The following is a 51,527-nucleotide window of genomic DNA, read 5'->3' as shown; positions in this document are numbered from 1 at the left end:
CATTAAACAGACTTCCACATGAGAAAGCAGCAAGGATGCAGTGGCGTTAATGTTTCCTGGTGTCAACTTGTATTATTTCAGTACACATTGAAATGAGGATGCATCTTGCTGCCTTTCCAATGAAGCAAGTTTAATTTAGTAATAGGTGAAAAACCATCCTTACAAAGGTGTTAATCAGAGACTTGGCTTTGTGGACACTTTTCAGAGAACAAATTTGTTAGCATAAAAATAAAGCCAGAAAATGAAGAGCTGTTTAATCACTCAATTGGATTTTTTTGCCAGCATATTTCTTTTTCTCTGCAACCCACTGCTAAATTGTGCTTCCTAGCTGTTTTTTATAAAATCACTGAATCAAATCTAACTCTGATTACATCAAAGAAGGCCATGTACCCTACACCATAAGAGGAGGTTTGAAATTTTGACTTGTCTACTTAAATATCACCAAAATCTGATCACAAGGTTAATTACGTCCCTGGGTGGGATTGAACCACCAACCTTTTGGTTAATAGCCAAACACACTAACCGATTGCGCCACAGAGACACTTTGCAAAAGTCCATACTGACAAAGGCTAATAAGCATTCATCTAAAACGTTTCCTAGAAAAACTTTAAAAAGTCAATAATCTGGAGAGTTTTTGTAAGATGTTTCTTCCATCAACCAACGAAGAAACACATTGGTACTTTCCCATGATGAGTGAGTGCTTCAGGATCTCTTGCACTTACATGTGCAGCAGAGTACTGCAATGGAAGCATGCTGGGCCCATAACCCAGAGGTAGGCAGATTGAAACTATCCTCTGCTATATGCATTTTTTTTGTTAATTAAAGTAATCCAAAACTGGGATTGATATTTTGTCTCTTTTATTTTTACTTAAAGTACAATAACTTTTACCATTTTAATTTGTTTTAATAGTATATTGACAGTATTGTTTTCTTTCAAAAATCCACTTCATTTTCTTTACCCTATTATTAAAATGGTAATTGACAAAAACAAACTACATTGTCACCAGAAGAGCAATACAAAATGTACAAGTGATATATTAAAATCATCTTTCCAGCTTGAATTTCAATGATGCATTGGGTCAACAATTTTGTGAGAAACATCTTCACCCTTAAATAAAGATTTTCTTAATTCCTTACCTGTGTGCTAATTAGATATCACCTTGTTTTCACATTAAACAGACTTCCACATGAGAAAGCAGCAAGGATGCAGTGGCGTTAATGTTTCCTGGTGTCAACCTGTATTATTTCAGTAGACATTGAAATGAGGATACATCTTGCTGCCTTTCCAATGAAGCAAGTTTAATTTAGTAATAGGTGAAAAACCATCCCTACAAAGGTGTTAATCAGAGACTTGGCTTTGTGGACACTTTTCAGAGAACAAATTTGTTAGCATAAAAATAAAGCCAGAAAATGAAGAGCTGTTTAATCACGCAATTTGATTTTTTTGCCAGCATATTTCTTTTTCTCTGCAACCCAATGCTAAATTGTGCTTCCTAGATGTTTTTATAAAATCACTGAATCAAATCTAACTCTGATTACATCAGAGAAGGCCAGGTACCCTACACCATAACAGGGGGTATGAAATTTGACTTGTCTACTTAAAGATCACCAAAATCTGATAACAAGGTCAATTAGGTCCCTGGGTGGGATTGAACCACCAACCTTTTGGTTAATAGCCGTACATACTAACTGATTGCACCACAGAGACACTTTGCGAAAGTCCATACTGACAAAGGCTAATAAGCATTCATCTAAAACGTTTCCTAGAAAAACTTTAAAAAGTCAATAATCTGGAGAGTTTTTGTAAGATGTTTCTTCCATCAACCAACGAAGAAACACATTGGTACTTTCCCATGATGAGTGAGTGCTTCAGGATCTCTTGAACTTACATGTGCAGCAGAGTACTGCAATGGAAGCATGCTTGGCTCATAACCGAGAGGTAGGCAGATTGAAACTATCCTCTGCTATATGCATTTTTTTTTTGTTAATTAAAGTAATCCAAAACTGGGATTGATATTTTGTCTCTTTTATTTTTACTTAAAGTACAATAACTTTTACCATTTTAATTTGTTTTAATAGTATATTGACAGTATTGTTTTCTTTCAAAAATCCACTTCATTTTCTTTACCCTATTATTAAAATGGTAATTGACAAAAACAAACTACATTGTCACCAGAAGAGCAATACAAAATGTACAAGTGATATATTAAAATCATCTTTCCAGCTTGAATTTCAATGTTGCATTGGGTCAACAATTTTGTGAGAAACATCTTCACCCTTAAATAAAGATTTTCTTAATTCCTTACCTGTGTGCTAATTAGATATCACCTTGTTTTCACATTAAACAGACTTCCACATGAGAAAGCAGCAAGGATGCAGTGGCGTTAATGTTTCCTGGTGTCAACCTGTATTATTTCAGTAGACATTGAAATGAGGATACATCTTGCTGCCTTTCCAATGAAGCAAGTTTAATTTAGTAATAGGTGAAAAACCATCCCTACAAAGGTGTTAATCAGAGACTTGGCTTTGTGGACACTTTTCAGAGAACAAATTTGTTAGCATAAAAATAAAGCCAGAAAATGAAGAGCTGTTTAATCACGCAATTTGATTTTTTTGCCAGCATATTTCTTTTTCTCTGCAACCCAATGCTAAATTGTGCTTCCTAGATGTTTTTATAAAATCACTGAATCAAATCTAACTCTGATTACATCAGAGAAGGCCAGGTACCCTACACCATAACAGGGGGTATGAAATTTGACTTGTCTACTTAAAGATCACCAAAATCTGATAACAAGGTCAATTACGTCCCTGGGTGGGATTGAACCACCAACCTTTTGGTTAATAGCCGTACACACTAACTGATTGCGCCACAGAGACACTTTGCAAAAGTACATACTGACAAATGCTAATAAGCATTCATCTAAAACGTTTCCTAGAAAAACTTAAAAAAGTCAATAATCTGGAGAGTTTTTGTAAGATGTTTCTTCTATCAACCAACGAAGAAACACATTGGTACTTTCCCATGATGAGTGAGTGCTTCAGGATCTCTTGCACTTACATGTGCAGCAGAGTACAGCAATGGAAGCATGCTGGGCCCATAACCCAGAGGTAGGCAGATTGAAACTATCCTCTGCTATATGCATTTTTTTGTTTGTTAATTAAAGTAATCCAAAACTGGGATTGATATTTTGGCTCTTTTATTTTTACTTAAAGTACAATAACTTTTACCATTTTAATTTGTTTTAATAGTATATTGACAGTATTGTTTTCTTTCAAAAATCCACTTCATTTTCTTTACCCTATTATTAAAATGGTAATTGACAAAAACAAACTACATTGTCACCAGAAGAGCAATACAAAATGTACAAGTGATATATTAAAATCATCTTTCCAGCTTGAATTTCAATGATGCATTGGGGCAACGATTTTGTGAGAAACATCTTCACCCTTAAATAAAGATTTTCTTAATTCCTTACCTGTGTGCTAATTAGATATCACCTTGTTTTCACATTAAACAGACTTCCACATGAGAAAGCAGCAAGGATGCAGTGGCGTTAATGTTTCCTGGTGTCAACCTGTATTATTTCAGTAGACATTGAAATGAGGATGCATCTTGCTGCCTTTCCAATGAAGCAAGTTTAATTTAGTAATAGGTGAAAAACCATCCTTACAAAGGTGTTAATCAGAGACTTGGCTTTGTGGACACTTTTCAGAGAACAAATTTGTTAGCATAAAAATAAAGCCAGAAAATAAAGAGCTGTTTAATCACTCAATTGGATTTTTCTGCCAGCATATTTTTTTTCTCTGCAACCCACTGCTAAATTGTGCTTCCTAGCTGTTTTTATAAAATCACTGAATCAAATCTAACTCTGATTACATCAGAGAAGGCCAGGTACCCTACACCATAACAGGGGGTTTGAAATTTTGACTTGTCTACTTAAAGATCACCAAAATCTGATAACAAGGTCAATTAGGTCCCTGGGTGCGATTGAACCACCAACCTTTTGGTTAATAGCCGTACATACTAACTGATTGCGCCACAGAGACATTTTGCAAAAGTCCATACTGACAAAGGCTAATAAGCATTCATCTAAAACGTTTCCTAGAAAAACTTTAAAAAGTCAATAATCTGGAGAGTTTTTGTAAGATGTTTCTTCCATTAACCAACGAAGAAACACATTGGTACTTTCCCATGATGAGTGAGTGCTTCAGGATCTCTTGAACTTACATGTGCAGCAGAGTACTGCAATGGAAGCATGCTGGGCCCATAACCCAGAGGTAGGCAGATTGAAACTATCCTCTGCTATATGCATTTTTTTTGTTAATTAAAGTAATCCAAAACTGGGATTGATATTTTGTCTCTTTTATTTTTACTTAAAGTACAATAACTTTTACCATTTTAATTTGTTTTAATAGTATATTGACAGTATTGTTTTCTTTCAAAAATCCACTTCATTTTCTTTACCCTATTATTAAAATGGTAATTGACAAAAACAAACTACATTGTCACCAGAAGAGCAATACAAAATGTACAAGTGATATATTAAAATCATCTTTCCAGCTTGAATTTCAATGATGCATTGGGTCAACAATTTTGTGAGAAACATCTTCTCCCTTAAATAAAGATTTTCTTAATTCCTTACCTGTGTGCTAATTAGATATCACCTTGTTTTCACATTAAACAGACTTCCACATGAGAAAGCAGCAAGGATGCAGTGGCGTTAATGTTTCCTGGTGTCAACTTGTATTATTTCAGTACACATTGAAATGAGGATGCATCTTGCTGCCTTTCCAATGAAGCAAGTTTAATTTAGTAATAGGTGAAAAACCATCCTTACAAAGGTGTTAATCAGAGACTTGGCTTTGTGGACACTTTTCAGAGAACAAATTTGTTAGCATAAAAATAAAGCCAGAAAATGAAGAGCTGTTTAATCACTCAATTGGATTTTTTTGCCAGCATATTTCTTTTTCTCTGCAACCCACTGCTAAATTGTGCTTCCTAGCTGTTTTTTATAAAATCACTGAATCAAATCTAACTCTGATTACATCAAAGAAGGCCATGTACCCTACACCATAAGAGGAGGTTTGAAATTTTGACTTGTCTACTTAAATATCACCAAAATCTGATCACAAGGTTAATTACGTCCCTGGGTGGGATTGAACCACCAACCTTTTGGTTAATAGCCAAACACACTAACCGATTGCGCCACAGAGACACTTTGCAAAAGTCCATACTGACAAAGGCTAATAAGCATTCATCTAAAACGTTTCCTAGAAAAACTTTAAAAAGTCAATAATCTGGAGAGTTTTTGTAAGATGTTTCTTCCATCAACCAACGAAGAAACACATTGGTACTTTCCCATGATGAGTGAGTGCTTCAGGATCTCTTGCACTTACATGTGCAGCAGAGTACTGCAATGGAAGCATGCTGGGCCCATAACCCAGAGGTAGGCAGATTGAAACTATCCTCTGCTATATGCATTTTTTTTGTTAATTAAAGTAATCCAAAACTGGGATTGATATTTTGTCTCTTTTATTTTTACTTAAAGTACAATAACTTTTACCATTTTAATTTGTTTTAATAGTATATTGACAGTATTGTTTTCTTTCAAAAATCCACTTCATTTTCTTTACCCTATTATTAAAATGGTAATTGACAAAAACAAACTACATTGTCACCAGAAGAGCAATACAAAATGTACAAGTGATATATTAAAATCATCTTTCCAGCTTGAATTTCAATGATGCATTGGGTCAACAATTTTGTGAGAAACATCTTCACCCTTAAATAAAGATTTTCTTAATTCCTTACCTGTGTGCTAATTAGATATCACCTTGTTTTCACATTAAACAGACTTCCACATGAGAAAGCAGCAAGGATGCAGTGGCGTTAATGTTTCCTGGTGTCAACCTGTATTATTTCAGTAGACATTGAAATGAGGATACATCTTGCTGCCTTTCCAATGAAGCAAGTTTAATTTAGTAATAGGTGAAAAACCATCCCTACAAAGGTGTTAATCAGAGACTTGGCTTTGTGGACACTTTTCAGAGAACAAATTTGTTAGCATAAAAATAAAGCCAGAAAATGAAGAGCTGTTTAATCACGCAATTTGATTTTTTTGCCAGCATATTTCTTTTTCTCTGCAACCCAATGCTAAATTGTGCTTCCTAGATGTTTTTATAAAATCACTGAATCAAATCTAACTCTGATTACATCAGAGAAGGCCAGGTACCCTACACCATAACAGGGGGTATGAAATTTGACTTGTCTACTTAAAGATCACCAAAATCTGATAACAAGGTCAATTACATCCCTGAGTGGGATTGAACCACCAACCTTTTGGTTAATAGCCGTACACACTAACTGATTGCGCCACAGAGACACTTTGCAAAAGTACATACTGACAAATGCTAATAAGCATTCATCTAAAACGTTTCCTAGAAAAACTTAAAAAAGTCAATAATCTGGAGAGTTTTTGTAAGATGTTTCTTCTATCAACCAACGAAGAAACACATTGGTACTTTCCCATGATGAGTGAGTGCTTCAGGATCTCTTGCACTTACATGTGCAGCAGAGTACAGCAATGGAAGCATGCTGGGCCCATAACCCAGAGGTAGGCAGATTGAAACTATCCTCTGCTATATGCATTTTTTTGTTTGTTAATTAAAGTAATCCAAAACTGGGATTGATATTTTGGCTCTTTTATTTTTACTTAAAGTACAATAACTTTTACCATTTTAATTTGTTTTAATAGTATATTGACAGTATTGTTTTCTTTCAAAAATCCACTTCATTTTCTTTACCCTATTATTAAAATGGTAATTGACAAAAACAAACTACATTGTCACCAGAAGAGCAATACAAAATGTACAAGTGATATATTAAAATCATCTTTCCAGCTTGAATTTCAATGATGCATTGGGGCAACGATTTTGTGAGAAACATCTTCACCCTTAAATAAAGATTTTCTTAATTCCTTACCTGTGTGCTAATTAGATATCACCTTGTTTTCACATTAAACAGACTTCCACATGAGAAAGCAGCAAGGATGCAGTGGCGTTAATGTTTCCTGGTGTCAACCTGTATTATTTCAGTAGACATTGAAATGAGGATGCATCTTGCTGCCTTTCCAATGAAGCAAGTTTAATTTAGTAATAGGTGAAAAACCATCCTTACAAAGGTGTTAATCAGAGACTTGGCTTTGTGGACACTTTTCAGAGAACAAATTTGTTAGCATAAAAATAAAGCCAGAAAATAAAGAGCTGTTTAATCACTCAATTGGATTTTTCTGCCAGCATATTTTTTTTCTCTGCAACCCACTGCTAAATAGTGCTTCCTAGCTGTTTTTATAAAATCACTGAATCAAATCTAACTCTGATTACATCAGAGAAGGCCAGGTACCCTACACCATAACAGGGGGTTTGAAATTTTGACTTGTCTACTTAAAGATCACCAAAATCTGATAACAAGGTCAATTAGGTCCCTGGGTGCGATTGAACCACCAACCTTTTGGTTAATAGCCGTACATACTAACTGATTGCGCCACAGAGACACTTTGCAAAAGTCCATACTGACAAAGGCTAATAAGCATTCATCTAAAACGTTTCCTAGAAAAACTTTAAAAAGTCAATAATCTGGAGAGTTTTTGTAAGATGTTTCTTCCATTAACCAACGAAGAAACACATTGGTACTTTCCCATGATGAGTGAGTGCTTCAGGATCTCTTGAACTTACATGTGCAGCAGAGTACTGCAATGGAAGCATGCTGGGCCCATAACCCAGAGGTAGGCAGATTGAAACTATCCTCTGCTATATGCATTTTTTTTGTTAATTAAAGTAATCCAAAACTGGGATTGATATTTTGTCTCTTTTATTTTTACTTAAAGTACAATAACTTTTACCATTTTAATTTGTTTTAATAGTATATTGACAGTATTGTTTTCTTTCAAAAATCCACTTCATTTTCTTTACCCTATTATTAAAATGGTAATTGACAAAAACAAACTACATTGTCACCAGAAGAGCAATACAAAATGTACAAGTGATATATTAAAATCATCTTTCCAGCTTGAATTTCAATGATGCATTGGGTCAACAATTTTGTGAGAAACATCTTCTCCCTTAAATAAAGATTTTCTTAATTCCTTACCTGTGTGCTAATTAGATATCACCTTGTTTTCACATTAAACAGACTTCCACATGAGAAAGCAGCAAGGATGCAGTGGCGTTAATGTTTCCTGGTGTCAACTTGTATTATTTCAGTACACATTGAAATGAGGATGCATCTTGCTGCCTTTCCAATGAAGCAAGTTTAATTTAGTAATAGGTGAAAAACCATCCTTACAAAGGTGTTAATCAGAGACTTGGCTTTGTGGACACTTTTCAGAGAACAAATTTGTTAGCATAAAAATAAAGCCAGAAAATGAAGAGCTGTTTAATCACTCAATTGGATTTTTTTGCCAGCATATTTCTTTTTCTCTGCAACCCACTGCTAAATTGTGCTTCCTAGCTGTTTTTTATAAAATCACTGAATCAAATCTAACTCTGATTACATCAAAGAAGGCCATGTACCCTACACCATAAGAGGAGGTTTGAAATTTTGACTTGTCTACTTAAATATCACCAAAATCTGATCACAAGGTTAATTACGTCCCTGGGTGGGATTGAACCACCAACCTTTTGGTTAATAGCCAAACACACTAACCGATTGCGCCACAGAGACACTTTGCAAAAGTCCATACTGACAAAGGCTAATAAGCATTCATCTAAAACGTTTCCTAGAAAAACTTTAAAAAGTCAATAATCTGGAGAGTTTTTGTAAGATGTTTCTTCCATCAACCAACGAAGAAACACATTGGTACTTTCCCATGATGAGTGAGTGCTTCAGGATCTCTTGCACTTACATGTGCAGCAGAGTACTGCAATGGAAGCATGCTGGGCCCATAACCCAGAGGTAGGCAGATTGAAACTATCCTCTGCTATATGCATTTTTTTTGTTAATTAAAGTAATCCAAAACTGGGATTGATATTTTGTCTCTTTTATTTTTACTTAAAGTACAATAACTTTTACCATTTTAATTTGTTTTAATAGTATATTGACAGTATTGTTTTCTTTCAAAAATCCACTTCATTTTCTTTACCCTATTATTAAAATGGTAATTGACAAAAACAAACTACATTGTCACCAGAAGAGCAATACAAAATGTACAAGTGATATATTAAAATCATCTTTCCAGCTTGAATTTCAATGATGCATTGGGTCAACAATTTTGTGAGAAACATCTTCACCCTTAAATAAAGATTTTCTTAATTCCTTACCTGTGTGCTAATTAGATATCACCTTGTTTTCACATTAAACAGACTTCCACATGAGAAAGCAGCAAGGATGCAGTGGCGTTAATGTTTCCTGGTGTCAACCTGTATTATTTCAGTAGACATTGAAATGAGGATACATCTTGCTGCCTTTCCAATGAAGCAAGTTTAATTTAGTAATAGGTGAAAAACCATCCCTACAAAGGTGTTAATCAGAGACTTGGCTTTGTGGACACTTTTCAGAGAACAAATTTGTTAGCATAAAAATAAAGCCAGAAAATGAAGAGCTGTTTAATCACGCAATTTGATTTTTTTGCCAGCATATTTCTTTTTCTCTGCAACCCAATGCTAAATTGTGCTTCCTAGATGTTTTTATAAAATCACTGAATCAAATCTAACTCTGATTACATCAGAGAAGGCCAGGTACCCTACACCATAACAGGGGGTATGAAATTTGACTTGTCTACTTAAAGATCACCAAAATCTGATAACAAGGTCAATTACATCCCTGAGTGGGATTGAACCACCAACCTTTTGGTTAATAGCCGTACACACTAACTGATTGCGCCACAGAGACACTTTGCAAAAGTACATACTGACAAATGCTAATAAGCATTCATCTAAAACGTTTCCTAGAAAAACTTAAAAAAGTCAATAATCTGGAGAGTTTTTGTAAGATGTTTCTTCTATCAACCAACGAAGAAACACATTGGTACTTTCCCATGATGAGTGAGTGCTTCAGGATCTCTTGCACTTACATGTGCAGCAGAGTACAGCAATGGAAGCATGCTGGGCCCATAACCCAGAGGTAGGCAGATTGAAACTATCCTCTGCTATATGCATTTTTTTGTTTGTTAATTAAAGTAATCCAAAACTGGGATTGATATTTTGGCTCTTTTATTTTTACTTAAAGTACAATAACTTTTACCATTTTAATTTGTTTTAATAGTATATTGACAGTATTGTTTTCTTTCAAAAATCCACTTCATTTTCTTTACCCTATTATTAAAATGGTAATTGACAAAAACAAACTACATTGTCACCAGAAGAGCAATACAAAATGTACAAGTGATATATTAAAATCATCTTTCCAGCTTGAATTTCAATGATGCATTGGGGCAACGATTTTGTGAGAAACATCTTCACCCTTAAATAAAGATTTTCTTAATTCCTTACCTGTGTGCTAATTAGATATCACCTTGTTTTCACATTAAACAGACTTCCACATGAGAAAGCAGCAAGGATGCAGTGGCGTTAATGTTTCCTGGTGTCAACCTGTATTATTTCAGTAGACATTGAAATGAGGATGCATCTTGCTGCCTTTCCAATGAAGCAAGTTTAATTTAGTAATAGGTGAAAAACCATCCTTACAAAGGTGTTAATCAGAGACTTGGCTTTGTGGACACTTTTCAGAGAACAAATTTGTTAGCATAAAAATAAAGCCAGAAAATAAAGAGCTGTTTAATCACTCAATTGGATTTTTCTGCCAGCATATTTTTTTTCTCTGCAACCCACTGCTAAATAGTGCTTCCTAGCTGTTTTTATAAAATCACTGAATCAAATCTAACTCTGATTACATCAGAGAAGGCCAGGTACCCTACACCATAACAGGGGGTTTGAAATTTTGACTTGTCTACTTAAAGATCACCAAAATCTGATAACAAGGTCAATTAGGTCCCTGGGTGCGATTGAACCACCAACCTTTTGGTTAATAGCCGTACATACTAACTGATTGCGCCACAGAGACACTTTGCAAAAGTCCATACTGACAAAGGCTAATAAGCATTCATCTAAAACGTTTCCTAGAAAAACTTTAAAAAGTCAATAATCTGGAGAGTTTTTGTAAGATGTTTCTTCCATTAACCAACGAAGAAACACATTGGTACTTTCCCATGATGAGTGAGTGCTTCAGGATCTCTTGAACTTACATGTGCAGCAGAGTACTGCAATGGAAGCATGCTGGGCCCATAACCCAGAGGTAGGCAGATTGAAACTATCCTCTGCTATATGCATTTTTTTTGTTAATTAAAGTAATCCAAAACTGGGATTGATATTTTGTCTCTTTTATTTTTACTTAAAGTACAATAACTTTTACCATTTTAATTTGTTTTAATAGTATATTGACAGTATTGTTTTCTTTCAAAAATCCACTTCATTTTCTTTACCCTATTATTAAAATGGTAATTGACAAAAACAAACTACATTGTCACCAGAAGAGCAATACAAAATGTACAAGTGATATATTAAAATCATCTTTCCAGCTTGAATTTCAATGATGCATTGGGTCAACAATTTTGTGAGAAACATCTTCTCCCTTAAATAAAGATTTTCTTAATTCCTTACCTGTGTGCTAATTAGATATCACCTTGTTTTCACATTAAACAGACTTCCACATGAGAAAGCAGCAAGGATGCAGTGGCGTTAATGTTTCCTGGTGTCAACTTGTATTATTTCAGTACACATTGAAATGAGGATGCATCTTGCTGCCTTTCCAATGAAGCAAGTTTAATTTAGTAATAGGTGAAAAACCATCCTTACAAAGGTGTTAATCAGAGACTTGGCTTTGTGGACACTTTTCAGAGAACAAATTTGTTAGCATAAAAATAAAGCCAGAAAATGAAGAGCTGTTTAATCACTCAATTGGATTTTTTTGCCAGCATATTTCTTTTTCTCTGCAACCCACTGCTAAATTGTGCTTCCTAGCTGTTTTTTATAAAATCACTGAATCAAATCTAACTCTGATTACATCAAAGAAGGCCATGTACCCTACACCATAAGAGGAGGTTTGAAATTTTGACTTGTCTACTTAAATATCACCAAAATCTGATCACAAGGTTAATTACGTCCCTGGGTGGGATTGAACCACCAACCTTTTGGTTAATAGCCAAACACACTAACCGATTGCGCCACAGAGACACTTTGCAAAAGTCCATACTGACAAAGGCTAATAAGCATTCATCTAAAACGTTTCCTAGAAAAACTTTAAAAAGTCAATAATCTGGAGAGTTTTTGTAAGATGTTTCTTCCATCAACCAACGAAGAAACACATTGGTACTTTCCCATGATGAGTGAGTGCTTCAGGATCTCTTGCACTTACATGTGCAGCAGAGTACTGCAATGGAAGCATGCTGGGCCCATAACCCAGAGGTAGGCAGATTGAAACTATCCTCTGCTATATGCATTTTTTTTGTTAATTAAAGTAATCCAAAACTGGGATTGATATTTTGTCTCTTTTATTTTTACTTAAAGTACAATAACTTTTACCATTTTAATTTGTTTTAATAGTATATTGACAGTATTGTTTTCTTTCAAAAATCCACTTCATTTTCTTTACCCTATTATTAAAATGGTAATTGACAAAAACAAACTACATTGTCACCAGAAGAGCAATACAAAATGTACAAGTGATATATTAAAATCATCTTTCCAGCTTGAATTTCAATGATGCATTGGGTCAACAATTTTGTGAGAAACATCTTCACCCTTAAATAAAGATTTTCTTAATTCCTTACCTGTGTGCTAATTAGATATCACCTTGTTTTCACATTAAACAGACTTCCACATGAGAAAGCAGCAAGGATGCAGTGGCGTTAATGTTTCCTGGTGTCAACCTGTATTATTTCAGTAGACATTGAAATGAGGATACATCTTGCTGCCTTTCCAATGAAGCAAGTTTAATTTAGTAATAGGTGAAAAACCATCCCTACAAAGGTGTTAATCAGAGACTTGGCTTTGTGGACACTTTTCAGAGAACAAATTTGTTAGCATAAAAATAAAGCCAGAAAATGAAGAGCTGTTTAATCACGCAATTTGATTTTTTTGCCAGCATATTTCTTTTTCTCTGCAACCCAATGCTAAATTGTGCTTCCTAGATGTTTTTATAAAATCACTGAATCAAATCTAACTCTGATTACATCAGAGAAGGCCAGGTACCCTACACCATAACAGGGGGTATGAAATTTGACTTGTCTACTTAAAGATCACCAAAATCTGATAACAAGGTCAATTACATCCCTGAGTGGGATTGAACCACCAACCTTTTGGTTAATAGCCGTACACACTAACTGATTGCGCCACAGAGACACTTTGCAAAAGTACATACTGACAAATGCTAATAAGCATTCATCTAAAACGTTTCCTAGAAAAACTTAAAAAAGTCAATAATCTGGAGAGTTTTTGTAAGATGTTTCTTCTATCAACCAACGAAGAAACACATTGGTACTTTCCCATGATGAGTGAGTGCTTCAGGATCTCTTGCACTTACATGTGCAGCAGAGTACAGCAATGGAAGCATGCTGGGCCCATAACCCAGAGGTAGGCAGATTGAAACTATCCTCTGCTATATGCATTTTTTTGTTTGTTAATTAAAGTAATCCAAAACTGGGATTGATATTTTGGCTCTTTTATTTTTACTTAAAGTACAATAACTTTTACCATTTTAATTTGTTTTAATAGTATATTGACAGTATTGTTTTCTTTCAAAAATCCACTTCATTTTCTTTACCCTATTATTAAAATGGTAATTGACAAAAACAAACTACATTGTCACCAGAAGAGCAATACAAAATGTACAAGTGATATATTAAAATCATCTTTCCAGCTTGAATTTCAATGATGCATTGGGGCAACGATTTTGTGAGAAACATCTTCACCCTTAAATAAAGATTTTCTTAATTCCTTACCTGTGTGCTAATTAGATATCACCTTGTTTTCACATTAAACAGACTTCCACATGAGAAAGCAGCAAGGATGCAGTGGCGTTAATGTTTCCTGGTGTCAACCTGTATTATTTCAGTAGACATTGAAATGAGGATGCATCTTGCTGCCTTTCCAATGAAGCAAGTTTAATTTAGTAATAGGTGAAAAACCATCCTTACAAAGGTGTTAATCAGAGACTTGGCTTTGTGGACACTTTTCAGAGAACAAATTTGTTAGCATAAAAATAAAGCCAGAAAATAAAGAGCTGTTTAATCACTCAATTGGATTTTTCTGCCAGCATATTTTTTTTCTCTGCAACCCACTGCTAAATAGTGCTTCCTAGCTGTTTTTATAAAATCACTGAATCAAATCTAACTCTGATTACATCAGAGAAGGCCAGGTACCCTACACCATAACAGGGGGTTTGAAATTTTGACTTGTCTACTTAAAGATCACCAAAATCTGATAACAAGGTCAATTAGGTCCCTGGGTGCGATTGAACCACCAACCTTTTGGTTAATAGCCGTACATACTAACTGATTGCGCCACAGAGACACTTTGCAAAAGTCCATACTGACAAAGGCTAATAAGCATTCATCTAAAACGTTTCCTAGAAAAACTTTAAAAAGTCAATAATCTGGAGAGTTTTTGTAAGATGTTTCTTCCATTAACCAACGAAGAAACACATTGGTACTTTCCCATGATGAGTGAGTGCTTCAGGATCTCTTGAACTTACATGTGCAGCAGAGTACTGCAATGGAAGCATGCTGGGCCCATAACCCAGAGGTAGGCAGATTGAAACTATCCTCTGCTATATGCATTTTTTTTGTTAATTAAAGTAATCCAAAACTGGGATTGATATTTTGTCTCTTTTATTTTTACTTAAAGTACAATAACTTTTACCATTTTAATTTGTTTTAATAGTATATTGACAGTATTGTTTTCTTTCAAAAATCCACTTCATTTTCTTTACCCTATTATTAAAATGGTAATTGACAAAAACAAACTACATTGTCACCAGAAGAGCAATACAAAATGTACAAGTGATATATTAAAATCATATTTCCAGCTTGAATTTCAATGATGCATTGGGGCAACGATTTTGTGAGAAACATCTTCACCCTTAAATAAAGATTTTCTTAATTCCTTACCTGTGTGCTAATTAGATATCACCTTGTTTTCATATTAAATAGACTTCCACATGAGAAAGCAGCAAGGATGCAGTGGCGTTAATGTTTCCTGGTGTCAACTTGTATTATTTTAGTAGACATTGAAATGAGGATGCATCTTGCTGCCTTTCCAATGAAGCAAGTTTAATTTAGTAATAGGTGAAAAACCATCCTTACAAAGGTGTTAATCAGAGACTTGGCTTTGTGGACACTTTTCAGAGAACAAATTTGTTAGCATAAAAATAAAGCCAGAAAATGAAGAGCTGTTTAATCACTCAATTGGATTTTTCTGCCAGCATATTTTTTTTTTCTGCAACCCACTTCTAAATTGTGCTTCCTAGCTGTTTTTATAAAATCACTGAATCAAATCTAACTCTGATTACATCAGAGAAGGCCAGGTACCCTACACCATAACAGGGGGTTTGAAATTTTGACTTGTCTACTTAAAGATCACCAAAATCTGATAACAAGGTCAATTAGGTCCCTGGGTGGGATTGAACCACCAACCTAATGGTTAATAGCCGTACATACTAACCGATTGCGCCACAGAGACACTTTGCAAAAGTCCATACTGACAAAGGCTAATAAGCATTCATCTAAAACGTTTCCTAGAAAAACTTTAACAAGTCAATAATCTGGAGAGTTTTTGTAAAATGTTTCTTCCATCAACCAACGAAGAAACACATTGGTACTTTCCCATGATGAGTGAGTGCTTCAGGATCTCTTGCACTTACATGTGCAGCAGAGTACTGCAATGGAAGCATGCTGGGCCCATAACCCAGAGGTAGGCAGATTGAAACTATCCTCTGCTATATGCATTTTTTTTTTGTTAATTAAAGTAATCCAAAACTGGGATTGATATTTTGTCTCTTTTATTTTTACTTAAAGTACAATAACTTTTACCATTTTAATTTGTTTTAATAGTATATTGACAGTATTGTTTTCTTTCAAAAATCCACTTCATTTTCTTTACCCTATTATTAAAATGGTAATTGACAAAAACAAACTACATTGTCACCAGAAGAGCAATACAAAATGTACAAGTGATATATTAAAATCATATTTCCAGCTTGAATTTCAATGATGCATTGGGGCAACGATTTTGTGAGAAACATCTTCACCCTTAAATAAAGATTTTCTTAATTCCTTACCTGTGTGCTAATTAGATATCACCTTGTTTTCACATTAAACAGACTTCCACATGAGAAAGCAGCAAGGATGCAGTGGCGTTAATGTTTCCTGGTGTCAACCTGTATTATTTCAGTAGACATTGAAATGAGGATGCATCTTGCTGCCTTTCCAATGAAGCAAGTTTAATTTAGTAATAGGTGAAAAACCATCCTTACAAAGGTGTTAATCAGAGATTTGGCTTTGTGGACACTTTTCAGAGAACAAATTTGTTAGCATAAAAAAAAAGCCAGAAAATAAAGAGCTGTTTAATCACTCAATTGGATTTTTCTGCCAGCATATTTTTTTTCTCTGCAACCCACTGCTAAATTGTGCTTCCTAGCTGTTTTTATAAAATCACTGAATCAAATCTAACTCTGATTACATCAGAGAAGGCCAGGTACCCTACACCATAACAGGGGGTTTGAAATTTTGACTTGTCTACTTAAAGATCACCAAAATCTGATAACAAGGTCAATTAGGTCCCTGGGTGGGATTGAACCACCAACCTTTTGGTTAATAGCCATACATACTAACTGATTGCGCCACAGAGACACTTTGCAAAAGTCCATACTGACAAAGGCTAATAAGCATTCATCTAAAACGTTTCCTAGAAAAACTTTAAAAAGTCAATAATCTGGAGAGTTTTTGTAAGATGTTTCTTCCATCAACCAACGAAGAAACACATTGGTACTTTCCCATGATGAGTGAGTGCTTCAGGATCTCTTGAACTTACATGTGCAGCAGAGTACTGAAATGGAAGCATGCTGGGCCCATAACCCAGAGGTAGGCAGATTGAAACTATCCTCTGCTATATGCATTTTTTTTTGTTAATTAAAGTAATCCAAAACTGGGATTGATATTTTGTCTCTTTTATTTTTACTTAAAGTACAATAACTTTTACCATTTTAATTTGTTTTAATAGTATATTGACAGTATTGTTTTCTTTCAAAAATCCACTTCATTTTCTTTACCCTATTATTAAAATGGTAATTGACAAAAACAAACTACATTGTCACCAGAAGAGCAATACAAAATGTACAAGTGATATATTAAAATCATCTTTCCAGCTTGAATTTCAATGATGCATTGGGTCAACGATTTTGTGAGAAACATCTTCACCCTTAAATAAAGATTTTCTTAATTCCTTACCTGTGTGCTAATTAGATATCACCTTGTTTTCACATTAAACAGACTTCCACATGAGAAAGCAGCAAGGATGCAGTGGCGTTAATGTTTCCTGGTGTCAACCTGTATTATTTCAGTAGACATTGAAATGAGGATGCATCTTGCTGCCTTTCCAATGAAGCAAGTTTAATTTAGTAATAGGTGAAAAACCATCCCTACAAAGGTGTTAATCAGAGACTTGGCTTTGTGGACACTTTTCAGAGATCAAATTTGTTAGCATAAAAATAAAGCCAGAAAATGAAGAGCTGTTTAATCACGCAATTTGATTTTTTTGCCAGCATATTTCTTTTTCTCTGCAACCCACTGCTAAATTGTGCTTCCTAGATGTTTTTATAAAATCACTGAATCAAATCTAACTCTGATTACATCAGAGAAGGCCAGGTACCCTACACCATAACAGGGGGTATGAAATTTGACTTGTCTACTTAAAGATCACCAAAATCTGATAACAAGGTCAATTAGGTCCCTGGGTGGGATTGAACCACCAACCTTTTGGTTAATAGCCGTACATACTAACTGATTGCACCACAGAGACACTTTGCAAAAGTTCATACTGACAAAGGCTAATAAGCGTTCATCTAAAACGTTTCCTAGAAAAACTTAAAAAAGTCAATAATCTGGAGAGTTTTTGTAAAATGTTTCTTCTATCAACCAACGAAGAAACACATTGGTACTTTCCCATGATGAGTGAGTGCTTCAGGATCTCTTGCACTTACATGTGCAGCAGAGTACAGCAATGGAAGCATGCTGGGCCCATAACCCAGAGGTAGGCAGATTGAAACTATCCTCTGCTATATGCATTTTTTTGTTTGTTAATTAAAGTAATCCAAAACTGGGATTGATATTTTGGCTCTTTTATTTTTACTTAAAGTACAATAACTTTTACCATTTTAATTTGTTTTAATAGTATATTGACAGTATTGTTTTCTTTCAAAAATCCACTTCATTTTCTTTACCCTATTATTAAAATGGTAATTGACAAAAACAAACTACATTGTCACCAGAAGAGCAATACAAAATGTACAAGTGATATATTAAAATCATCTTTCCAGCTTGAATTTCAATGATGCATTGGGGCAACGATTTTGTGAGAAACATCTTCACCCTTAAATAAAGATTTTCTTAATTCCTTACCTGTGTGCTAATTAGATATCACCTTGTTTTCACATTAAACAGACTTCCACATGAGAAAGCAGCAAGGATGCAGTGGCGTTAATGTTTCCTGGTGTCAACCTGTATTATTTCAGTAGACATTGAAATGAGGATGCATCTTGCTGCCTTTCCAATGAAGCAAGTTTAATTTAGTAATAGGTGAAAAACCATCCTTACAAAGGTGTTAATCAGAGACTTGGCTTTGTGGACACTTTTCAGAGAACAAATTTGTTAGCATAAAAATAAAGCCAGAAAATAAAGAGCTGTTTAATCACTCAATTGGATTTTTCTGCCAGCATATTTTTTTTCTCTGCAACCCACTGCTAAATTGTGCTTCCTAGCTGTTTTTATAAAATCACTGAATCAAATCTAACTCTGATTACATCAGAGAAGGCCAGGTACCCTACACCATAACAGGGGGTTTGAAATTTTGACTTGTCTACTTAAAGATCACCAAAATCTGATAACAAGGTCAATTAGGTCTCTGGGTGGGATTGAACCACCAACCTTTTGGTTAATAGCCATACATACTAACTGATTGCGCCACAGAGACACTTTGCAAAAGTCCATACTGACAAAGGATAATAAGCATTCATCTAAAACGTTTCCTAGAAAAACTTTAAAAAGTCAATAATCTGGAGAGTTTTTGTAAGATGTTTCTTCCATCAACCAACGAAGAAACACATTGGTACTTTCCCATGATGAGTGAGTGCTTCAGGATCTCTTGAACTTACATGTGCAGCAGAGTACTGCAATGGAAGCATGCTGGGCCCATAACCCAGAGGTAGGCAGATTGAAACTATCCTCTGCTATATGCATTTTTTTTTGTTAATTAAAGTAATCCAAAACTGGGATTGATATTTTGTCTCTTTTATTTTTACTTAAAGTACAATAACTTTTACCATTTTAATTTGTTTTAATAGTATATTGACAGTATTGTTTTCTTTCAAAAATCCACTTCATTTTCTTTACCCTATTATTAAAATGGTAATTGACAAAAACAAACTACATTGTCACCAGAAGAGCAATACAAAATGTACAAGTGATATATTAAAATCATCTTTCCAGCTTGAATTTCAATGATGCATTGGGTCAACAATTTTGTGAGAAACATCTTCACCCTTAAATAAAGATTTTCTTAATTCCTTACCTGTGTGCTAATTAGATATCACCTTGTTTTCACATTAAACAGACTTCCACATGAGAAAGCAGCAAGGATGCAGTGGCGTTAATGTTTCCTGGTGTCAACTTGTATTATTTCAGTAGACATTGAAATGAGGATGCATCTTGCTGCCTTTCCAATGAAGCAAGTTTAATTTAGTAATAGGTGAAAAACCATCCTTACAAAGGTGTTAATCAGAGACTTGGCTTTGTGGACACTTTTCAGAGAACAAATTTGTTAGCATAAAAAAAAGCGAGAAAATGAAGAGCTGTCTAATCACTCGATTGGATTTTTCTGCCAGCATATTTTTTTTCTCTGCAACCCACTGCTAAATTGTGCTTCCTAGCTGTTTTTTATAAAATCACTGAATCAAATCTAACTCTGATTACATCAGAGAAGGCCAGGTACCCTACACAATAAGAGGGGGTTTGAAATTTTGACTTGTCTACTTAAATATCACCAAAATCTGATCACAAGGTCAATTACATCCCTGGGTGGGATTGAACCACCAACCTTTTGGTTAATAGCCGAACACACTAACCGATTGCGCCACAGAGACACTTTGCAAAAAGTCCATACTGACAAAGGCTAATAAGCATACATCTAGAACGTTTCCTAGAAAAACATTAAAAAATCAATAATCTGGAGAGTTTTTGTAAGATGTTTCTTCCATCAACCAGTGAATAAACACATTGGTACTTTCCCATGATGAGTGAGTGCTTCAGGATCTCTTGCACTTACATGTGCAGCAGAGTACTGCAATGGAAGCATGCTGGACCCATAACCCAGAGGTAGGCAGATTGAAACTATCCTTTGCTATATGCATTTTTTTTTGTTAATTTAAGTAATCAAAACTGGGATTGATATTTTTGCTCTTTTATTTTTACTTAAAGTACAATAACTTTTACCATTTTAATTTGTTTTAATAGTATATTGACAGTATAGTTTTCTTTCAAAAATCCACTTAATTTTCTTTACCCTATTATTAAAATGGTAATTGACAAAAAAAACTACATTGTCACCAGAAGTGCAATACAAAATGTACAAGTGATATATTAAAATCATCTTTCCAGCTTGAATTTCAATGATGCATTGGGGCAACAATTTTGTGAGAAACATCTTCACCCTTAAATAAAGATTTTCGTAATTTCTTACCTGTGTGCTAATTAGATATCACCTTGTTTTCACATTAAACAGACTTCCACATGAGAAAGCAGCAAGGATGCAGTGGCGTTAATGTTTCCTGGTGTCAACCTGTATTATTTCAGTAGACATTGAAATGAGGATGCATCTTGCTGCCTTTCCAATGAAGCAAGTTTAATTTAGTAATAGGTGAAAAACCATCCCTACAAAGGTGTTAATCAGAGACTTGGCTTTGTGGACACTTTTCAGAGAACAAATTTGTTAGCATAAAAATAAAGCCAGAAAATGAAGAGCTGTTTAATCACGCAATTTGATTTTTTTGCCAGCATATTTCTTTTTCTCTGCAACCCACTGCTAAATTGTGCTTCCTAGATGTTTTTATAAAATCACTGAATCAAATCTAACTCTGATTACATCAGAGAAGGCCAGGTACCCTACACCATAACAGGGGGTATGAAATTTGACTTGTCTACTTAAAGATCACCAAAATCTGATAACAAGGTCAATTAGGTCCCTGGGTGGGATTGAACCACCAACCTTTTGGTTAATAGCCATACATACTAACTGATTGCGCCACAGAGACACTTTGCAAAAGTTCATACTGACAAAGGCTAATAAGCATTCATCTAAAACGTTTCCTAGAAAAACTTTAAAAAGTCAATAATCTGGAGAGTTTTTGTAAGATGTTTCTTCCATCAACCAACGAAGAAACACATTGGTACTTTCCCATGATGAGTGAGTGCTTCAGGATCTCTTGCACTTACATGTGCAGCAGAGTACTGCAATGGAAGCATGCTGGGCCCATAACCTAGAGGTAGGCAGATTGAAACTATCCTCTGCTATATGCATTTTTTTTTGTTAATTAAAGTAATCCAAAACTGGGATTGATATTTTGGCTCTTTTATTTTTACTTAAAGTACAATAACTTTTACCATTTTAATTTGTTTTAATAGTATATTGACAGTATTGTTTTCTTTCAAAAATCCACTTCATTTTCTTTACCCTATTATTAAAATGGTAATTGACAAAAACAAACTACATTGTCACCAGAAGAGCAATACAAAATGTACAAGTGATATATTAAAATCATCTTTCCAGCTTGAATTTCAATGATGCATTGGGGCAACGATTTTGTGAGAAACATCTTCACCCTTAAATAAAGATTTTCTTAATTCCTTACCTGTGTGCTAATTAGATATCACCTTGTTTTCACATTAAACAGACTTCCACATGAGAAAGCAGCAAGGATGCAGTGGCGTTAATGTTTCCTGGTGTCAACCTGTATTATTTCAGTAGACATTGAAATGAGGATGCATCTTGCTGCCTTTCTAATGAAGCAAGTTTAATTTAGTAATAGGTGAAAAACCATCCTTACAAAGGTGTTAATCAGAGACTTGGCTTTGTGGACACTTTTCAGAGAACAAATTTGTTAGCATAAAAATAAAGCCAGAAAATAAAGAGCTGTTTAATCACTCAATTGGATTTTTCTGCCAGCATATTTTTTTTCTCTGCAACCCACTGCTAAATTGTGCTTCCTAGCTGTTTTTATAAAATCACTGAATCAAATCTAACTCTGATTACATCAGAGAAGGCCACCATAACAGGGGGTTTGAAATTTTGACTTGTCTACTTAAAGATCACCAAAATCTGATAACAAGGTCAATTAGGTCCCTGGGTGCGATTGAACCACCAACCTTTTGGTTAATAGCCGTACATACTAACTGATTGCGCCACAGAGACACTTTGCAAAAGTCCATACTGACAAAGGCTAATAAGCATTCATCTAAAACGTTTCCTAGAAAAACTTTAAAAAGTCAATAATCTGGAGAGTTTTTGTAAGATGTTTCTTCCATCAACCAACGAAGAAACACATTGGTACTTTCCCATGATGAGTGAGTGCTTCAGGATCTCTTGCACTTACATGTGCAGCAGAGTACTGCAATGGAAGCATGCTGGGCCCATAACCCAGAGGTAGGCAGATTGAAACTATCCTCTGCTATATGCATTTTTTTTTGTTAATTAAAGTAATCCAAAACTGGGATTGATATTTTGTCTCTTTTATTTTTACTTAAAGTACAATAACTTTTACCATTTTAATTTGTTTTAATAGTATATTGACAGTATTGTTTTCTTTCAAAAATCCACTTCATTTTCTTTACCCTATTATTAAAATGGTAATTGACAAAAACAAACTACATTGTCACCAGAAGAGCAATACAAAATGTACAAGTGATATATTAAAATCATCTTTCCAGCTTGAATTTCAATGATGCATTGGGGCAACGATTTTGTGAGAAACATCTTCACCCTTAAATAAAGATTTTCTTAATTCCTTACCTGTGTGCTAATTAGATATCACCTTGTTTTCACATTAAACAGACTTCCACATGAGAAAGCAGCAAGGATGCAGTGGCGTTAATGTTTCCTGGTGTCAACTTGTATTATTTCAGTAGACATTGAAATGAGGATGCATCTTGCTGCCTTTCCAATGAATCAAGTTTAATTTAGTAATAGGTGAAAAACCATCCTTACAAAGGTGTTAATCAGAGACTTGGCTTTGTGGACACTTTTCAGAGAACAAATTTGTTAGCATAAAAATAAAGCCAGAAAATGAAGAGCTGTTTAATCACTCAATTGGATTTTTCTGCCAGCATATTTTTTTTCTCTGCAACCCACTGCTAAATTGTGCTTCCTAGCTGTTTTTATAAAATCACTGAATCAAATCTAACTCTGATTACATCAGAGAAGGCCAGGTGCCCTACACCATAACAGGGGGTTTGAAATTTTGACTTGTCTACTTAAAGATCACCAAAATCTGATAACAAGGTCAATTAGGTCCCTGGGTGGGATTGAACCACCAACCTTATGGTTAATAGCCGTACATACTAACCGATTGCGCCACAGAGACACTTTGCGAAAGTCCATACTGACAAAGGCTAATAAGCATTCATCTAAAACGTTTCCTAGAAAAACTTTAAAAAGTCAATAATCTGGAGAGTTTTTGTAAGATGTTTCTTCCATCAACCAACGAAGAAACACATTGGTACTTTCCCATGATGAGTGAGTGCTTCAGGATCTCCTGCACTTACATGTGCAGCAGAGTACTGCAATGGAAGCATGCTGGGCCCATAACCCAGAGGTAGGCAGATTGAAACTATCCTCTGCTATATGCATTTTTTTTTGTTAATTAAAGTAATCCAAAACTGGGATTGATATTTTGTCTCTTTTATTTTTACTTAAAGTACAATAACTTTTACCATTTTAATTTGTTTTAATAGTATATTGACAGTATTGTTTTCTTTCAAAAATCCACTTCATTTTCTTTACCCTATTATTAAAATGGTGATTGACAAAAACAAACTACATTGTCACCAGAAGAGCAATACAAAATGTACAAGTGATATATTAAAATCATCTTTCCAGCTTGAATTTCAATGATGCATTGGGGCAACGATTTTGTGAGAAACATCTTCACCCTTAAATAAAGATTTTCTTAATTCCTTACCTGTGTGCTAATTAGATATCACCTTGTTTTCACATTAAACAGACTTCCACATGAGAAAGCAGCAAGGATGCAGTGGCGTTAATGTTTCCTGGTGTCAACCTGTATTATTTCAGTAGACATTGAAATGAGGATACATCTTGCTGCCTTTCCAATGAAGCAAGTTTAATTTAGTAATAGGTGAAAAACCATCCCTACAAAGGTGTTAATCAGAGACTTGGCTTTGTGGACACTTTTCAGAGAACAAATTTGTTAGCATAAAAATAAAGCTAGAAAATGAAGAGCTGTTTAATCACGCAATTTGGTTTTTTTGCCAGCATATTTCTTTTTCTCTGCAACCCACTGCTAAATTGTGCTTCCTAGATGTTTTTATAAAATCACTGAATCAAATCTAACTCTGATTACATCAGAGAAGGCCAGGTACCCTACACCATAACAGGGGGTATGAAATTTGACTTGTCTACTTAAAGATCACCAAAATCTGATAACAATGTCAATTACGTCCCTGGGTGGGATTGAACCACCAACCTTTTGGTTAATAGCCGTACACACTAACTGATTGCGCCACAGAGACACTTTGCAAAAAGTACATACTGACAAATGCTAATAAGCATTCATCTAAAACGTTTCCTAGAAAAACTTAAAAAAGTCAATAATCTGGAGAGTTTTTGTAAGATGTTTCTTCTATCAACCAACGAAGAAACACATTGGTACTTTCCCATGATGAGTGAGTGCTTCAGGATCTCTTGCACTTACATGTGCAGCAGAGTACAGCAATGGAAGCATGCTGGGCCCATAACCCAGAGGTAGGCAGATTGAAACTATCCTCTGCTATATGCATTTTTTTTTGTTAATTAAAGTAATCCAAAACTGGGATTGATATTTTGTCTCTTTTATTTTTACTTAAAGTACAATAACTTTTACCATTTTAATTTGTTTTAATAGTATATTGACAGTATTGTTTTCTTTCAAAAATCCACTTCATTTTCTTTACCCTATTATTAAAATGGTAATTGACAAAAACAAACTACATTGTCACCAGAAGAGCAATACAAAATGTACAAGTGATATATTAAAATCATCTTTCCAGCTTGAATTTCAATGATGCATTGGGGCAACGATTTTGTGAGAAACATCTTCACCCTTAAATAAAGATTTTCTTAATTCCTTACCTGTGTGCTAATTAGATATCACCTTGTTTTCACATTAAACAGACTTCCACATGAGAAAGCAGCAAGGATGCAGTGGCGTTAATGTTTCCTGGTGTCAACCTGTATTATTTCAGTAGACATTGAAATGAGGATGCATCTTGCTGCCTTTCCAATGAAGCAAGTTTAATTTAGTAATAGGTGAAAAAACATTCTTACAAAGGTGTTAATCAGAGACTTGGCTTTGTGGACACTTTTCAGAGAACAAATTTGTTAGCATAAAAATAAAGCCAGAAAATGAAGAGCTGTTTAATCACGCAATTTGATTTTTTTGCCAGCATATTTCTTTTTCTCTGCAACCCACTGCTAAATTGTGCTTCCTAGATGTTTTTATAAAATCACTGAATCAAATCTAACTCTGATTACATCAGAGAAGGCCAGGTACCCTACACCATAACAGGGGGTATGAAATTTGACTTGTCTACTTAAAGATCACCAAAATCTGATAACAAGGTCAATTAGGTCTCTGGGTGGGATTGAACCACCAACCTTTTGGTTAATAGCCATACATACTAACTGATTGCGCCACAGAGACACTTTGCAAAAGTCTATACTGACAAAGGATAATAAGCATTCATCTAAAACGTTTCCTAGAAAAACTTTAAAAAGTCAATAATCTGGAGAGTTTTTGTAAGATGTTTCTTCCATCAACCAACGAAGAAACACATTGGTACTTTCCCATGATGAGTGAGTGCTTCAGGATCTCTTGAACTTACATGTGCAGCAGAGTACTGCAATGGAAGCATGCTGGGCCCATAACCCAGAGGTAGGCAGATTGAAACTATCCTCTGCTATATGCATTTTTTTTTGTTAATTAAAGTAATCCAAAACTGGGATTGATATTTTGTCTCTTTTATTTTTACTTAAAGTACAATAACTTTTACCATTTTAATTTGTTTTAATAGTATATTGACAGTATTGTTTTCTTTCAAAAATCCACTTCATTTTCTTTACCCTATTATTAAAATGGTAATTGACAAAAACAAACTACATTGTCACCAGAAGAGCAATACAAAATGTACAAGTGATATATTAAAATCATCTTTCCAGCTTGAATTTCAATGATGCATTGGGTCAACAATTTTGTGAGAAACATCTTCACCCTTAAATAAAGATTTTCTTAATTCCTTACCTGTGTGCTAATTAGATATCACCTTGTTTTCACATTAAACAGACTTCCACATGAGAAAGCAGCAAGGATGCAGTGGCGTTAATGTTTCCTGGTGTCAACCTGTATTATTTCAGTAGACATTGAAATGAGGATACATCTTGCTGCCTTTCCAATGAAGCAAGTTTAATTTAGTAATAGGTGAAAAACCATCCCTACAAAGGTGTTAATCAGAGACTTGGCTTTGTGGACACTTTTCAGAGAACAAATTTGTTAGCATAAAAATAAAGCCAGAAAATGAAGAGCTGTTTAATCACGCAATTTGATTTTTTTGCCAGCATATTTCTTTTTCTCTGCAACCCACTGCTAAATTGTGCTTCCTAGATGTTTTTTATAAAATCACTGAATCAAATCTAACTCTGATTACATCAAAGAAGGCCATGTACCCTACACCATAAGTTCCGGGTACCAAGTCCTTCTTGGCCAATCCGGAGCCACGAGTATAGTTCTTACTCCTCTACGTCTTATAATTCTCAATACCTTGGGTATGAGAAGCAGAGGAGGGAACACATACACCGACTGGTACACCCACGGTGTTATCAGAACGTCCACAGTTATTGCCTGAGGGTCTCTTGACCTGGCGCAATACCTGTCCAGTTTTTTGTTCAGGCGGGACGCCATCATGTCCACCTTTGGTCTTTCCCAACGGTTCACAATCATGTGGAAGACTTCCCGATGAAGTCCCCACTCTCCCGGGTGGAGGCCGTGCCTGCTGAGGAAGTCTGCTTCCCAGTTGTCCACTCCCGGAATGAACACTGCTGACAGTGCTATCACATGATTTTCCGCCCAGCAAAGAATCCTTGCAGTTTCTGCCATTGCCCTCCTGCTTCTTGTGCCGCCCTGTCTGTTTACGTGGGCGACTGCCGTGATGTTGTCCGACTGGATCAATACCGGCTGACCTTGAAGCAGAGGTCTTGCTAAGCTTAGAGCATTGTAAATTGCCCTTAGCTCCAGTATATTTATGTGGAGAGAAGTCTCCAGACTTGATCACACTCCCTGGAAATTTTTTCCTTGTGTGACTGCTCCCCAGCCTTCCAGGCTGGCATCCGTGGTCACCAGCATCCAATCCTGAATGCCGAATCTGCGGCCCTCTAGAAGATGAGCACTCTGTAACCACCACAGGAGAGACACCCTTGTCCTTGGAGATAGGGTTATCCGCTGATGAATCTGAAGATGCGATCCGGACCATTTGTCCAGCAGATCCCACTGAAAAGTTCTTGCGTGGAATCTGCCGAATGGAATCGCTTCGTAAGAAGCCACCATTTTTCCCAGGACCCTTGTGCAATGATGCACTGACACTTTTCCTGGTTTTAGGAGGTTCCTGACTAGCTCGGATAACTCCCTGGCTTTCTCCTCCGGGAGAAAACCTTTTTCTGGACTGTGTCCAGAATCATCCCTAGGAACAGCAGACGTGTCGTCGGAAACGGCTGCGATTTTTAGAATCCACCCGTGCTGTCGTAGAACTACTTGAGATAGTGCTACTCCGACCTCCAACTGTTCTCTGGACCTTGCCCTTATCAGGAGATCGTCCAAGTAAGGGATAATTAAGACGCCTTTTCTTTGAAGAAGAATCATCATTTCGGCCATTACCTTGGTAGAGACCCGGGGTGCCGTGGACAATCCAAACAGCAGCGTCTGAAACTGATAGTGACAGTTCTGTACCACGAACCTGAGGTACCCTTGGTGAGAAGGGCAATTTGGGACATGGAGGTAAGCATCCTTGATGTCCAGGGACACCATATAGTCCCCTTCTTCCTGGTTCGCTATCACTGCTCTGAGTGACTCCATCTTGATTTGAACCTTTGTATGTAAGTGTTCAAAGATTACAGATTTAGAATAGGTCTCACCGAGCCGTCTGGCTTCAGTACCACAATATAGTGTGGAATAATACCCCTTTCCTTGTTGTAGGAGGGGTACTTTGATTATCACCTGCTGGGAATACAGCTTGTGAATTGTTTCCAATACTGCCTCCCTGTCGGAGGGAGACGTTGGTAAAGCAGACTTCAGGAGCCTGCGAGGGGGAGACGTCTCGAATTTCCAATCTGTACCCCTGGGATACTACTTGTAGGATCCAGGGGTCCACTTGCGAGTGAGCCCACTACGCGCTGAAACTCTTGAGACGACCCCCCACCGCACCTGAGTCCGCTTGTACGGCCCCAGCGTCATGCTGAGGACTTGGCAGAAGCGGTGGAGGGCTTCTGTTCCTGGGAATGGGCTGCCTGCTGCAGTCTTCTTCCCTTTCCTCTATCCCTGGGCAGATATGACTGGCCTTTTGCCCGCTTGCCCTTATGGGGACGAAAGGACTGAGGCTGAAAAGACGGTGTCTTTTTCTGCTGAGATGTGACTTGGGGTAAAAAAGGTGGATTTTCCAGCTGTTGCCGTGGCCACCAGGTCCGATGGACCGATCCCAAATAACTCCTCCCCTTTATACGGCAATACTTCCATGTGCCGTTTGGAATCTGCATCACCTGACCACTGTCGTGTCCATAAACATCTTCTGGCAGATATGGACATCGCACTTACTCTTGATGCCAGAGTGCAAATATCCCTCTGTGCATCTCGCATATATAGAAATGCATCCTTTAAATGCTCTATAGTCAATAAAATACTGTCCCTGTCAAGGGTATCAATATTTTCAGTCAGGGAATCCGACCAAGCCACCCCAGCGCTGCACATCCAGGCTGAGGCGATCGCTGGTCGCAGTATAACACCAGTATGTGTGTATATACTTTTTAGGATATTTTCCAGCCTCCTATCAGCTGGCTCCTTGAGGGCGGCCGTATCTGGAGACGGTACCGCCACTTGTTTTGATAAGCGTGTGAGCGCCTTATCCACCCTAAGGGGTGTTTCCCAACGCGCCCTAACTTCTGGCGGGAAAGGGTATACCGCCAATAATTTTCTATCGGGGGAAACCCACGCATCATCACACACTTCATTTAATTTATCTGATTCAGGAAAAACTACAGGTAGTTTTTTCACACTCCACATAATACCCTTTTTTGTGGTACTTGTAGTATCAGAAATATGTAACACCTCCTTCATTGCCCTTAACAAGTAACGTGTGGCCCTAAAGGAAAATACGTTTGTTTCTTCACCGTCGACACTGGAGTCAGTGTCCGTGTCTGTGTCGACCGACTGAGGTAAAAGGACGTTTTAACTCCCCTGACGGTGTTTGAGACGCCTGGACAGGTACTAATTGGTTTGCCGGCCGTCTCATGTCGTCAACCGACCTTGCAGCGTGTTGACATTATCACGTAATTCCTTAAATAAGCCATCCATTCCGGTGTCGACTCCCTAGAGAGTGACATCACCATTACAGGCAATTGCTCCGCCTCCTCACCAACATCGTCCTCATACATGTCGACACACACGTACCGACACACAGCACACACACAGGGAATGCTCTGATAGAGGACAGGACCCCACTAGCCCTTTGGAGATTTGGAGAGACAGAGGGAGAGTTTGCCAGCACACACCAAAACGCTATAATTATACAGGGACAACCTTTATATAAGTGTTTTTCCCTTATAGCATCTTAATATATATAATCATATCGCCAAATAAGTGCCCCCCTCTCTGTTTTAACCCTGTTTCTGTAGTGCAGTGCAGGGGAGAGCCTGGGAGCCTTCCCACCAGCATTTCTGTGAGGGAAAATGGCGCTGTGTGCTGAGGAGAATAGGCCCCGCCCCCTTTTCGGCGGGCTTCTTCTCCCGTTTTTCTGAGACCTGGCAGGGGTTAAATACATCCATATAGCCCCAGGGGCTATATGTGATGTATCTTTTAGCCAGTATAGGTATTTCATTGCTGCCCAGGGCGCCCCCCCAGCGCCCTGCACCCTCAGTGACCGCTGGTGTGAAGTGTGCTGACAACAATGGCGCACAGCTGCAGTGCTGTGCGCTACCTCATGAAGACTGAAAAGTCTTCTGCCGCCGGTTTCTGGACCTCTTCACTCTTCGGCATCTGCAAGGGGGTCGGCGGCGCGGCTCTGGGACCGGACTCCATGGCTGGGCCTGTGTTCGATCCCTCTGGAGCTAATGGTGTCCAGTAGCCTAAGAAGCCAATCCATCCTGCACGCAGGTGAGTTCACTTCTTCTCCCCTAAGTCCCTCGTAGCAGTGAGCCTGTTGCCAGCAGGACTCACTGAAAATAAAAAACCTAACAAAACTTTTACTCTAAGCAGCTCTTTAGGAGAGCCACCTAGATTGCACCCTTCTCGGCCGGGCACAAAAATCTAACTGAGGCTTGGAGGAGGGTCATAGGGGGAGGAGCCAGTGCACACCACCTGATCCTAAAGCTTTTACTTTTGTGCCCTGTCTCCTGCGGAGCCGCTAATCCCCATGGTCCTGACGGAGTCCCCAGCATCCACTTAGGACGTCAGAGAAATAAAGGATAATAATAATAATAATAAATAATATAATATATAGCAGTACGGTACAGTAGGCCACTGCTCTACCTACCTCTGTGTCGTCAAGTATACTATCCATCCATACCTGTGGTGCATTTTAGAAAAAAACATGTCTCGGCAGAGCAATCTATAAATCCATCATTTTTCAGACAGCAACAGTGGGTATTGTAATAGTCACCCAATCCATCACTTTTATAGGGTTACATGCACCCACATGCTACAGCCTGTCTCAATAATTTTACTGTCACGCTGTGTGTGTTTGTGTTTTTATTTGGGTATTTTTTGTTGTTGTAGAACTACAGGTACCAGCAAGCCCGTTATTTCCCCGCCTGCTGGTACTTGAGGTTCTCCAAGTACCAGCAAGCGGGGGAGGCTTGCTGGGCCTTGTAGTTCCACAACGAAAAAACAATATTCTTTTTTTACACACATGGCTATCAGCCCGGCACCCACCACCCAGGGGTGCTGGGGACAGCCTCGGGCTTCACCCCTGGCCCTTGGGTGCCTCGAGGGGAGGAACCTCTTGATTTAAGGGGTCCCCACTCCTCCAGGGAACCCCGGCCAGGGGTGACTAGTTGGAGGGGTAATGCCAGGGCCGCAGGGACCTACATAAAAGTGTCCCCCGGCTGTGGCATTATCTCTCTGGCTAGTGGAGCCCGGTGCTGGTTTTAAAAATATGGGGGACCCCTACATCTATTGTCCCACGTATTTTTGGAACCTGGACCGGTCTAAGAGCCCGGTGCTAGTTGTCTAAATACGGGGAACCCCTGTCCAATTTTTCCCCCAGTATTTAAATAACCAGGACCGGCTCAAAGAGCCCGAGGCTGGTTATACTAAGGAGGGGGGACCTCACGCATTTTTTTTAACCCATTCAGACCCTTCTCCTTTAAGTTAATGGAAGCCCTGGACAACAAAATTGCATTCATGTCCTCCTCCCTCACCCTTCCCAGTCCCAAACACTCATTTTTTTTTCTTTAAAAATTTATAATATATAACGAGAACAATGAGCAGGCAGGCAGCGGGCATTGGCGGCATCGGACTGAGATAGAAATTAGTGGTGGAGGGCTGGGTCAGTTGATTGTGGGCGAGTTTGTAAGCCATTGGCGGTGGCAGCGGGTATCGGCTCAGAGGCAGTAGCGGGCATTGGCTAAGGGTCATCGGCAGGATTCGGCGGACATTATGGCTGTAGTGCCTCACTAGCCACTGACCTCACCGCACGCCACTGTGGGACAGATGTAACATGCAGAGAGAGGTAGATTTGGGAGGGGGAATGTCCTAGCATAACTGTTAATTGCAGTGTAATACTGTAATTCAGCTGTGCAGCATTTGTGGCTAAATGTCAAAGAAGCCAGTATTTACCCTGCATGCAAAACAATAAATGTATTTGAACATACCTCCCAACTATCCCAATTTTTGCAGGACAGTCACTTTTTTGGGGAATGTCCAGCTAACCCAAACAACCCCCCCCCCCCCCCTTCCCATGGGGAAGGGGGGGGGGGGGTGGAAGGCTCCCTGTAGCTTGTTGCTCTGCAAATATGCACATTGTGGGTAATTCAGACCTGATCGCTAGGGTGTGTTTTTTGCATCCCTGTAATCAGGTAGTTGCCGCCTACAGCGGAAGGGAAAATTTGCTGTGCAGGTGTGTGATCACATGTGCACAAGAGCTGCACAGCTCAGCACTTACTCAGCCATTGAGGTGACGTCACAAATCCTCCCACAAAACGCCGGGTCCCTCCAGTGTTTTTCCGGACACTCCCTAGAAACATTCAGTTGCCACCCACACAAACACCCTCTTCTTGTCAATCTTCTTGTGATCTCCGGACCGTCGCACTTACGCATTGTGGCGCATACGCATGTGCAGTGCAGACCAGATTGCCCGCTGGGTGAAAATAAATTGAAGCGATCTGGTCTGAATAAGCCTCAATGTCTATTCACGGGAGACAGAGGGGCTGGGGCATGGCCAGCAGCTCACAGAGCACCTATAATGACAAAAATGGGAGACATGGCTCATGATCGCGATATACCTGCGAAGGTACGCACTCTACTGATTGACAGGCAGAGGCATTCGCATTTTCTGCGGGGCACCCGGAGAAAATGTAGGCACACGCACAGGATGGACCCTGCGTATATGCCCCCATCCTCTTCATAGTTTTTGCGGTTGGAACGCGTATTACGATCCAAACTGAATTAGGCCCTATGTCTTATATACACGAGCAGTGTGAAAACATCAATCGATGGGGGTAATTCCAAGATGATTGCAGCAGGAATTTTGTTAGCAGTTGGGCAAAACCATGTGTACTGCAGGGGAGGCAGATATAACATGTGCAGAAAGAGTTAGATTTGGGTGAGTTATTTTGTTTCTGTGCCGGGTAAATACTGACTGCTTTATTTTTACACTGCAAATTAGATTGCAGATTGAACACACCACACCCAAATCTAACTCTCTCTGCACATGTTAAATCTGCCTTTCCTGCAGTGCACATAGGTGGTCATTCCGAGTTGTTCGCTCGGTAATTTTCTTCGCATCGCAGCGATTTTCCGCTTAATGCGCAATGTTCACACTGCGACTGCGCCAAGTAAATTTGCTATACAGTTAGGAATATTACTCACGTTTTTTTCATCGTTCTGGTGATCGTAATGTGATTGACAGGAAGTGGGTGTTTCTGGGCGGAAACAGGCCGCTTTAGGGGCGTGTGGGAAAAAATGCTACCGTTTCTGGGAAAAACGCGGGAGTGGCTGGAGAAACGGAGGAGTGTCTGGGCGAACGCTGGGTGTGTTTGTGACGTCAAACCAGGAACGACAAGCACTGAACTGATCGCACTGGCAGAGTAAGTCTCGAGCTACTCAGAAACTGCACAGAGATGTCTTATCGCAATATTGCAAATTTTTCGTTCGCAATTTTAAGATGCTAAGATTCACTCCCAGTAGGCGGCAGCTTAGCGTGTGCAATGGGGTAATTCTGAGTTGATCGCAGCAGGATTTTTGTTAGCAGTTGGGCAAAACCATGTGCACTGCATTTACGAACAGATGATTTTTTTATATAAATTTTAAAATGTTAGTAAATGTGTGTGTTTTTTTCAACCTGGAAGCCCAACATCGATTAAGATCGATCTTAAATAGACCCCTGGGTTTTAAGGATAACCATGGTTGAGTCCAATGGTTAATTCACATTGACCGAAGTTCTAATTAAGTCACCTGTGCTCAAGCATGATATCCTTAAAATCTGGATTGCAATGACAGCATTTTGGAACTATGCCTAAGGGTTTAATTTTTACATTTATCCACTGACAATAAATCTACCTACAATATCCCTGTAACTGTTATGATTACAGTATTTCACTAAATAATTTAATTTGCTGAACCTTCTGTAAAAAGAAATATTAAGCTGCTGTAATTCCCAGATGCAGCAAATTTGTTAGCTAGTGGGCAAAACCATGTGCACTGCAGGGATGGGGGGGGGGCAGATATAACATTTGCAGAGAGATTTAGGTGGGTTATATTGTTTGTGTGCAGGGTAAATACTGGCTGTTTTGTTTTTACACTGCAATTTAGATTTCAGTTTGAACACACCGCACCAAAATCTAACTCTCTCTGCACATATTATACACCCCCCCCCCCCCCCCCCCTGCAGTGTACATGGTTTTAGCTAATAAATTTGCTGCTGTGATCAGATCTGAGTTAAGCCCTATGTATTTGGCACTGGCAAAGGGTTAGAGGCCTTGCTGTAGAGCTCACACCTTTCTTATCATGCATTGTAATATTTCCTATGTCCTGATGTTGTGCTCTCTGCTCCATCCAAGTAAACAGCAATGTAGCATGGCTATCAAAGAGCGTGAAGATTGCAGATTTCCTGGGATTAATGCTAAGGAATGCTATTCCAGAGGCTGCTGCTTTAATTCAAGTGTCACTGGGGTTAAATGGTGTTTTTACCTTAAAAACACAGGTAGAGTATATAGTACAGTGGTAAAGTGGGAGCATGTAGTGCTATTGATTACAGATTTGATGGAGCTTAAACATGGATAAGGTCCATGGCTCTAAGAGTTTATCTTGTGTATCCTTTATTCTTAGTCATGGTCAGATAAGATTAGAAAATACCATTTAAGTGGAAATTTCCTGTTAGCTGTTTTTCAGTTTGCTCAACTGTCTGATTAACTGGTCCTAAAAAAGGACCAAAGGAGCTAAATTGCCCTGTGATCTAGCTAAATTGCCCCAGTTAAAAAAAAAACTAAGCTGCTGTAATTCCTGGATGTTTCCTTACTGCATCAACAGGAAGTGACAAGAAACAATGTAATGTGGAACCGTACAGCAGAAGGGATTGCGGCTACCCCACAATAAGTGCAGCGGAATGTAAGAAGAGGAATTGTTGCTTTGACTGCAGCATTCCCGGGGTTAACTGGTGTTTCTTCAAGTCACAAGGTATGGAGCTGCTGTATAGTTACTCGCAAGTCAGTAGTTGTATGATGCTCACACCTGTTAAGCTGGATACACACAGAATGCCCTACACAGGGGGTGAAATGAGCGCCCCCCCCACCCCCCGTATGCTCAGCACACATCACGCTGTGCTGAGCGGGGGGAGAGATGTGTGCTGAGCAGTTCGCTCAGCACACATCTCTCCCCAAAATCGGGCCGTGAATACGGACCTTTAAACTGGATCCACACTTAGATTATCTGTCCAATTTTTTTTTCTAGTTGAAACAAAATTATGCTAATATGTGGCAGCAAATGACAATTGACCATTTGCTCACAAACACTGGAAAACATCCAAAAATGGTCATTTAGATAAATTGGTTAAATCCATTTCATTTAGCTAATTTATCCAAACTACCTTTATTGTATCTTTGTGGGTGAATGATGTGTGGGTCAGTGTTGAGGGTGGTGGAGGAGATGGGTAATAGGCACAGCAGGGTGTGGACAGTCAAATAGTGTGCTTAGAGGTTCAGAGTCATTGTATGAGACTCTGGCAACAGTGACTTGATGAGTCTGGTGTCCATAGGGTGGGACGCATTAACCTTTTTATGCTATTGAAATAGTTCTCCTCCTGACCGACGCAGTTCCTTGCTCCGAGGTTGGTGTATTGTCCTGTTGCAGCGTCTCTCCACTGTGGTCACAGTGAGCTGTGTGGTGTTGCTGGCGCATGCCAATCTCCCCCCAACCTCCCTCTTGCATTTCAGACCTACGTACGCATGATGGGATCTTGTATGATATGCGCGTGTGCTGTAGAGATGAAAGTGGGGGTGAGGAGGCAGATCGTGAGATGGGGAAACTTTGTGGACTGTTAGCGAAGGGGAGCACTGGGCAATCTGAGTTGCAAAGAGGGCAGCAGAAGAGGTTATTGCATGTGCACTGGTGACAGGTCCATCCTTGGTGGCCAGCCTCAGTGGTAAAGGTGTACATGAGCTAGTGTCCCTTGGCCAGCCATGTACCATGGCCACCTCCCTACCTCCTATATATTCTCCCTGATCTGTCACTTTGTTACGGTCTGCTGCTGGCACTGGTGTATCGTCCTGCAGTTGCCGTCTCCGCCCATTGCTGTGACTTCCCCCAGAGTTAGCCACACAGAGTGACAGATCTGGGAAAATATATAGGAGATCATTACTTTCACTTGCAGCCTACCTTATTTTTTGCAGCCTAGCATGCTCCTGACCCCTTCTCTCACTAATACTTATACAACATTCATGAACTCATCTTAAGGTTTCTTTATTATTCAGTCACACTGTCTTGGATCCAAACCATTTCCTGTGGCATTGCAGTCAAACAATTGAGCTATTTACCCTTGCATAGAAAGGTATAATCTAAGCTAGAGAATTCTATTTGGAGCTCACCTTGTACTTTGTGAAGAAATAATCAGCTTTGTGGCTGAGCAGATATATGGAGTGTGTGGCTGCACACTGCATTGATCTGCTGAGTTGCAATGCTAATAATTTTTTTTTTTGCAAAGTACCAATAGCTTCATTGTGAAGGTGGAAAGAAGGGTGTTACGGCATGGAATGTACAAACTGCGAGACCCTGCTGGTAGCGCCTTTGTCTATTTAGTAGGAAGGGCACGTAACAGCCGGGGGGCAATGGAGGAAGCCCCTTTAGGGCTGGAGCCCGGCGGCAACTGACTCCGTTGTCTCTGGCAGTTCCGCCCCTGGACTAGAGGAATGGTCAAGAACATGGCAACATTTAATGCCAAAAAATGCAAAATCATACACGTCTCAAAAATGCAAAGGCTAACTATAATATTAAGGGCATTATAATGGCAAGAGGAAAGCTATCTAAGTATTACTATTTCAGGTAAGCAATGTAACAAAGCAATAGGAAAGGCAAGTCAGATGCTTGTTTGCATAGGTTAAAGAACCAGTAGCAGAAAAAAGTAATACAGGTTGAGTTTCCCATATCCAAATATTCCGAAATACGGAATATTCCGAAATACGGACTTTTTTGAGTGAGACTGAGATAGTGAAACCTTTGTGTTTTGATGGCTCAGTGTACACAAACTTTGTTTAATACTCAAAGTTATTAAAAATATTGTATTAAATGAACTTCAGACTGTGTGTATAAGGTGTATATGAAACATAAATGAATTCTGTGAATGTACACACACTTTGTTTAATGCACAAAGTTATAAAAAATATTGGCTAAAATGACCTTCAGGCTGTGTGTATAAGGTGTATATGAAACATAAATGCCTTCTGCGCTTAGATTTAGGTCCCATCACCATAATATCTCGTTATGGTATGCAATTATTCCAAAATACAGAAAAATCCGATATCCAAAATTCCTCTGGTCCCAAGCATTTTGGATAAGGGATACTCAACCTGTAATGCCACTGTATAGGTCCTTGGTACAGCCACATTTAGAATCCTGTGTTCAGTTCCAGAAGCCATATCTCCAGAAGGCTGTAAATACATTAGGGCAACTAAAATTGTGCATGGCCTACATCACAAAACTTACCTGGAAATACTAAAAAATGTTGATGTGTATAGTTTGGAGAAGGGAAGAGGGAACATACAGTAATAGAAACATTTAAATATATAGGGAGGAATGTAATAGGGTGTGAGAATCAGAAAGTGAGAGATTTTGTGTTTTTTCCTGTTGTTTTTTTTGTTTTTGTTTGATTGTTTGTTTTTAAAGTGGCAATCCTTTACATGGCAAAACCAGGTTGATATTTGCCATGTAAAGGATTGCCACCGTGGGCATGTGTAGAAGGGGCACTGCTACTGTTGGCATTATGTGTGTAAGCTGCACTGATATGGTGGTTATGTGTATAAAGGGCACTGCGACTGTGGGTATTATTATTATTATTATTACATGCGGTGTAATGACAATAAGATAGTGCTACTGTGTGGCGTATTTTGATTTGGGGTGCTATTGTGTGGCCATGCCCCTTCCTTGTGATACCACACCTTCTTTTTTTAAGGAGCGCACTGTCCCTTTATTAAGTATTGGAGAGAGGGCCCAAATTAATAGTTTGCAGGGAGGCGCCAAACACCCTAGCACTGGCCCTTTGGTAGGGGACAGGATTTGCTTCTGCTTGTGCACATATGTTATGATTGCCAGCCAACAGCACTGGTTTTGCCTATAACACTAACTATAAATATTTTGAATTGGTCCTGGACCACCAATCCAAGGCACCCCTGCAGGTGTCCTGAGGCACCCCAGGGTGCAGTTTGAGAACCACTGGTCTAGTGAGTACCCAGGATAATTATTGTAGCTGGTCTGCGGGTAACAGCTCTCAGATCCACTTCTAGAAAAAATGCAGCAATGTAATTTGAGTGACAAACTGCAGAGATGAACCCTTTCTGTGACTGCTGCACAGGGATCACACAAACTCTATTCATAGGGCTGACTTCACTTAGGGGAGATGTTCTCACCCCGCAAAGAAGTGCGAGTATATACCGCACTTACGGTACCATTGGATTTACAGATATTTTCTTGCAATACACTATGGGGGTCATTCTGAGTTGATTGCTCGCTAGCAGTTTTTAGCAGCCATGCAAACGCATTGTCGCTGCCCACTGGAGAGTGTATATTCACTTTGGAGAAGTGCGAACACTTGAGCAGCAGAGCGCCTGCAAAATCGTTTCAAAATAAGACCAGCACTGTAGTTACACTTCGTGTGCGTTGATTCTAACAACCGAGGGACGGCTTTTGATGTCACACACCCATCCAGCGAATGCCCAGCCACGCCTGCATTTCTTCTGCCACGCCTGCATTTTTCCAAGCACTCCCTGAAAACGGTCAGTTGACACCCAGAAACGCCCTCTTTCTGTCAATCTCCTTGTGGCCTGTTCTGTGATTGGAATAATCGCTAGAACTAGTGCAAAACCACAATGGACTTTGTACCCGTACGATGCGCATGCACATTACGGAGCATGCGCATGCACAGATTAGCCATTTTTTTTCAACTGATTGCTACGCAGCGAACAACGGCAGCATGCGATCAACTCGGAATGACCCCCTATATACATAGAAACATGGATTTTTACTGCAGGAATTATGGTTAGTTTAGGGGTATCGGTTAGGGTCAACAGAGGTGTAGCTAGGGGTCCAAGCGCCCCTGGCAAAGTAAGGGACTGGCGCCCCCCCTTTCGATAAAGCATTGCAGTCCATTGGCGGTTACCATGTTGGAGCCACAGCAACTGACCCCCTCCCCCACACGCTGCCCTACATCATCGGCTGGGATTCACTGTTGGTGTGAAGCCACTGGGAACAGTCTGGTAGCATTAGCAGCAGTCTGTGTCATAGATAGGGAAGGCAGAAGGTTAACTAGCTAATAGCAGTCTGTTGGCAGCAGAGGCTGGGCGGGGGGCTGAGAATGAGCCAACGCTGATCAGTGTCCAGTCTGCTCAGACAAAAATATTTTGTGATCAGGGCTGGTTCTAGACCAAAGGAGCCACTGGCAAAAATTTCCTTTGGCACCCCCCCCCCCCCCACACACACACACACATACATACACACACACCAAAAAAGAACATATCCCAGTTTAACATAACGCTATGTGGTGCAAGGTGTGGAGCTGGTCACTTGTATCAGACCTCTGACATTTGCCTTTTCACCCATATTGCATACTTTTTCTTGCAGGTTGTGTCTTAATTCAAGAAGTGTTCTAAGTACTTCAGCTTAGTATCTTTACTGACCCCTCTTTACCCCACACTACATAACTGACCCCTCTATACCCTACACTACATCACTGACCTTTCTATAACCATCACTGCATTACTGACCCCTCTATACAGTACACTGACCTCTATATACCTGCTAGTACATCCCTGATGCCTATATTCCCTAAGCTAAATCCCTGACGCCTCTATTCCCTACGCTACATCCCTGACGCCTCTATTCCCTATGCTACATCCCTGACGCCTCTATACCCTACGCTACATTCCTGATGCCTCTATAACCTACGCTACATCCCTGACGCCTCTATACCCTACACTACATCCCTGACGCCTCTATACAGTACAATGCATTACTGATCCCTCTAGACCATACATCCTCATTACATCAGAGAGATAGTGAAACACTGGAAAAAATAAGGATAAAGTGGACTACAGAAACTGATGCTCTAAACAAAGGAGAGAGAGAGAGAGAGAGAAAAGCACAAGGGAAAGTGGGCAATCGGAACACCATAGAGAGAGGAGAGATAGAAATGCCTGAAAAAGTAAAGGGGGTTGGGTATGGCATCCGGCGGTCGGGATTCCAGCAGTCACATGATACCTAATCCTAATCCTCTGGGGGGGTGGCGGATAGGGCTAACCCTCAGGGGGTGGCAGCTAGGACTAACCCCCCCCCCCCTCCTAGTGCCTTCCCTAACACCCGCTCCCCCGGTCCTAACCCTCCCTCCAATACTCGCCTTCGGGATGTTGGCTGTCTGTGTGCCGGCACCAGTCTCCCAAGTGGTGTCAGGATTCCAACATCGGTCAAATGACCGCCGGTATACCGTCTGCCGGGATGGTAAATGTATCCTGAGGACAGGTAGTGAGTGTGGAGGGATAGGTGGTTCAGTAAAATGTAACAGCTCAAACTGCGATCATTCACTGATAAATTGATTTATAGCTCTCCCTTTTTAACCATTGCAGTCATAAAAGCAATGTTTTTTAAACTTTTAAATAAAGCTTGTTAGCATCCCCAGCACACTGTATATGCTGGGAGATGTAGTTCTCAATATGAAAACATTTAATTACTGTATGAACTCTAATTCCCCAACTGAAACCTCTCACAAACACACACTCCTAAATCTAGTACACACACACACACACATTTCCCCAGTACTGACAACTCTCATCACTTCCACACACTGACAACTCCCTCCTGCTCCTCTCCCCACTGACACTGACAGCTCCCTCACAGTCACACACATCCTCCACCCCCCCACCCCCCCCACACACACACTGATAGCACACATGCACAAATCCCCCCCTCCTCGACACTAACTGTCACGGACTGCTTGGGCAGCAGGGGGCAGGCTCTGGCTTGAAGTGCTGAAATTCAACAGCTCTCTCGAACTTGCAAGGCATGGCTGTGCAGCTGTCTCCAGCCATCTCCTTGCCCACTGTGTAATTTGTGGCGTTCTCTGATGTTCCCCGCTCTGCCTCTACAACCGGCACATAATGTACAGCAGTGGTGACTCCTGAGTATGGGCCTGGAGAACTCCGCCTACCGGGGGGTAGGGACTAATAATTTCAAAGGGGCAGAGCTAGGAGTGAAGCAGTGGACAGCAGTTGAGGGGCGTTTCAAACTGTAACAGGGTTGGGACAATTTCAGTATCCTTCCCTCACCGTCTAATTGGTCAGTCCCACGCTGATTGCCATAGCGCCCTTTCGAGACTGCAGAACTCTATCCCTTAGCCACGGTTGGCACAGCTGGATGGTGCCCCTGGCAAGTGCCATCCTGGCCAAGGGGTAGATACGCCCCTGAGGGTCAGGGCCAGCAACAGAAATCTCGGGGCCCAGTACACTGATATCTCTGGGGCCCCCTCAACCCCCCCTTAACTTGGCAGAGGGATCTTTAAAAAAAATGGAGCCTTTGACTCGGACCGTCAGTGAGGCCGGCAGGTGGTTTTCATACTGGGCTATCCAGCTCTTCGGTGGCGGTGGCAGGGACATTCAGAAAAGGGCCAGCACAGCAACATGCATAATAATGGCAATACAGTATGGACCACAGAGACTGGACAAAGTGATGGGGTAAAAGGAGGGGGGAGGGTTTAGTTGGCCTGTTAATTGTTTTCCTGCTTAAATTGAGCAGTTGGTGGATACACTTTAAAAAGCAATATTGGCACTGTGGCCCCATTATTTCTGTTCTTAATACTTGGAGCCCTGAACAAGTGTCCCCTTTGTCCCCCCTGTCACCGGGCCTGTTCAGGCGTTACCTATGGAGAAGCTGCGACATGACATCCTAGGACACGATACTGCACCATGCATCACCATTATATTTCAGTGTGCCTTGTCAATATTTAAATCTTGTTCTGTGTGACGTGAGTTGTAAATGGTTGAAAATCTCTGTGCTACAGTATCGTCACCATGTAGTTATAACAACACCGCAAAACCACCAAAAGACGTGTTTTGGTAGAGGGACTGCTGGAGGGGCCCATTGGGGCCCCCAGTTTGCTACCCCACCCCAGTATACCTGTGCTGTAGCCAGTGGAAGGGGCACTATCTTCCCGGTGATCTCTTCGGGAAGATGGTGCCGCACATAGAAAGCAAAGACTCTGGCTGCACTCTCCTGCCCTCGCTCTAAGCAAGGTGATCGGGCCACAAAAGGACCCCTGTCGGACCCCGGCCTGTGGGCCACAAAAGGATGCATTGGGGGCGGCATGCGGCCCATGGGTTTGACACCCCTGCCCTAGAGTATCACAATTTGTTTCACGGCACCCCTAGGCCAAAGTTTTTTTTATTGAGAAATTCAGAAAAAAATATAAAATTAAGTAAATTGTGTTTATAGCATGTCATCCTCAGGTTCAGTTATGTTGTGAGGGAATGGTTTTGCCAATTTAATAAAGTATAAATAATTTTAATTGGTCCTGGACCACCAAACTATGCTACCAGTGCAAGAACCCCAGTTTGGAAACTACTGCCATAAAATAAACCTTTTTTGTTTTTTTTAAACTACATGTAATACACCTTAGATCTCAGTTCCTTTAAGGTTTTAAACCTTTGCATACAGTAAACTACACATATTTAAAAATCCTACACCGGGCACAAGTGCTCACGGGCCAATTTCATGGCAGTCTCGGATAGGAGGGCATTGTGGATTCACCAAGGGAATGCTGATGCTGACTCCAAGAAGAAAGGGAGTCTCTTCCCTATGAAGGTGAAGCCTTGTTTGGCGACGGCCTAGTTAATTTGATCTCGGCAGCTCCCGCAGGTAAGTCATCCTTCTTGCCCTATGTTCCCTCTCAACGGATGAAGACGCATCATTATCTGACGCAGTCATTTCGGCCCAATAGATATGCAAGAAGTTAAGATTCCCCTTTCTTTGCAGGTAGAGGAAGGAAAAGAGGGAAGAGGTCTGTAGCCTCTTCAAGATCGCAGGAGCAGAGATCGTCCTCTGCTTTTGCCAAATCCACTGCATGACGCTGGGGCTCTCTTGCAGGAGCCCGCACCAGTGGGGGGCACGTCTAAAACTCTTCAGTCAGTTCTGGATTCATTCGGACCTGGACTCGTGGGCTTTACAAATAGTGTCCCAAAGGTACAAACTGGGGTTTCAAGACGTTCCCCCTCACCGATTGTTCAAATCAGCCTTAGTCAGCAGGGAGAAGGTTTTTATTCAAGCCTCTTCGTGGTCCCGAAGCCGGACGGCTCAGTCAGACCAATCTTAAATCTGAAATCCCTTAATTTCTACCTAAAGAAATTCAATTTCAAGATGGAATCTCTCAGGGTAGTGATCTCCAGTCTGGGGGATAAAGGAGATTTCATGGTTTTGGTAGACATAAAGGATGCCTACTTATATGTTCCCATTTAGCCACTGCATCAAGCTACCTGAGGTTTGCAATTCAGGATTGTCATTACCAATTTCAGACGTTGCCGTTTGGTCTGTCCACGGCTCCGAGGATTTTCACCAGGGTGATGGCGGAAATGATGGTTCTCCTTCGCAAGCAAGGAGTCACAATTATCCCGTACTTGGATGATCTCCTGATAAAGGCGAGATCCAGGGACCAGTTGGTGCAAAACATCTACTCTCCCTGACAGTTCTTCAACAACATGGTTGGCTCCTAAACTTGCCAAAATCGCAGTTGGTCCCAATGACGCGGTTGTTGTTTTTGGGAGTGATACTGGACACAGAAGAGGTTTTCTTCTAGTGGAAAGGCTCTGGAGATCAAGAGTCTGGTCAAACAAATTCTGAAACCAGCAAGAGTGTTAATCCATCAATGCATTCAGTTGCTGGGGAAGATGGTTGCGGCCTACGAGGCCATTCAGTTTGGCAGGTTCCATGCCAGAGTGTTCCAGTGGGACCTGTTGGACAAGTGGTCCGGATCCCACCTACACATGCACCGGAGGATAATCCTGTCTTCCAAGACCAGAATCTCACTCCATTGGTGGCTGCACAGTTCTCACCACCTAGAGGGGCGATGGTTCGGGATCCAGGACGGATGCAACCCTCTGAGGCTGGAGAGCAGTCACACAGGGGGAAAACATCCAAGGAAGATGGTCAAGTCTTCCTTGGATGTTTTCATCTCCACATAAATGTTCTGGAGTTAAGGGCCATTTAATAACTGCAGACACAGTACGCACTGGGACGGGTGCCCAGCATCCTCTACGGACTAAGAGAAAAGGATTTACCGGTAGGTATTAAAATCCTATTTTCTCTAACGTCCTAGAGGATGCTGGGGACTCCGTAAGGACCATGGGGATAGACGGGCTCCGCAGGAGACATGGGCACTTTAAGAAAGACTTTAGTTCTGGGTGTGCACTGGCTCCTCCCTCTATGCCCCTCCTCCAGACCTCAGTTTGATACTGTACCCAGTGGAGACAGGGTGCTTTTCAGGAGCTCTCCTGAGCTTTCTGACAGAAAGTATTTTGTTAGGTTTTTCATTTTCAGGGAGCACTGCTGGCAACAGACTCCCTCATCGAGGGACTGAGGGGAGAGAAGCAGCCCTACTCTCTGAGTTGCAAGGTCCTGCTTCTTAGGCTACTGGACACCATTAGCTCCAGTGGGATTGGTACGCAGGATCTCACCCTCGCCGTCCGTCCCAGAGCCGCGCCGCCGTCCCCCTCGCAGAGCCGGAAGATAGAAGCCGGGTGAGTATGAGAAGAAAAGAAGACTTCAGAGGCGGCAGAAGACTTCATGATCTTCACTGAGGTAACGCACAGCACTGCAGCTGTGCGCCTTTGCTCCCATACACCTCACATACTCCGGTCACTGTAAGGGTGCAGGGCGCAGGGGGGGCGCCCTGGGCAGCAATATAAACCTCTTTCGCAAAAATATAACATATATACAGCTGGGCACTTTATATATGTATAAGCCCCCACCAATTTTACAGTTTAAGCGGGACAGAAGCCCGCCTCCGAGGGGGCGGGGCTTCTCCCTCAGCACTCACCAGCGCCATTTTTTCTCCACAGCACCGCTGAGAGGAAGCTCCCCGGACTCTACCCTGCTTATACCACGTTAGACAAGAGGGTTGAAAAGAGGGGGGGGGGGGGGGCACATAATTCGCAAATTACATACAGCAGCACTACTGGGCAAACATTAAGTTACTGTTTTATTCCTGGGTTATATAGCGCTGGGGGGTGTGCTGGCATACTCTCTCTCTGTCTCTCCAAAGGGCCTTGTGGGGAAACTGTCTTCAGAAAAAGCATTCCCTGTGTGTGAAGTGTGTCGGTACACGTGTGTCGACATGTCTGAGGAAGAAGGCTATATTAGAGAGGAGCGGGAGCAAATGAATGTGGTGTCTCCGCCGACAGCTGATTGGATGGATATGTGGAATGTTTTAAATGCTAGTGTAAACTCATTGCACAAAAGATTAGACAAGGCAGAAGCTTTGGGACAGTCAGGGTTTCAACCCATGCCTGATCCTATGTTGCAGGGACTGTCAGGGTCTCATAAGCGCCCACTATCCCAGATTGTTGACACAGATACCGACACGGATTCTGACTCCAGTGTCGATTACGATGATGCAAAGTTACAACCAAAATTGGCAAAATCCATTCGATTTATGATTATGGCAATAAAAGATGTTTTGCACATCACAGAGGAACCCCCTGTCGCTGACAAGAGGGTACATATGTACAAGGGAAAGAAGCCTGAGGTTACCTTTCCCCCCTCACACGAGCTGAACGAGTTATGTGAAAAAGCTTGGGAATCTCCAGATAAAAGACTGCAGATTTCCAAAAGGATTCTTATGGCGTATCCTTTCCCATCAACGGATAGGTTACGATGGGAATCCTCCCCTAGGGTGGACAAAGCATTAACACGCTTATCCAAGAAGGTAGCCCTCCCGTCCCAGGATACGGCTACCCTCAAAGAGTGTGCTGACCGCAAACAGGAGATTACCCTGAAGTCCATTTATACACATTCAGGTACCTTACTCAGACCGGCAATTGCGTCGGCCAGGGTGTGTAGTGCTGTAGCGGCATGGACAAATACCTTATCTGAGGGGATGGATAGCCTAGACAAGGATACTATTTTATTGACCCTGGGGCATATAAGAGATGCTGTCCTATATATGTGTGTATGCAAACTACAGGTGGTGCTGCAGGGCCCACACCCTTTTACTTGTCTTGTAGAGCAGCTCTGAAGCTGTTACAGTGCCCAGCTGCTGCAAGAAATCAGCTTGAATGCTTCAGGGGCTTGGGCATGGCCAACATGAGCCCCACACCGAAGGAGGGTGGGGGTGTTTAATGCAAACTTGGGGTTATCCAAGCGCCGCAAAAGGCCGCCATGCCCTGCATGCCCCTTTTCTCTTTTCATATACAGATGAGGGTTCCAGCCAACTTTGGCCCACTGCTTGGATGACATCACCGTATGCAAATCCGTCTGCTGCAGACCTTCCCCCAGGAATGCTTGCAATAGTTGTTGCATATGGTTTAATGTCTGAGGGTGCTTCAGTATTAGGCAGCCTTCCGCCCTCCCATGTTCATCTGAAAAGATGTGGTCTCCCTGCAGTTGTTGTCCCCAGACGAGAGTTCCCTTGTGCTTCCTCAGTTAAATCTCCTTAACTTGACGGGGGTGTGCCCGAGCAGCCACCCTCCCCAGCCCTATCCCAACACATACTTATCTTGCATATGAGATCTCTTAATCATGAAGATAGTTCTCACAGGTTGAGGTTCATCCTGGCCCCGCTCCCCGCTGGAGAGCGCTGATGGGGACAGCAGCGGGGCTTCAGCAGAAGGGTGAGTACGTGTGGCCAGAGATCTCCCTTCCCATGTGCAGGCCTGCAGAGTCTGCCGCGCAGGATGGGGCATGTGGCACTCTCCCTCCCAGGGGCTCTTCCAGATGTAGCTCCTCAGCAGTATTTTTCCCGGGCTGCGCGGCGCTCTCCCCGACTGGCATCCGCCCTGGAACACTGCCTTCCTCAACGCAACATCAGCAGGGGGCCCTGGCCTCATCACCATCCCAGGTCTTTCTCATGTATGTATCATGTATGTGTGTGTGATATATGTATGAATCATATATGTTTGTGATATATATATATATATATGTATCTATCTATCTATCGTATGTGTGTGTATATATATGTATCTATCATGTATGTATGTATCTATCTTGTATGTATCTATCTATCTATCTATCTATCTATCTATCTATCGTGTGTGTGATATATGTATGTATCTATCATGTATGTGTTATATGTATGTATCACACCTTCCTCTATACATATACATACATACATACACACACACACACACACACACACACACCTATATCTGTACGTACACTGACATACACACCAACATCTATACATTAACACGCTGACCCCTAAACGTACACCAACGTACCCACACCTGCATCTATACCTACACATGCTGACACGTGGACGTACACCGGCTTACCCACATGTGAATCTATACATACATGTGCTGACACCTGGACATACACTGATGTACCCACACCTAACATCTATACATACACATGCTAACACCTGGACGTATACAGACGTACCCACATTTGCATCCATGCATATATAGATGTAGGTGTGTGTACGTCAGTGTACGTCCAGGTGTCAACGCGTGTATGTATAGATGCAGGTGTGGGTACGTCTGTGTATGTCCAGGTGTCAGAATGTGTATGTATAGATGCAGGTGTGGGAAGGTCAGTGTAGGTTCAGGTGTCAGCGCGTGTATGTATAGATGCAGGTGCTTGTATGTCCAGATGTCAGTGCATGTATGTATAGATGCAAGTGTGGGTACGTCGGTGTATGTCCATTTGTCAGCGCGTGTATATATAGATGCAGGTGCTTGTATGTTGGTGTATGTCCAGGTGTCAGCATGTGTATGTATAGATGCAGGTGTGGGAATGTTGGTGTATGTCCAGGTGTCAGGGCGTGTATGTATGGATATTAGGTGTGGGTACATCAGTGTATGTCCAGGTGTTAGCGCATGTATGTATAGATGTATATATACACACACATACGATAGATAGATAGATAGATAGATAGATAGATAGATAGATAGATAGATATTATAAGGGCACGGTCGTGCCCTTATATTAAGGCTGAATCGAACAAACGGAATTCTCCCATAGGGAACTTCTGAGATGGGGGCATGGTGTTTGAGGGGCTACACCTCAAAACTGATTGGACGTACTGAGCTGAAATTTGGCATGGGCGTGTAGAATCGTCACCCGGTGCTGCATGCCAAATTTCAGGGCAAAATAATAAAAAATGAGGAATTGGGAGTAACCTAAAGTTCCAACTGTCAGTTTTTTTCTGTGACTTCCTTTGTGGCTTTTTGACACCGTTTTCCTATAGAGTGAATTAGATATTTTTTGGGAAGGCATAACTCCGGATAGAGGACGAATTAAGACTTGGGGTTTGTTTTACTAGATAGAGTATGCCCCAGTGTAGTGCCTTTTGGGGTTGTGGTTTTTCAGAAAGTTATAGGGTTTTTTTAATTAAGAGAAATATGCCCCATTATAGAGATAGGGCTTTTCAATTTGTTGCGGCTGCGCAGTGGCCGCCAGGAGAGCGAGAGTGAGTGAGGGAAGGGGTCTCGTGCAGGCTGAGGTTATAAAAGTAGCTGCTGGCGGCGGGAGGAGAGCCAGCGGTTCCTGGGTGTGTGCACCTGCGGTCCCTTACAGACTGCAGCGACCCATTAGGACTGTGGAGGAGAGGGGTAGCGGCATAGCAGCCGCAGGCTTACCGAAAGTGCTCACTACTGAGCAATATGGTCCCCTTACCCGAAGTGGGAGCCGCAGCGGGAGGAATAGCTGGAGTTGCGCCGCAGGAGAAAGTCAGAGGACATCCAGAAGAGACATCCGGTGCAGCGCTGACTCCTGACTGACAGCGCTTGCCTACTGAGCGGTGTGGTACCCCCACACCTGAAGCGGGTGCGGGAGCGGCAGCGGCAGCCGGAGAAGACAGCTGTGCTGCACGGAAGAAGTCAGGCAGCAGCACCAGCGGGCTGAGGTGGGGAGGATCAGTATGGTCCCTTACGTGCGGCTCACATTCAGATCCATCCGGCTCCCTTCCCCTCCTCCCTTGCACCCTTAGCAGCCTGCCCCCACATCTCATTCACCCACTGCCGCAGACTCCTCCCCCACACGGTTATTATAATAAGGCCACCCCCCTACCCCCTTCCCTCCCTGCTGTGTGTCCAGCCACCCCCCCCCCTCACCTGCTGTGTGTCCGGCCTACCCCCCCCCTCACCTGCTGTGTGTCCAGCCCCCCCCCCTCACCTGCTGTGTGTCCAGCCCCCCCCCCCCCTCACCTGCTGTGTGTCCGGCCTACCCCCCCCCCCCCCTCCCTGCTGTGTGTCCAGCCACCCCCCCCCCCTCACCTGCTGTGTGTCTGGCCTACCCCCCCCCCCTGCTGTGTCCAGCCCCCCCCCTCCCTGCTGTGTGTCCGGCCTACCCCCCCCCTCCCTGCTGTTTGTCTGGCCTACCCCCCCCCTCCCTGCTGTGTGTCCAGACCCCCCCCCTCACCTGCTGTGTGTCCAGCCACCCCCCCCCCCTCACCTGCTGTGTGTCCGGCCTACCCCCCCCTCCCTGCTGTTTGTCCGGCCACCCTCCCCTCCCCTGCTGTGTGTCCGGCGGCCTACCCCCCCCCCTCCCTGCTGTGTGTCCGGCCTACCCCCCCCCTCACCTGCTGTGTGTCCAGCCCCCCCCCTCACCTGCTGTGTGTCCAGCCCCCCCTCCTCCCCTGCTGTGTGTCCGGCCTACCCCCCCCCCCTCCCTGCTGTTTGTCCGGCCACCCTCCCCTCCCCTGCTGTTTGTCCGGCCACCCTCCCCTCCCCTGCTGTGTGTCCGGCCACCCTCCCCTCCCCTGCTGTGTGTCCGGCCACCCTCCCCTCCCCTGCTGTGTGTCCGGCCTACCCCCCCTCACCTGCTGCGTGTCCAGCCCCCCCCTCACCTGCTGCATGTCCAGCCCCCCCCACCTGCTGTGTGTCCAGCCCCCCCCCTCACCTGCTGTGTGTCCAGCCCCCCCCCTCACCTGCTGTGTGTCCAGCCCCCCCCCCTCACCTGCTGTGTGTCCAGCCCCCCCCCTCACCTGCTGTGTGTCCAGCCCCCCTCACCTGCTGTGTGTCCAGCCACCCCCCCCTCCCCTGCTGTGTGTCCGGCCTACCCCCCCCCTCTCTCCCTGCTGTTTGTCCGGCCACCCTCCCCTCCCCTGCTGTGTGTCCTGCCTACCCCCCCTCCCTGCTGTGTGTCCAGCCACCCCCCCCTCACCTGCTGTGTGTCCGGCCTACCCTCCCCCCCCCTCCCCTCCCCTGCTGTTTGTCTGGCCACCATCCCCTCCCCTCCCCTGCTGTGTGTTCGGCAACTCCCCCCTCTTCCTGCTGTGTTCGGCCACCCCCTCCCCTCCCTGCCGTGTGTCCGGTCACCCTCCCCTCTCTGCTGTGTGTCCAGCCACCCCCACCCCCTCTCTGCTGTGTGTCCGGCCACCCCCCCCAGACACGCAGCGCCTGACACACACAGACATGCAACGCCTGACACGCATACTAATATGCAGCGCCTGACACACGCACACACACAGCACCTGACACACACACACACACACACACAGCACCTGACACACACGCACACACACAGCACCTGACACACACACACACAGCACCTGACACTAACACGGACCTGATACACGCGCATACACTCACACGCAGCACCTGACACACACGCA

The 51,527-nt window shown here is 41.4% G+C and overlaps 4 non-coding genes across 4 annotated transcripts; all 4 read right to left on the bottom strand.

Moving 5' to 3' along the window:
- Positions 1 to 467: 467 nt before the first annotated feature.
- On the bottom strand, positions 468 to 541 carry TRNAN-AUU (transfer RNA asparagine (anticodon AUU)). Its single transcript has one exon. It is a non-coding gene; the product is annotated as a tRNA-Asn (tRNA).
- A 4,601-nt stretch (positions 542 to 5,142) lies between these two features.
- TRNAN-AUU (transfer RNA asparagine (anticodon AUU)) lies at positions 5,143 to 5,216 on the bottom strand. The gene has a single exon. It is a non-coding gene; the product is annotated as a tRNA-Asn (tRNA).
- A 3,432-nt stretch (positions 5,217 to 8,648) lies between these two features.
- TRNAN-AUU (transfer RNA asparagine (anticodon AUU)) lies at positions 8,649 to 8,722 on the bottom strand. Its single transcript has one exon. It is a non-coding gene; the product is annotated as a tRNA-Asn (tRNA).
- Positions 8,723 to 12,154: 3,432 nt separating this feature from the next.
- Positions 12,155 to 12,228, bottom strand: TRNAN-AUU (transfer RNA asparagine (anticodon AUU)). The gene has a single exon. It is a non-coding gene; the product is annotated as a tRNA-Asn (tRNA).
- Positions 12,229 to 51,527: the final 39,299 nt, after the last annotated feature.

The sequence above is a fragment of the Pseudophryne corroboree genome, unplaced genomic scaffold, assembly GCF_028390025.1.
Source record: "Pseudophryne corroboree isolate aPseCor3 unplaced genomic scaffold, aPseCor3.hap2 scaffold_413, whole genome shotgun sequence".
Taxonomy (NCBI): domain Eukaryota; kingdom Metazoa; phylum Chordata; class Amphibia; order Anura; family Myobatrachidae; genus Pseudophryne; species Pseudophryne corroboree.
This window is presented reverse-complemented; position numbering and strand designations above follow the sequence as displayed.